The 72,089-nt window shown below is 44.0% G+C and overlaps 1 protein-coding gene across 1 annotated transcript; it reads right to left on the bottom strand.

The window, feature by feature from the left end:
* Window positions 1-19,984: 19,984 nt before the first annotated feature.
* Window positions 19,985-66,574, bottom strand: LOC308158038 (zinc finger protein 516-like; the record flags this gene model as incomplete). The annotated part of the gene is made up of 5 exons (XM_080531629.1): window positions 19,985-20,440; window positions 24,896-25,052; window positions 25,180-25,423; window positions 56,574-57,968; window positions 65,104-66,574. The coding sequence occupies 5 exons, from the start codon at window positions 66,572-66,574 to the stop codon at window positions 19,985-19,987; spliced, it is 3,723 nt and encodes a 1,240-aa protein (XP_080387755.1).
* Window positions 66,575-72,089: the final 5,515 nt, after the last annotated feature.

The raw sequence follows: 72,089 nt of genomic DNA, 5'->3' as shown, positions 1-72,089 counted from the left end.
CTGTGTATGTACCCAACCTTACTGTGTATGTACCCCACCTTACTGTGTATGTACCCCCACCTTACTGTGTATGTACCCCCACCTTACTGTGTATGTACCCCACCTTACTGTGTATGTACCCTACCTTACTGTGTATGTACCCCCACCTTACTGTGTATGTACCCCAGCTTACTGTGTACGTACCCCACCTTACTGTGTATGTACCCAACCTTACTGTGTATGTATCCCACCTTACTGTGTATGTACCCCACCTTACTGTGTATGTACCCCCACCTTACTGTGTATGGACCCCAGCTTACTGTGTATGTACCCCACCTTACTGTGTATGTATCCCAGCTTACTGTGTATGTATCCCAGCTTACTGTGTATGTACCCCAGTGTACTGTGTATGTACCAGTGGCGGCTGGCCGATAGAGGGCGCTGGGGCGCCGCCCCCACCTTCACTTCCTAGTTGCGATTTGTAAACGTTTTTTTTAAAAATAAACATTGTTTATTCACAAAATGCGGCTGATATTCTGTCGGCGCCTATCAGCATTCATTAAAAATCATCCAATACAATAAACATTGTATCTGTGTGTGTGTAAAATTCACTGTTAAAATACATAGGGGGAGGAGACGGGGCGCCGGTCGAATGCAAGATGGCACTGCAAATACTTTTGTCTTACACGTGAGCTGTAGCAGCGCTCCAATTGGCTGTCTCCTATTTCTCGGCCGGGGCGCAAAAATATCCGGTTGTTAAGTCTGACGTCAAACGTGACGTTTTGCAATTTCCGGCTCCAAACCAGAAATACAACATTGTGCGCCCGAGCATCAACGCCTACGTGGTGTTCAGGGACGACGAGGACGCGGTGAAGGCCTTGGAGAGGTACGCAGGAACCACCTAGCTAGCAAACTAGCTAACTAACTGACTAACTGACTAGCTAGGTAGCTAACTAACTGACTAAAGGTCTTTGCACACCAATGCGTGCGTTTACGCATGCATATTTTTAAATCCGTCATCCGAAAAAAACGTTACGCACAGAGACCTTGCACACCGGTCCGTTGCGGAGTCCGTTGCGTTTTTTACGTTGCGTTACTCTCCTCTCCTCTCCTAACCCTTTCGCAATATGCAACATGGAGTCTTCAAGCAGTGAGGATGATTTTGTGCTCCTCTCACTTCTTGAAAATAGGAAAAGGAAAAGGAAATATTGGATCCACCCCATCCTCAGAACTCGTCGGCAGCAAGGGGAGTTTCACCTGCTAATAAATGCCCAAATGAATGTTATTGTTTAGTGATGCTGCCCAAATGAATGTTATTGTTTAGTGCTGTGCGCTTTCGTGGTATTATATTGTGTGAATTATCATCTGTATGTTGTTTTCTTTCACTCGACTAACCGCCGAGATAATACTTGAGACATGTACTTCTGTAAACATTAATCCAACTGTCCTGCGGTTCTCATTTGATGATGTGTCCCAGTCTATACCATGGCGGAGTGGTCAATAACAACTCTCAAAAGGCTTTTGACGGACGCGAAAAACGCAGAAAATCGAACCTGTTGCGTTTTTTTTTTGACGGACGAATACGGATTGGTGTGCAAGCGTGGTTGACACAACATGAGTTCTAATTAATTTTTTTAACGGACGTAAAAAACGCATTGGTGTGCAAGGGCCTTAACTGACTGACTGACTGACTAGCTAGGTAGCTAACTAACTAACTGACTGACTGACTAGCTAGGTAGATAACTAACTAACTGACTAACTAACTAGCTAGGTAACTAACTAACTAACTGACTGACTGACTGACTGACTAGTGTCGTATATTTTCTACTTAAACACACACACATACCTTGGATTTGTATGATAAGGCTTTGTAACAGTTACATTTACATTCATGGCATTTGGCAGACGCCTTGTTCCAAAGCGGAGCCTTTGGGCCTACAGGCAAGCTCTCTGAGGGGGTCAGGTTACGACAGACCACATGGTCGAACACACACACACACACACACACACACACACTAATCATTAACAGATGGCTCTTCCCTTGTCCAGCTACAAGGCACTGGTAGATATTTGCATAAGAGGGCAGGGATCTAGGGGACTGGGACAAAACAGCCAGGAAGGGAGAGAGCTTCTTCTTTTCCAGCCCAGGCCACCGAAGAACACATGTATGTATATCTGTTTGTAACTCTGATTAAATCGTCTTAAACTCAATAACTGTTCTTTGATTCATAACCAATAAGATAAATACACAACATTAATGGCGAGCCAGCCAGGAGATAAATATAGCTTAATTTACAGTATTTTGCAAACTCTTCAATCCAACGAAGAAGGTAGGTTTTCTGCAGAGACCCCTCTCTAGTCGATTGGTGTGTTCAAAATAGACTGTAAATCTCAGATAAGTTATAGTCAAAAGAATCTTGTGTAACGTTAATCTTGTTGGAATAGAAACAAACCTTTCATAATCTTTAATAAGCCTGGGTTGGTGATAAGGGCCGAATTTGGTAATTCGCTTTTTTGTGTAAAAATTGTGTTAACATATTAGTTGTGTAACTAAAAGTTATTGTTTGGGTATTACGGAATATCGTGAGTGTGTGTGTAGAATTGTGTTAAAGTGTAAATGGACTGTGTAGTCTATTTTTGTAAGATATGTGCAGAACTGTAGACTCCATTACTCTTTGTGTGTGTGAAAGGACGCCATTGTCCATTGTTGTAAACGGAGCGATAACACGCACGCTCGGGCACGCGCGCAGACACGCGGACACACAGGGCCTTTAGATATCTCTGTGAAGAGACTGTGGAAAACGTGAATGCATTGTAGAATATTTGAATGAGATAAATAATAGTTTAACTGGATTGAAAGATAATCGTGAAATTGTTGTGTCGTGGAAAATAACATTATTGTGGAAAGCAATGTTATGTTGTAAAGATTAATCTAAGAGTCCACAGCGGGTTTCCCCACAGAGGGAAAGGACAAAGACTAGCCCCTCCCCCTCCTCCTTCCTCTCCTGTTGTTCAAACATACAGACACGAAAGGGAAGCTGAATTTGATTGTTGCATAAAAGATAAAGTTAAATCCATTCATATAAAGATTGTAGTAATTTAGAGATAGAAAGATAGTGAATTGATCATCGGGATATTTAAAGTAGTTTAAAGATATGTGTTAACATTCATTCACTGGCCTGACTAGAAGTGTGCGCATGCGCATTGAAGGCGCGAAGCGCACACAGAGAAAGCGCAACAAGAGGCATTCAATTCACGAAAGTAATTCAAAGTGAAATACCCATACTTTTCATTTAAACCCCTCCCTGCGATAAAATTGTGATCGCTGGATCACGAAAAGAGGGCATTGTTTGTTAAAAGTAAAAGATAGATTGTGAGTTTTAGGTAAGATAGAGTCGTTCTGTGAGACAGAGCTGTTGGCTGCCGGCGCCATCTACTGGACAAAGCACGACAAGACATTTTAAAACACTGATCCTCTCTGAAATCTATCTGAGGTCGATGAAATAATCCTTTACATTAATAAATGGATGGTTGTAGATGATTGTAATATATTACATTACTTTAATTAATTTAATTAATTACAAATTGATTGAATTAATTATTCAGATCATTTTATTTTTCTGTTTTCACAAAACTTTGATCAATTGTTTTGTGACAATCTAATGATAACCATTCCTTTGTTTGATATGTTGATAATAGCTAATTGACTTCACAGGTTTACATCAATGAAGTGTCAATGAATATTTCTAACTAATCATTCATTCCTTTCACTAACAAGTTGATTTCTTTACAGATTGTAATTAATAATTAATCATTTTCCAAATAACAAGTCGATTTCTTTACAGGTTATAATTAATATTCGTATTTTACATCTTTTGATTTCAAGTTAGGTCATGTCCACAGCTTTTGATTAGGAATAGCAGAATAGTTTGTATTGATAATTAAGCAGTAAAAGGGTTTTTGTAGATCAGTGAATACTTAGGTGTTGACCAGCCTTTGTGATTTAATAATTGTGTTGACCAGAACTGTAATTAGTATTGAATGAGTAATTAAGTGACACATATTCATAAACAATTAGGAAACACATTTAAGTATAAAGTACTTACACAGATATTAGATTTAAGTTAATACTGCACTGACATACACAAGAGGCAAGTCTGTTATTCTGAAGTTGCAGGGTTTTGTGTGGACGGTTAATACAGTTAAATTGGACTAGCATTTGTTTAGCAAATAAGGCAATAGGAAGGTGGGTTGTAAGAAGCGTACACCTTATCTAATATAGAATATTGTCAGCATATTGAGCAAGTAGAATGGGGTCAAATTCAACGAAGGTGTTAAAAGATATTAGTGAACATCGTGGAATGTTGGCTACGTTATCCCCTATGGCTGTAGTGGAAAAAATGAATCCTCTTGTTAGGGAAATTAGCAAAATGTCTACGAAATGGAATAGCCGTTGGGCATACATCGAACAGCCGTGGCCGAAAGAGGGCAGCCTTAATTTACAAATAATTGCAACATTGGAAATACTTATCAATGTGCACAAAGCCCATCAAAGAGGAAAGATTAGATCAGAGAAACGCAAGTTAGAGTTAGCTATTTTAGATCTATTTAAGGTAGAGGGACAGAAAATAGCTCAGATGGAACCGGAAAAGAAAAATGAATTGGCCAGAACACTGGAACAGAAATTGAACATTCCATCCACAGACATGTGTCCTGTCTTCAGTCCCCCTCCATATGCTAAGGCACTGGAGGACCATTCCCAGAAGAAGAAGACCAAGAAGGAGCCAAGGGGAAAAGGGGACGACAGGAGTGACGAGGAAGATGACAGCAAAGATGGCCGTGAAGACTCAAGAGATGACGACAGTGCAGACGAAGGCTACCACGCTCAGGTCAGGAAGATGATAGCCACAGCAAAAAGACACCACAGATGGCTGAAGGAGCAACGAGAAAGGGAGAAAGAGGAAGATTGTCATCGAATGACATCAAATACATTAAAGAACTGTCCAGTGCTGATTCGGGGTAACAAGATGGAATATCATCCGTGGCATCATACAGATCTGTCTGAAGTGATAGAGAAGCTCCCAGTCCTGGAAGATGGTGGCCATTCGTGGACGCGAGAGGTCGACGTGAGACTGACAGGAACGCAGGCCGCGATGGGAGACCTGAAAAGACTCTTAGCCTTTATTGCAGGATTGGATACAATGCAGGAAATATTGATGAAGGCAGGACTTCATAGATATATCAATACATCAGTGTATGATCCAGAGCTCTTCGCAGCAAACAGAGGCAGGCTGTGGAAAGCAATCAGAGAGACTTACCCTACTCACATTCACCCAGACAATATCATTGTGAAGCCACTGGGGGGAGATGAGAATCCCAGGGGTTTTGTTGCCCGTGTGCACTCTCAATGGAGAAGTGTGACAGGGAAGGACGCTGAAGATAACCCCTTAGAAAAATCCATAATCAGGGAAAAAATACAAGAAGGGCTTCCTACCCCAGTTAAGGATAAGCTAGCAGAAGTGGTGGGGCTACGACACATGAACAAAGCTGTTTATATAGACCACGTAGCTCATCAAGTTGAGTTATATCGAAAGAATATTCAGATACAGAAGACACAACACGAAGAATCACTCAGAATATTGACTCATGTGCAATTGACTGAAAGCGAGAGGAACATAGAGGGAGTGCAGGCTTTAGCCCCACAGCAACAGCCACCTGGAGTGCAGACTGCTACTTACCAGTCCTACTCACAGGGGCCACAAGGGGGGTATCCTGCTACTTACCAGTCCTACCCACAGGGGCCACAAGGGGGGTATCCATACCCACAAGGGCCACCAGGGGTGCAAGCGGTTCCATACCAGATGTACACACAGCCTGGCCAAGGACCACCACCAGGGGGATGGACAGCAGCAGGGAAGAAGATGCTAGAACCGTGTTACCAATGCGACCAGAATGGACATCTAGCCTGTACCTGCTACAACAGGCCCCAGGGGGGCGCAGGGGGGAGACAAGGAGGAGGATATTGGCCCCCTACTACACCTGCTCCAGGAGTGATGAACCCTTACGGAGGCCCAGCAGCTGGCCTATAGGGGTGCCCGGAAGATCCGAGTGGGAGGTGCCAGCTGGTGGTGACAAAGAAGCCTGAAGACGCCACGCACCTTCCTATGTCTGGAGAATATGTGAAGACAATCGGATTTGAGGGAATTAAACAGCTGATTCCTACAACTGAGCTTGTAGACTTAGAGTACAAGGGACAGAGAGCAACTCTGTCAACATTTGTGTCAGAACACACGCCAACAGGGCTGCTAGGGAGAGATGCTCTATGCCAATTGAACTGTACAGTAAAATGCACACCTGACGGCTGTCAGGTGACGGTGCCATCCGGTGTTCAGATTCCATCGACAGCCAGAGTGATTAAGCATAGAACAGACCTACAAGCTTTGCCTTTAAAGGGAGCTGATATAGAATATTGGGTTGATGGGTCTTGTTACCGGGTAGGAGAAACTTTGTGCGCTGGGTATTCCTTAGTTAAAGCACAGAATTCAAAGTTTATTGTAGAACAGGCGGAGGCAGTTCCTCAGCCTTGCTCGGCTCAGTTGGCTGAGTTGATTGCCCTCACAGAAGCATGCAACTTGGGAACCGGACGGAGAGTGACAGTGTACACCGACTCTGCCTATGCACATAATGTTTGTCATTTTAATGGAGCTGTATGGAGGGGGCGGGGTTTTAAGAGAACTGATGGTACGCCTATACAGCATCACGCACAGATCATGAAGCTGTTACAAGCCATGATGAAGCCAAAGGAATTAGCCATAGTGAAGTGTGCCACACACAGGTCTGACTCATCACATGTCACACAAGGTAACAGGGCTGCAGAGGATGCAGCCAAAGCCATTACAGGAGCAGACAAGGCAGGTAAAGGTCTTCTGGTCACACATGAAAAGCAATTACAGGGCATGGTCACACTTGAGGATTTATTGATGTTACAGAGTAGAGTAACTACGTTAGACAAGAACGTTTGGCTAGCAAGGGGGGCAAGTCAGGATGACACAGGTCTATGGAGGAATCATGAGGGGTTGGTTGTAGCACCCTCAGATTTAATAGGCATGTTAATACGGGAAGCTCATGGATTAGCACATGTGGCTAGGGGGGAGGTAAGACGCAAGATCACCAAGGAATATGGGTTTTGGAGTCCATATTTGATGGAACAGATTGACCATGCTTTAGGTCAATGTGGGGTCTGTTGGAGAAACAACATCAGAGTGGGTACACCAGTGGTGTCTGGGCATATCCCTACCCCAATAGGGCCACGGGTGGTGGACAGGGGGGTGGATGTACAGAGTAGGCAGGATGTTGTGCCAACAGGTGCCGAGGTCCCCAGAGAACCTGAGAAGGAGGAGCTACGACGAGATGCTGTGGTGTTGCCAGAGCCAGTGGCAATGCCAGCGTTACAGCCAGTGATATTACCGGCAATGCCTGAAGCCGAGGGGACAGTGGAAAGCTGTCCAGATGCCAATAAACCAGAAACCAACGAAGCAGAGAGTGTTGACAGTCTGGAGGTCCAGCCTGGGAGTGTCCAAAGCCTGGACACCTGTGCTACTGGGGATGCTGGCGAGTGCCTGCATCATGCTTCAGATGATGCTGAGGGCGACTCCCCAGACCTTGATCAGCGTGGGAGGGGACCAGGCGGCTGCCTGAACCTCAATGACACTGACGGACGACGACCAGTTAGGAAAAGATTAAAGACTATGAATAGGGTAGTGAAGCAGCAGATCAAAGGGAACGACGGGAATGGACAGCAGATGATAGCATGGCTGGAAACGGTCTTAGGGGCATGGGAAACTTATTTTGCTAAGATAGGAGCACCTATTATAGCAGACATGATTTTTGACTTTCTTAGGAGGCAGGGCCTCATTGACTGTTTTTGGAAAATCAGTCACTCAGTCCACGTTAATGAACTTTTCAGAAGACTAGTCCTCACCTGAGGTGAAGATCTATGCATTAATGCATTCCCTTTGTCCTGTGCTTACTGTTGGGGAATTATGTGTTATGATAACTGAATGTCATTATTTGTGTATTGTTTGTTTATTTCTATATCGTATGTGATTGATGTCAGTTGTGGAGTGATGTAATGGTTACGCGAAGCTAGGAGCGAGGTTCTATTCCTAGCGCAACGAAAATGGAAGCTCCTGACTATGAAAGTGTTATCAATCTGAGACAGCGGTAAAGGCTGTTCTCCAACTGGGTTCACGTGCTAGTAACCTCTGACCCTGACGCTTCAAGGACAAAGAAAACATCGGTCGTTGGAAGTTTCTGTATTGATTTGTGCATGATGAACTGGGTTTAGTTTAATTGTGATTGTTATTTTCAAGATTCTTTTTATTATTGGTTGTTTTCTATTTTTTGTTTATGATATCTTTGGGGTAGTTTTTCTGTTTGTTGTTGTTTATTAAAAAAAAAAAAAAAAAAAAATATATTATTATTTTTTTTTTTTCTTTGGTTTCTTAGCTGCAGTATGTGGGGTTTTGTGTTTTTGTTTTTGTTTTGTGGTCGTTTAGTTTCGGAACACCCTCTGGGTGGTCCGAGGGGGGATGTGTCGTATATTTTCTACTTAAACACACACACATACCTTGGATTTGTATGATAAGGCTTTGTAACAGTTACATTTACATTCATGGCATTTGGCAGACGCCTTGTTCCAAAGCGGAGCCTTTGGGCCTACAGGCAAGCTCTCTGAGGGGGTCAGGTTACGACAGACCACATGGTCGAACACACACACACACACACACACACACACACACACACACACACACACACACACTAATCATTAACAGATGGCTCTTCCCTTGTCCAGCTACAAGGCACTGGTAGATATTTGCATAAGAGGGCAGGGATCTAGGGGACTGGGACAAAACAGCCAGGAAGGGAGAGAGCTTCTTCTTTTCCAGCCCAGGCCACCGAAGAACACATGTATGTATATCTGTTTGTAACTCTGATTAAATCGTCTTAAACTCAATAACTGTTCTTTGATTCATAACCAATAAGATAAATACACAACACTAGCTAGGTAGCTAACTAACTAACTGACTGACTGACTGACTAGCTCGGTAGCTAACTAACTAACTGACTAACTAACTGACTGACTAACTAACTAACTAACTGACTGACTGACTAGCTAGGTAGCTAACTAACTAACTAACTGACTGACTATCTAGGTAGCTAACTAACTAACTACCTACCTAACTAACTAACTGACTGACTGACTAGCTAGGTAGCTAACTAGCTAACTAACTGACTAACTAACTAGGTAGCTAACTAACTCACTGATATAGTGATATATAAGATGTAGTGATATATAAGATGTAGTGATATATAAGATGTAGCAGTGGTGTAGTCTACGTGATACGCAGGACTACGCCGTATACCCACTAGGAAAGGCCAAGGATTTCCATATACCCACTTAAAAATGTGTGAGGATACGTAACAGCGTTGTGACAGCACTTTCACTTTAATTCATAAAATTCACCCTGTCTGTGTTATGAAGCACTTGACTTTTGGACCATTGGGACTGACTATAGCGTCATATACCATCAACGGGGGGAGATGCGACATGAAATATGTCAAAATGCAGCACTATCATGCACAGATCAGCCTTATAACATGTAATGTAGACAGAACGTTACACAGACTTATTTTTATGGCGTTCCGAAATGAACGATATGAGGCTGGGAGGGGAAAATCACAGTATACCCACTAGAAAAAAATAGACTACACCACTGAGATGTAGTGATATATAAGATGTAGTGATATATAAGATGTAGTGATATATAAGATATAGGGCCCTATTATGCACTTCTTAACTTGCCGTCTTAAGTCTTAATTAAGACGCACCGCCAGGTTAAGACCTACTACCGCCACCCTTATTATGCGCTTCATACGCGCTACTGCTATTGTGCCGGTGTCGATAGGCGCCCACACATAAGACGTAATACTCCCGTGCATATATTACTCATTGTGGGAGTGTTCATATGTTAATGAAGTGCACTAGGCGCCCCTGCTATTATGCGATCTGACTTTGCTCCTAGCGCTAAGAAGTGGTTTGACTTCATGCACGTTTTGAAACACGAGCGCGCCTCCGCGGTTTGCGCATGCATGTGGGCACACATGAACACGCACGTGGCTCCACGGCAAGACGTCAATTACGGTCACAGTATAAATGCTTTATTTCAGAAGGGAGAGGCAGAGAAGCGCGCTGACCTCCTTCTTAGGACTTCCATAATAGCAGTGGCGGGCGGTGCATTTCACACCTAGGCCTTCAGTGATGTCCGACACAGTCCTACCTGAATTATTCTACCTCTTAATACCATCATTATGACGCCATGGCTCTAGAAACTAGACAGAAACACAGTATAACCGGGCGTTGCATCACCTTAACATAATCAGACAAGTACAACAGAGTTATATTAATATTTCCGAAGCATTTTTAATCAATAAATCCGCATTTACAATGAAGAGTGTTAAACTAACATCTTTAAGATCGCTTCGCTTGGATACTGTCAAAACTTTTAAATAAAAGGCACTTTTATCGTCAAGAAACGTGACAAAACAATTCAACAAGTCTCCTTGAGTACTTTTACTGCACAGCTGATTCACGTGCGCCACCCACGTAATCTCCACATCTCTTGCAACCTGCAACAGACGCATCAAACATTTATTTTATAAGCCTATATTTGTCATTTTAATTACCTATATATTAATTCGTTAATATTGAAACGAAAATAAAATGAATTTTAATTACCTATATATTAATTCCGTGTGCTCCGTTTCCCTGCGCACTTGCTCGTTGAGCTGTAAATCCACTCGAGTGTCCCCAAAGGTGTTCAAAAGCACCGTTGCTTGTAAGTGCCCAGCCGTGCTTTGGTGTCTCGTTGCTCCCTTGGATAGACAACTCAAGTTTGCAAAACCAGTGTGGCTCCAAACACCCGATCGATCTGTTGCAAATAGCAGGCATTGCCAGCAGTACAATTTGCAGTGCCTTTCGGAGCCTGTGAGCCAGGGGTACCGCTCGTAGTTAGCGATCTGAAAGTGCCGGACAAACCCTTTTCCCCGCTGAGATAGGCTCGCTAGCGTCGGGTTGGCCGTTCTCTGATAATGTCTATCTTTTCCTGGAAAGTTCTTCTAGAAAATGGCGTTGTTTTAAGATCTGCCACCACATCTGCCTCTTCTCCCCCTTCAGCCATTGTAGCTGATTGTAGACGGTATAAAGATACGCAAATTACCTTGCTACGCATCTCAATAGTGCGTATCCAATCAAAAGACGTGCTGGGTGCTGACATCAGATTGAGCCTTACAGCAGGCGCCGTTGTTGATTTTGCTCGCCTACTCTAAATCTACGTAGGTTTCCATTAGGTACGCCACAGGTGTTCTCGTCCAACGTTAAGTTACAGGTCGCATTCGCGGCACCGTCTGTTGTGCAGGCGGGCAGATTTGGGAGCCCCCTAGCAACACATTTTGATTGGATAAAAGCTCTAACATAAAGGCCAGCCCTCCAAATCTCAATTGGAGACTGGAAGCAGCGCAACCAAGAGGAAAGCAATCAAATGAAGAGAATAGACTATGGGGAATCATTAATACATATTTGTGGAAAAAATATATTAAAATAAAATGTATATTCTGATGATGTTTAGGCCAGCAGAGAAGGCCTTGCTGGCCCTGACGGCACACCACTGCATAATAGCATAGCGCTAATGACTCAACGCAGCCGGTTCTTAAAGGGAATGGCACCTGGCACGCTGATTGGGTTGATTGAGAAGACGCCCAAAACACACCCATGACTAATTTCTTTGCTTAGCGCCGGGTTTTAGGCGCCCACTACCGCACGCATAATAGCAAAGTGGCCTTGACCACGCCTCCACGTCTTACGTTTAGATCTACCGCCTCGTCTTATTGCTTAAGACTTATGAAGTGCATAATAGGGCCCACCGTGATATATAAGATGTAGTGATATAGATATAGTGATATATAAGATGTAATGATATATAAGATGTAGTGATATATAAGATGTAGTGATATATAAGATGTAGTGATATATAAGATGTAGTGAGTGATATATAAGATGTAGTGATATATAAGATGTAATGATATATAAGATGTAGTGATTTATAAGATGTAGTGATATATAAGATGTAATGATATATATAAGATGTAATGATATATATATATATATATATATATATATATATATATATATATATATATATATATATATATATATATATAAGATGTAGTGATATATAAGATATAGTGATATATAAGATGTAGTGATATATAAGATGTAGTGATATATAGATATCAGTGGCGGGCGGTGCATTTCACACCTAGGCCTTCAGTGATGTCCTACCTGAATTATTCCACCTCTTAATACCATCATTATGACGCCATGGCTCTAGAAACTATACATTTAGACAGAAACGCAGTATAATCGGGCGTTGCCATTGTTATTATAGCGGCACCTTGTCTGGGTGTATTCAATTCATTGCATGAAAACGAAAGCGTCAGTTATTTCCCGAACTGTGCGGTCTGTCGATCTCGATAGGAGAACCGTTTCGAGGTTCCATTTAAGGATGGTTATCTTCCTCGTGTTCATACGGTCACGGGGGTGTGTCGTTTTCCATGGTAGCAGCCCGGGAAGTGGTTAGAAGATCGCATTGAAGCCCCACTTACTCACACAACTGAGCCAGGCAACACAACACACATATCTCTATGGACCCCAGGGTCGCTCCGTATGTCTACATCTCTTGCAGAAAACATAAATGCTTTGTACTCACCAAAACAACTGATTATTTGAACACAAAATCCATCCTCCTTTCTTTCCTCAAGAAGACTTCAATGACTCTGTTGTACAGTTGATCAGTTCCACCAATAAGTCCTTTTACATGGATATCGTCGCTAACGTCGGGGTTCGGCTTGTAGAACAACACCTTCCATCTACAAATTAGCGAGATCAAGTTTCAGTGTGTTAGCTCCGCCTCCCAATAGTTTGTATCCAATCAAAAGACGTGAAGGGGCTGATCAGGTGCTCCGCCATCCAGAAGGCCCCTTCGTCGGATTTGCTTGGATTTGCTGCCAACTCGAGATCTGACCACGGCACGCCACAGCTCTTTTCTCGCTCACTTTAAATTACAATCTGTACTCGCGCCACTGTTGAATCTGCAGGCGGGCAGATTTCTTGGTACCCTGGCAACACATTATGGCTGAATTTGATTGGATAAAAGCTAAAGGCCAGCCCTCCAAATGTCTGGAAGCAGCGCAACCAAGAGGAAAGCTATGAAATGAAGAGAATAGACTACGGGAATAATTTAATACATATTTGTAGAAAAAAAATATAAAAATTAAATGTATATTCTGATGATGTTTAGGCCAGCAGAGAAGGCCTTGCTGGCCCTGACGGCACACCACTGATAGATATAGTGATATATAAGATGTAGTGATATATAAGATATAGTGATATATAGATGTAGTGATATATAAGATGTAGTGATATATAAGATGTAGTGATATATGCTCAGAGGTGATGAGATGAGCTCGTCTGCTGCACACATGCCAGCTAAAGAGCTAACTGGAGGCACTTTATTATTTTACTTAAAGTAGATATACAATCTTTCTTATTCTGCTAGAATTGGGCTTCATTGGTAATACCATAATGGCATATTTACAGTACATGGACAGTGGATTGAAGCATTTGAAATGTCTGTTTTGTATAGTATAGTTGGACATGTTTTTTTTCTCCAGGTGAGAGAGTAATGTCAAAATGACATTATCTGACTGCATTGCCCACAGCAATCCAAAATTCAATTATAATTATGTTATAAATTGATATGGATCAATGTATACCTCTTATTAGATTATAAATACTCTGGTTGTTATGTTTGCCTTTTGGTTGACAGCAAAAGGGAGAGAGGAGGATAGAGAGGGAGAGAAGGAGAGAGAGCAGGATGGTGTCGGCACACCAGAGAGAGAGAGAGCAAGAACCAGGTGAGAAAGTGGACAGGTAGTCAAGACCACATAAGTAAGTAGCCTTGAGAACCGATGGTTCTCGAGCCTAATGGCCCATAGGGAAGGAGCCTATCTCCTGTTTCCGTAGCGAGAGGCGGCTTAATGTACAAGTTAGTACACCCCCTGGACATGACGCTGGTATGTCGCAGGGTCTTACCCCCTGGGGGGGGGGGGGGGGGTCCATGCCACGGTCCATGCCACCCCCCCAAGGCAGCAAACCTAGGGGAAACACTGTTATTCTCATGCTAAAATCGACTGTAAATCCAGATTTTAAAGTTGATATTCTTCCCCGTGGAGCATGCCCCCATAACCTGTGCCCCACCCAACATTTTTAGCACCAGCCGCCACTGGTATGCGTACTGTGTAAATGGTCGGCTTGTTTTCACATACTTTTTATGAATTTAGTAGGCAGTATGCAGTACTCATTGAGTATGCTAGTATGCAGTATTCTAGTATACAATTCTGAACACAGCCTATGGGCCCTATTATGCACTTCATAAGTCTTAAGCAATAAGACGAGGCGGTAGATCTAAACTTAAGACGTGGAGGCGTGGTCAAGGCCACTTTGCTATTATGCGTGCGGTAGTGGGCGCCTAAAACCCGGCGCTAAGCAAAGAAATTAGTCATGGGTGTGTTTTGGGCGTCTTCTCAATCAACCCAATCAGCGTGCCAGGTGCCATTCCCTTTAAGAACCGGCTGCGTTAAGTCATTAGCGCTATGCTATTATGGAAGTCCTAAGAAGGAGGTCAGCGCGCTTCTCTGCCTCTCCCTTCTGAAATAAAGCATTTATACTGTGACCGTAATTGACGTCTTGCCGTGGAGCCACGTGCGTGTTCATGTGTGCCCACATGCATGCGCAAACCGCGGAGGCGCGCTCGTGTTTCAAAACGTGCATGAAGTCTAAACTTAAGAACTTTTCAAACCACTTCTTAGCGCTAGGAGCAAAGTCCGATCGCATAATAGCAGGGGCGCCTAGTGCACTTCATTAACATATGAACACTCCCACAATGAGTAATATATGCACGGGAGTATTACGTCTTATGTGTGGGCGCCTATCAACACCGGCATAATAGCAGTAGCGCGTATGAAGCGCATAATAAGGGTGGCGGTAGGTCTTAACCTGGCGGTGCGTCTTAATTAAGACTTAAGACGGCAAGTTAAGAAGTGCATAATAGGGCCCTATATCTCAAACGCACCACAACAAATAGAGCACATAAAATTATCTCTGACCCCTCCCACCCTGCTCACCACCTGTTTCAGCTGTTGCCCTCTGGACGGCGCTACCGATCCCTGGCCACCAAAATATCCAGTTTCAAAAACAGTTTTTTCCCCTCTGCAATAAGGACTCTCAACACCTGACTCACTACACTAACCCTGTACTACCCACGTACTGCACTTTATAAATTGTAAATATGTTCTTGTCTTGGTTATGTGTGTACATGTCCATGTGATATTTATGTGCAATGTGTGCAGGGCTGCCAAGTTTCACCAAAACTTTGGAGTGAGATTTTTTGCCGGTGGAGCGACGCAAAACTGAGCACGTTTGGCAGCAGCGGCCCCTCTCACCCACCCAATTATTATTATTATTATTATTATTATTATTATTATTATTATTATTTTTGCTAGTTTCCTACAATTTTACATCATAATAAACCAGCACAAGAAATGAAAACAATTGGAAAATTGTATAAAACAAGACAAATTCAGACAGTAATAAAAATATATTATATTTATTATCATCTATCTATAAATAAATAAACCATGTAACATCAGAATAACTCTTTTAACTGTCAATCAACCATGTAACATATTAATCACTCTTTTAATTGTCAATCAACCATGTAACATATTAATCACTCTTTTAACTGTCAATTAACCATGTGACCTATAAAGTTACAACATCTTATGCAGTACAACAACCCCAACCCTTACAAGCGGTGTTCATAACTCTGTGTTGTAGGTGTTTGTGGCAGATTTTGATGCCTTAATAACAGAGGTAGGGGGCTCCCACTTGAAACATTCTGGCTCGAGGCCAGCCATCTTCACCGTCATGATGGATGAAAGGGTTCCATCAAGAGCCAGACTGTTACGGGTTTTGGTTTTGTTCAGCCCCACCCCGGAGAACACTCGTTCTGCATCAGCATTTGAATGCGGAAGTACCACAACTTTAGGTTATTTACATAACCCCGGTTCTCTGAGTAGTATTCGTGAGTATCTCACTATGGGAACGCCCCCTGCGTGACCTCATCAGAAGCTGAATTACACTGCGCCAGCCCATTGGCTGGCCCAGGCGACGCTTGTGTCAGGAGGGACGGGACCCTCCGCCTATATAAGGCTTACATACGGCGTCTGTCGTCATTCAAAACAAGCAATCTCTTCCTCGCTTCTAAAGCAAGGAGGGTGGTCCGGTGAGATACTCACGAATACTACTCAGAGAACCGGGGTTATGTAAATAACCTAAAGTTCTATTTCATAGTATTCGTTTCGTATCTCACTATGGGAATATACTTACTCCCGTATTGCCAGACCTGCCTGCAAAACGATAACTGTCCCAGAATGGACCCTCACACTCTAGGAACTACGTCCTAAGAGGAACCCAAACTGAGGACTGAGTGTGATAGCGTTGGAGCCGTAACATCCAACCTATAAAATCTAGCGAACGTGTGGGGCGAAGCCCAGCATGCCGCCGCACACACCTCCTGAATAGACACCCCTTTAAAGAGTGCCCAGGAGGTCGCCAAACCTCTAGTAGAGTGCGCACGTAAGCCCGCGGGGGGCTGTAGACCCTTACTAGAGTAAGCCAAGGCAATAGCCGCCACTACCCAATGGGAAAGGCGCTGTTTCGACACTGGCTTTCCCGTGTGTGGATTCGCCCAGGATACAAACAACTGGTCACCTTTCCTGCAACCCTGAGTCCTGTCTATGTAAACACGCAGCGCGCGGACAGGACATAAAGTATGCAACCGCCTGTGCTCTTCCGAGGCAAAAGGCGGGGGATAGAAGGCAGCCAACTCTATAGGGGTGCAGGAGCCTATAACCTTCGGAATAAAGGCTGGGTTAGGCATCAGACTGACCCTAGAGTCCCCTGGGGAGAACTTTGTACACTCTCGGTGCACCGAGAGCGCATGGACTTCACCTATGCGCTTAGCCGAAGCCAAAGCAAGCAATAGGACCGTCTTAAGCGTTAACACTTTCACCTCCACCTGTTCCAGCGGTTCGAACGGTGGGCAGGAGAGAGCATCTAGTACCATAGGGAGGTCCCATGAAGGAGCTAACGGCCTAGACGTAGGCAATTTTCTTCGGGCCCCTTTCATAAACTGGCACTCCAACGGGTGCTGGCTTATCGACTTTCCACCCAGGCCAATATGACAAGCCGAAATAGCTGCCAAATAGACCTTAACGGGTGAGAAAGCCTTACCCCTCTCAATCAGGTCCTGTAGAAATGACAGAATAACTGTCACAGAACACTGAAAAGGGACAGCGTGTGACTCTGAGCACCAAGTCTCGAACACACGCCACTTATGCCCATACAACTTTCTAGTTGATGAGGCTCTGGCGCACTGAATAGTGTCGATCACCCCTTGGGGAAGACCCACTAGTGCAAGGTTGATCCCTTCACGGGCCAGGACCACAGAGACAATCTCTCTGGGTGGGGATGGAATATCTCCCCCCGCGCCTGGGTCAGCAGGTCCCTGCGCAGCGGTAGTTGCCATGGCGGACCGGAAAGGAGTTGAAAAATCTCCGCCAACCAGTGCTTTCCCAGCCAACGCGGGGCTATCAGCACCATGGACAGATCTCCTTCCCTCACTCTGGCCAGAGTCGGGGGAATGAGTGCCACCGGTGGGAACGCATACAGGAGGGTCCTCGGCCACTCGTGCGCTAATGCGTCCACTCCCAGCGGGGCTCCCCGATCGCGCAGAGAGAAGAACAGAGGACACTGGGCGTTCTCTGCCGTAGCATAAACGTCCACGGTCGCTTGACCGAATCGTGACCAAATCTGTTTCACTACTTCGGGGTGAAGTCTCCAGTCTGCGTACAGTGGGTTGCCCCTGGACAACAAATCTGCTCCGTAGTTCAGAATGCCCGGTACATGGGTTGCTCTCAGCGACCGCATGTGTGCACTGCTCCACACTATCAGTCTGTGTGCCATAGTGTGTAACTGGTGGGACCTCAGTCCCCCCTGTCTGTTTACATAGGCAACGACCGTGGAGTTGTCTGTCCTCACCAAAACATGATGTCCTCTCAACCACGGGAGGAAATGTTTCAGAGCCAAGTGAACAGCTAGCAGTTCCAGGCCGTTTATATGGGTAGAATGTAAGTGCGGGTCCCAACCCCCGTTTATCGTTCTCCCTTCGAAAGTGGCACCCCAGCCTCTCAGAGAGGCGTCCGTGGTGATTACTTTTCTGTTCAGGCCAGGTCCCATAGAAACACCCTGTGTTATGAAACCTGGGTCCTTCCACTGGTGCAGAGCCAGTGAGCAATCCCTGGAGACCCTCACACGACGGTGACCGTCGTGGTGGGGGTCCAGGCCCAGAGAGGCCACCCAGCGCTGGATGCCTCTCATGTACAGGCGCCCCAGGGGTATGGCCACCACAGCGGAGGCCATCAAGCCTAACAACCTCTGGCATTGTTTAAGGGTAACTATGTTGCCCCTGCGAAACAGCGCTATAGTCGCGCGCATCGTCTCCACTCTTTCTGGAGACAAAAACGCCTTGGCTCGGATAGAGTCCAGTGCGAGCCCTATAAACGCGATGCGTTGAGAGGGTGTCACCATGCTCTTTTCCATGTTTATTCGGAACCCCGGACTCGTTAGGTGTTTCGAAATGACCGCTGTGTGACGCGCCGCCTCCTTGCGGTTGGTGGCTGCCACTAACCAGTCGTCGATATATGTGGCCACTCTGATACCCCTCTGTCTGAGAGGGGCCACTGCTGCCTCGGTGCATTTTACAAACACCCTTGGGCTTAGTGACAGGCCGAAGGGAAGGACCACATATTCGTACGCTATCCCTTGGAAAGCGAATCTCAGATATTTCCTGTGTGGAGGATATATCGGAATGTGGAAATAAGCGTCCTTCAGGTCGATTGATGTGAACCAATCCCCTGCTCGTATGAAACTTAGCAGGGAAGAGTGTGTCAACATCCTGAATTTGTATTTTCTGAGATGCTGATTCAAGACGCGGAGGTCTAGAATAGCCCTCATGCCCCCCCCTTTCTTTGGGACCAGAAAATACTTCGAGTAGAAACCTCTGTGGGTCTCCTCGAGAGGTACAACTGTTATAGCTCCTTTCTCCCTTAGAATGGAGATTTCCTCCAGGAGAATATTGGCTCGTTCGCCCTGAGCTTGAGAGTACAGTATTTCTCTGAATGGGGGTGGAACGACACAGAATTGGAGCCTGTAGCCCCTTCATAGTGTCCTCAACACCCAGTCTGACTGTGTGCAGTCTGCCCATTCCCGCTGATGCGTGGAAAGCGGGCTGACTGGCCACCTCGTCACATGCGAGTTGTTGGCGCCCCCTTGTGGCCGGGGCGCGCAACAGCCGCCTAGCGTGCCTTCCCGCGCTGTGCGCGGTCGGGCCGCTTTCTGCATCACAGCCGCAGGACGGGCTAGTCCCACGGTCTGCGTTATGGCAGAGAAAGATTTGTTTTTCAACATCTTTTATTTTTATGTTTTTCAACATTGTTAACAACGCCCTTGGCACTCTGCCTGGATGCGCTTGTCGGGACATTTTTAATACATTGTGCATTAACGTGCTTGAGTGACAAACAACTTTGTAGTATGAACAGTCTCTCAGCTTTCCCCCGGAAGGCATGTGAACACGGACGCCGACCGTGGTCTTGCACTTTGTATGGAACATGTCGTACCGAACTTGCTCTGGAACGGAGCTGGGAGGGTACAGAGCGGTCAGCGAGGGGGGCCAACTGGACTCGCTCTCCTCCCGAGGAGAGGCTGTCAGATCACCCACTTCTTCTTCCTCGCCGACGCGGCGGCCGGGGGAGGGGGCGGGGACGCCTGAGGTCTGGCCCGGGGAGCCTGTTTCCTGGCCCATGGTTTCTTGGGACCTCTGGGTGCCTGAGGCGCTGCCTGCTGTCTAGCCGCTCTGGGGGTCTTGAAAGCAGGGGCCGGGCGAGAGACAGCCTGCGCATATGACTGCCGTGGCTGGGTCACGGGCGCTGCGGGCTGCGCTCTTCTCGGAAGGCACAGCTCCATAGCTTCATCCTCTCTCTTTTTCTCCTCACATCTCTTCTGCATTGAGGTGACTGCTGCACCAAAGAGACCCTGCGGTACGATAGGGGTGTCGAGAATTTCTTCTCTCTCCTTCGTCGACAGGTTGGTGAGACCGAGCCAACGCGCCCTCTCCTGCAGTACCATGAGACCCATGGATTTACCCGTGGCTTGAATGGCCATCTTGTGGAGACGGAGAATGTGATCCGTTATAACGCAGATTTCCTCCCATAGGGTAGGCCTATTGTCTGGCTTAACAGTCATGTTCGCGGATGACTCGGCTCTGCTGGTCTCTGACAGGGACATATTGCAGGTGGAAAAAGCGCTAAGCACTGAACTGAGTAGAATCTGCATCTGGCTAGCTGACAATAAACTATCAATACACCTAGGTAAAACTGAAACCATCCTATACGGATCCCCATCTAAACTCAGAAAGGCTGAAAATTTTAAAATAAAAGTGGGTAACATTAATATCACAAGAAAAGAGGATATTACATACCTGGGCTCCATCTTAGAGGCAAATCTTTCCGGAGATAAAATGGCAGCAAAAGTAATCAAAAAAGTTAACCATAGAACTAGATTCTTGTACAGGATATCCTCACTTGTCAGTAAAAACACACTGAGGACCCTATCAGGAGCTCTCATTCAATGTCACTTCGACTATGCCGTAACATCATGGTACTATAGAACCACAAAGGCCCATAAAACAAGACTCCAGACAGCCCAAAATAAACTGGTTAGGCTTCTGCTAGGCCTCAACCCTAGGACACATCTAACCGCTGCTCATTTTTTGAGCCTTGATTGGCTACGAGTAGTTGACAGAGTGCAGCAGCTTGCACTGGGCCTGGTCTTCAAGATACGCTACACCACAAAGACACCCAAGTACCTGTCAACATACTTCCAAAAAGTGAACAACGTCCACACATACAACACCAGAGGAAGCTCCACGAACCACGTTCAACCGCGTTGCACCACAAACAAGGGGTTAAACTCGTTTGCAAACTATGCAGTAAAAATGTGGAACGCCCTTCCTATAATCTTAAAGGAGTGCAAAACACTGCCCACCTTCAAAACCACTCTCAAAAAACATTTACAGGAGGCTGCAATCCGTAACTGGACCCCCTAAATCAAAAATCAGATTAAAAGACCCGAACTACCCACTGTACATACTTTGTGTTTTGTCCCCCGCCCCCACCTGTGGTGTATGTCCCCACCTGTCCTACCCGCTGTACATACCTTATGTTTTGTTGTATTGTTCTTCCCATGATGGATGTGTGTTTATCTTGTAGATAGTAATAGTTATTTGTCTGTATTATCTTGTAGATAGTACTAGCTTTTTTGTCTGTCTTACATGTAACGATGAATTGAGAATCAAGGACCCCAATTGAAATAAGCCAGTGGCTTTCTTGGGTTTTTATCCTGTTAGTTGACCTTGTATGTAATATGTACTTTCATGTACCTACTTCTGCAAATCTTCTAATAAAGTTTTCAATCAATCAATCAAAATCCTCCTCCAGCTCAGCCTGGTAGGCTGATAGGAGTGCGGAGGCATTGAGAGCCCGTCGGCACGAGTTTGGTCGCTCGTATCTGTGGACTGTTTAGCTCTAGCCACCCGCACAGTTGTCGTCAGCTCCAGTGAGAAGCGAGAAGAGGTTTTTGAATGACGACAGACGCCGTGTGTAAGCCTTATATAGGCGGAGGGTCCCGTCACTCCTTACACAAGCGTCGCCTGGGCCAGCCAATGGGCTGGCGCAGTGTAATTCAGCTTCTGATGAGGTCACGCAGGGGGCGTTCCCATAGTGAGATACGAAACGAATACTATGAAAGAACCAATTTGGCAATATGAGAGAGCCTCCCAAATCTGCTCATCCCGTTCACCTTAGAGAAATTTACATAGGAAGCCTAATTACTCAAGGATTTTCTTCTGCAGCAAGTTGATTAAGGCGAGGCTACCTCCCCCAAAACGCTTTTCCCTTTTTTTTTTCGATTTTGAGATGAGGTGCTATTTTGCCTCCTAAACATGTTTTCTTTCATATTAGTGACAATAAAACGTCGACAAAAACACATTTGGTTGTTTATTTTACTTGATTGTGGTGCATGTGTCCGTAAAATCCTCATAAATTCGCCAAAAGTTAGTACTTTACGCACCGCTTTACCGAAACGGCTGCTGTCTGAAATACGGCAACCCTGGGCTCTTTGGAAAGATCTGTTTCTCTCGCTCAAAATGGTCGCCCCAAAAATATACAACGCCCCTTGTATCAGCAACCAATCACTAAAATAGATAGGTTGAATTCTTTGAAAATACGCGATCCTATTGGTTGATGCGAAAATTCTCGAATGTGATTGGTTCTCGTGTCCCATGTGACGCGGAAGGATTGACTCAGTCGAGTTACGCAGAAGGATTGTCCCAGTGGAGAGAGAGAGAGAGAGAAGTTAGACAAGAAAATATACGATAAGAAAACAAACATGATGAAAGTTTCATGTTTCAAATTCGACAAAAAGAAGCAGATGCAGCTCCGCTTGGCCAGAGAGAAGAGAAAGAGGAAAGGTGAAGTGGACGTGGAGGAAAATGTTGATGCTATTCAAAGTGCTTCGAAGGTAAAGATATTGCACAGTCCCTCTAGCAGTGTTTCCCAACCCTCTCCTCGGGGCACACCTGATTCAACTAATAAATAAATAAACTATAAAGCAATTATGGTTTGTACTTGATTAGTTGAATCAGGTGTGCTGGTGGTGGAACAGATCAAATATGTGGTGCGGCTGGGGGTCCCCGAGGAGAGGGTTGGGAAACACTGCGTATTGCAACAATAATATAATACTGTGATACTGAGGTTATGTATGCTACTGTAGGTGTGTAATAAAAGTACAAACCAAGCAACATCAAACAAACACTGCTCAGCAAATGACAGAAAGAATGTCACAACAAGAACACCTGTCACTGTCAACTGCTGTAATTATGCTGTCCATCTGTGTGTGTGTGTGTGTGTGTGTGTGTGTGTGTGTGTGTGTGTGTGTGTGTGTGTGTGTGTGTGTGTGTGTGTGGCTGGCTGGCTGTAGTTCTGTGTGCTGATTACATGGTGGTGCCAGAGGTTTGTGAGAGAGGGAGACACTTTCTATTCCATAACAGCCACTATTTGTAGCCTGTGTGCATTTCTGTTCAGTTTATGTTATTCAGTTATCAGCAGTGTTGCCACAGTTACTTTGAAAAAGTATTCTGATTACTGATTACTGATTACTCCTTTAAAAAGTAATCTAGTTACTTTACTGATTACTTGATTTTAAAAGTAACTAAGTTAGATTACTAGTTACTTTTTTAGTTACTATTGGCAGCTGCCTAGGCACCCGACCCCCCCCCCCCCCGCAACATAAAAATTAAAACTGGTTTTGCCAAAACTCACTTTATTTTAACAGTAACTTAAATTACATAATTAAACTTTAAACAATAACTTAAAACAACAAAATAAAGAGTCTTTCTTTGCCTCACCCAACATAAATACTTGTTTTTAAACAATAAAATAAATATAATCTTTATTTAACAGTAACTAGCAAGGAGTGGTTTCACAAAACCTAAAACCTACCCTGACCATTCAGATATGATCCTAATATAATCCTAATCCTAAACTGGGTGAGTCTGAGTTTATCAATGATCAACATTTATGTTCTTGTCATCCTTTGCTGACACAAACTCAAAATAATTCTTATATTTCCAGCTATTTAACGCATATCTCTGACGTCACTCCCCAAGACGCGAGAAATGTTTGTTTACTATCGAACATTACAAAGAAATACTGCATTTAGCCTAAGTTATGAGGTAGTAACGCAATAGTAACGCACAGTCACTTGAATAAGTAACTTTAATCCGATTACTGATTTGGAAATAGTATCGCGATAGAATACTAGTTACTGGGGAAAGTAATCAGATTAGAGTAACGCGTTACTTAGTAACGCGTTACCGGCATCACTGGTTATCAGTCAGGTGTTTAGGATGTTTATTGCTAATGGTTTGATTAGGTTTTGTGTTTGTGAATAGCAGTTTCAAATAAAAATGTTTCATATTTTACAATACAAAACTTTGAGTCTGTTTTCCCGAAAATTGGTTTTTATGTGTTTGTCCACACACTAGGATATGAGTTGTCCATTTTCCTTGCACCAAAACAGACCAAACTTTCCACATTTCTTCCTATCCATATTCTGCTTCTTTCCACACGAGAGTTTGATGATATATCATTCATAGCCCTGTTTATAGTACATTTTATACCAAAACCATGGCGAAAATAGATTTTTTATGACTATGGACAGTATTTCCTGATGTATGGGCTGATACGAGGACATAGACACAATCTTTCATGGAAAAAGTTTGTTTTCTTATGTGTCAACATAAATAAAAAATAAATAAACATATGTTGACACATATGATGGTGTGAGTGATCCTGGAGATTCGGCCCAATTAGCATCTAATTAGCATAATAAACATAAACAATAATACAATTCAGAAAACTTCCAATACATTTTCCTTAGTTTTTATGTACATAACAAACTGGGAATGTGTTCATAGTGATATCTATTTTCTTTCTTTTTTTAGTCTCGGGAAGGTAGCCTCAATGTGTAGTATGTCAAAGGGTGCAGAATAATTATTACCTTATTCTTCTCTGATGCCATGTTCCCCCAAAAGCTCTCAACGTCGAATGTGGCTGGGTCTGGTGGCATGGGAATGTCCATGAACTGGTAATCCAGAAACTCCTCGCTGAGTTTGTCATGCTCTTGAGGTCCGTGGTACGGGAGAAGTTCACCAAATCTAAAAAGAACACAATGTGCACTGATCAGATATAGTTACAGCAGCTGGAACAGCAGGGTTTGTTTTTCAGATGTGATTATCAAACTTAAAAATCTATTCAAAATGATCAGAACTTGTCAACCCTAACCTGTCAACAAAGTACAAGGCATCTTCCACACCACACTCTGTCCTCTGCTGGACATCAACAAACATGGCATGTTTGAGCAGGGGCTCTCGCAGGGGTAGTTTCTCCATGGCATACTCCACAGCCCTCAAAAGAAATGCCAGTGCTGCCTGTTGGAACCTCTCCACTTGCTGCGGTGTAATGTCTCCTGCATCAAGGAGCCTGTTGAGCGTAGCTCGAGTAGTAAAGCCGATATTCAGCTTTTCTCCTGCCAGAGACACAATAACAATACAACTATCAATTACTTTAGAACAGGTAAGTTTAAAATAAAAAATATTGTTGTTTGTTTACAATAGTTCGTTTACAGAGTTCATTTACAATCATCAACAACCACAATAGCTAACTTCAATACCCTTCTTTAAGTATCTTCCATCACATCAGTCCCATTCCTCTGTCTCCTCTGACCTGGCAACCTTTTTGGAAGGGGGCTGACCCTTCGCTGCCCACATTGAAAGCAGGTCTGCCTGCTTACTGCTCCCTGCTTTCTGCTTCGATGACATCTTTAAACAGACAAAATGCAAGGATGATTCAAAATCAGAAGTTCTGATTTGAGGTAGTTTTTACAACTAAACATAGTTGCACATAAAAAGCACAAGAAAATCCGCCTGGTCTGAAACATCGCCCCCCCCCCCCCCACACACACACACACACACCACCACCAGGGCCAACTACGTACTTCGCTAAATATCCTTTTACGAGCTCACTGCTCACAGTTTTAGTTTTACAATTACGAGCTCACAGTATCAATTACCTCGCAAGCAGTTAAGTGATTCAATTTAGTTTATATTTTAATCAAGAACCTGGATTCTAATTCGAATGAGGTGAGATTTACCTACCGTTTTGGCCGTCCGCTTCATGCTGCAGCTCGCGTGAACACAGATGCAACGCTCGTCTACCGCTCCGACTGCGCACGCAAGCATAATAACGCGAGTGCAGAAAGAGGACGTCACGAAACTCATGTCCGGTAGCTTTCTTTCAAGGAATTTAAAAAATAAAAGTCCCGTAAAACAAATGGTTATTTCTCGCCGTGAGAAATAGAGTTGCGGCGTGAGAGCGTGAGAACTGGTTGAAATGCGTGAGTCTCACGGTGATTGCGTGAGACTTGGCAGCCCTGATGTGTGTATGTGTTTTTGACACTGCTGTATTGAGCTTTCCACCTGTACCGAAAACAAATTCCACCGACCTAGGTCGTGTGGTCATTAAACATTCATTACCCCGAGACCCAGCCTGAGAACGGCTCCCCCCACCCCGAACGGCAGACGAGCGCCTGAGTCCCTCTGCTCCCCTTGCCCTGGCTCGGAGCGATAGCCAGCCTCGAATACGAAAAGGACAGTATCCTAAGTTACCCTCCAAAGAGGAAGTATTTCAGTTAACCCCTTCTTGGAATTATACCAGTTTTTTCCCTTTTGGATTTTTCCCTTTGGAATAACCCTTTTTCGCCCCCTCCAGACGAGGGAAGGGTTCAAGGGAACCAGCAGTAAACTCAAATAAAAAACTGTAAACTGCACTCTGACTTGTGTGCTCTCTAGCTGGGGGGGGGGGGGGGGGGTGTTTACGCCGGTCCAGGCGAGGGTGATACTACAGTACACACCTGTTTCCTATGGCTAGTGACCGAAACTAAACTTAGGTTCAATGTAAAGCAAAAACTAGTTTACTAAAAAAAGAAACTACTATAACAAAAGAGATTACTGAAATATTTGTACATACTATATACTTAACAAAATGAATGAATGAATGAATGAATGAATGAATGGACTTTATTGTCATTGCTACAGTACAGGTACCAAACAACGAAATTTAGGAGGGGTGGCTCCCCTGGTGTTAGGAAAAGGGGAAAAAAAAAACTAAAAAAAAAAAAAAAATCACAAGAAGGGAAGGAGCTGGTTTACATAAATAAAGGCTATGTACACAATCCACTGTACTATACTGTACAGATAGACGACTAGGGTTGTCATATTGCACAATAGTATTGTTTCACGTTATTTAAAGTGTCACAGTTTGCAGGCTTGAAATGTACATGTTTGTGCCTCAGCACTACACCTGATTTTTTCAGTCCAGCAGCTGCCATACAATCCGTCCAGACTGTCCAGGGCCCAGAACTTAGGTCTTTGCTGTGTTTAGGGCCTGGACGGCCCTGTGGTAGAAGCTGTTCTTCAGTCTGTTAGTCTTAGCGGCCAGGGTCCTGAACCGCCTTTTCGAGGGCAGCCTGGTAAAGTGTACGTACCCAGGGTGGGTCGGGTCCCTGGAGATCTTGGAGGCCTTCCTGAGACAGCGTGTGTTGTACAGCTCTTCCAGAGAGGGGAGGGGGGCGCCGGTGATCTTCTGTGCTGTTCTCACGACTCTCTGTAGCGAATTTCTCTCCGCTGTTGTGCAGCTGGAGAACCAGTTGCAGATGCCGTAGGTGAGGATGCTCTCCACTGCGCCGCGGTAAAAGGTCACCAGTATCTCCTGCTTGCTGTGTTCCTTCCTGAGGCATCTCAGGGTGTATAGCCACTGTTGTGCCCTCTTGATGGTGCCTTTTGTGTTGTCCTTCCAGGTCAGGTCATCCCGCATGTGGTTCCCCAGGAATCGGATGGTTGAGACTCTCTCCACGCTCTCTCCGTCGATGAGCAGGGGCTGGATCTCGGACTTTTTCCTCCTGAAGTCTACGATGATTTCCTGGGTCTTTGACTTGTTCAGCAGCAAGTCAAAGACCCAGAGCAACAAACCTGAGAGCATTTAACACAGAGAAAATAAGGCTAAGAGTCGACAACAAACAAATCGCAACCAAACATAAGATGCAGGGATTTTTTCCTGGATACACGGTGTACAGGTTTTTCGCCCTTGCTTGCTTGCTGTGCACCGGTGGTCCTCGGGGGCCCCCCGCCTTCTCGTGTGCTTGGTCTGTTCCGCCGCTGGGGCACCTGGTTCGGCTAGCCTGGTGCGGGGCTATTATGGTCTGTGCTTGGTTGGCTGGGCCGGGTGTGCTGGTGGTGGGGCGGGCCGAGTGTGTGGGGCGGCTGGGGGGGGGGGGAATTTGGGGGCCGCTGCTGTGCACTGGTAGGCAAACGGGTAGTAGTCGCTCTATGAGTAGAGGCCTGCAAGGGAATTTTCCTGGCTACACAGTGTACAGGTTTTTTTACGTTTGCCTGCTTGTGTGCTCTGTCATCATGTGAAGTGCATTGAATCACATCTTGTGAGAAAAGCGCTATACAAATAATTTGATTTGACCTGAAACACAAAACCAGTCAACTAACAATGAGGGACCATGAGGAACATTTAAACGGACAGCCCTCCAATTTGTAGATGGGCAACACCCCTGATTGAATGGGAATGATGATTGACAGGAATTATTGGCCAATTGACGACACATAGATGTGGAATGATAGAGGGAAAAACAGAAGGGAGGACACACATGTCGGACACACAACAAGGACACACATGTCGGACATGGCGGATTTGTAGGGTTAGGGTTAGGCATGGAGAACCAACAGCATATTAGGCATAGTAGGCAGGTGGTTGTAATGTTTTGGCTCATCAGTGTATGTGTATGTTGAGCTCAAGGAACTCTACCTCTTCAAGTAATCTCATCACCAGATTTAACTTAATCAGCCATGAGGGGTCCCCTGTGAGTAAAGAAAAATGTTATATCTATGCACTCGATCAAATTTCAGGACCCTCCTTTCATGACTTTTCCTAGATATGTGCGTTCTACCACCCAGCATCCCAGCATCAAAATTGCATCAGGATAAGCTAGTTTAAAGCTATTTTGCCATTTTCTGTTCAGGAAGCAGGCTAATTTACTAGTGGTTGTTGTGTGTAAATAGCAGCTTGAGCATTGTAAAGAACAAAACCCCTGAGGCGGCTCTTTTAGTAGGTAAAAAGGCATGGCTGTTCTAGTGTTACGGTAGGTCATGTTTATGACTTGCTGTTGGCGGTAAATGTCCAGTAGGTGGGTAGCGGTGGAATGTTTGCACCAGAGAGGCTGGTGGAGGTAGAAATCGGAAGACAGGCTCATTGTAATGGCACGGAATGGAATCAAACACACACACACGTGTTTCGTACCATTCCTCATTCCATTCCATGCATTACAATGATCCCACCCTCCGATTTCTACCTCCACCAGCCTGTCTAGTCTGTCTCTGTATAGTCTGTCTCTGTCTCTGTATAGTCTGTCTCTGTATAGTCTGTCTGCGTGTAGTCTGTCTGTGTAGTCTGTCTCTGTATAGTCTGTCTCTGTATAGTCTGTCTCTGTATAGTCTGTCACTGTATAGTCTGTCTCTGTATAGTCTGTCTCTGTATAGTCTGTCTCTGTATAGTCTGTCACTGTATAGTCTGTCTCTGTATAGTCTGTCTCTGTATAGTCTGTCTCTGTATAGTCTGTCTCTGTATAGTCTGTCACTGTATAGTCTGTCTGTGTATAGTCTGTCTCTGTATAGTCTGTCTCTGTATAGTCTGTCTGTGTATAGTCTGTCTGTGTATAGTCTGTCTCTGTATAGTCTGTCTCTGTATAGTCTGTCACTGTATAGTCTGTCTGTGTATAGTCTGTCTCTGTATAGTCTGTCTCTGTATAGTCTGTCTGTGTATAGTCTGTCTGTGTATAGTCTGTCTGTGTATAGTCTGTCTCTGTATAGTCTGTCTGTGTATAGTCTGTCTGTGTATAGTCTGTCTCTGTATAGTCTGTCTCTGTATAGTCTGTCTCTGTATAGTCTGTCTGTGTATAGTCTGTCTCTGTATAGTCTGTCTCTGTATAGTCTGTCTCTGTATAGTCTGTCTCTGTATAGTCTGTCTCTGTATAGTCTGTCTGTGTATAGTCTCTCTCTGTATAGTCTGTCTCTGTATAGTCTGTCTCTGTATAGTCTGTCTCTGTATAGTCTGTCTCTGTATAGTCTGTCTGTGTATAGTCTGTCTCTGTATAGTCTGTCTCTGTATAGTCTGTCTCTGTATAGTCTGTCTCTGTATAGTCTGTCTCTGTATAGTCTGTCTCTGTATAGTCTGTCTCTGCATAGTCTGTCTGTGTATAGTCTGTCTCTGTATAGTCTGTCTCTTTATAGTCTGTCTCTGTATAGTCTGTCTCTGTATAGTCTGTCTGTGTATAGTCTGTCTCTGTATAGTCTGTCTCTGTATAGTCTGTCTCTGTATAGTCTGTCTCTGTATAGTCTGTCTCTGTATAGTCTGTCTGTGTATAGTCTCTCTCTGTATAGTCTGTCTCTGTATAGTCTGTCTCTGTATAGTCTGTCTCTGTATAGTCTGTCTCTGCATAGTCTGTCTCTGTATAGTCTGTCTGTGTATAGTCTGTCTCTGTGTAGTCTGTCTCTTTATAGTCTGTCTCTGTATAGTCTGTAGGCAGGTGGTTGTAATGTTTTGGCTCATCAGTGTATGTGTATGTTGAGCTCAAGGAACTCTACCTCTTCAAGTAATCTCATCACCAGATTTAACTTAATCAGCCATGAGGGGTCGCCTGTGAGTAAAGAAAAATGTTATATCTATGCACTCGATCAAATTTCAGGACCCTCCTTTCATGACTTTTCCTAGATATGTGCGTTCTACCACCCAGCATCCCAGCATCAAAATTGCATCAGGATAAGCTAGTTTAAAGCTATTTTGCCATTTTCTGTTCAGGAAGCAGGCTAATTTACTAGTGGTTGTTGTGTGTAAATAGCAGCTTGAGCATTGTAAAGAACAAAACCCCTGAGGCGGCTCTTTTAGTAGGTAAAAAGGCATGGCTGTTCTAGTGTTACGGTAGGTCATGTTTATGACTTGCTGTTGGCGGTAAATGTCCAGTAGGTGGGTAGCGGTGGAATGTTTGCACCAGAGAGGCTGGTGGAGGTAGAAATCGGAAGACAGGCTCATTGTAATGGCACGGAATGGAATCAAACACACACACACGTGTTTCGTACCATTCCTCATTCCATTCCATGCATTACAATGATCCCACCCTCCGATTTCTACCTCCACCAGCCTGTCTAGTCTGACTCTGTATAGTCTGTCTCTGTGTAGTCTGTCTCTGTATAGTCTGTCTCTGTATAGTCTGTCTCTGTATAGTCTGTCTCTGTATAGTGTGTCACTGTATAGTCTGTCTCTGTCTCTGTATAGTCTGTCTCTGTATAGTCTGTCTGCGTGTAGTCTGTCTGTGTAGTCTGTCTCTGTATAGTCTGTCTCTGTATAGTCTGTCTCTGTATAGTCTGTCACTGTATAGTCTGTGTATAGTCTGTCTGTGTATAGTCTGTCTCTGTATAGTCTGTCTCTGTATAGTCTGTCTCTGTATAGTCTGTCTGTGTATAGTCTGTCTCTGTATAGTCTGTCTCTGTATAGTCTGTCTCTGTATAGTCTGTCTCTGTATAGTCTGTCTCTGTATAGTCTGTCTCTGTATAGTCTGTCTCTGTATAGTCTGTCTGTGTATAGTCTCTCTCTGTATAGTCTGTCTCTGTATAGTCTGTAGACAGACTATACAGAGACAGACTATACACAGACAGACTATACACAGACTATAGAGTGACAGACTATACAGAGACAGACTATACAGAGACAGACTATACAGAGACAGACTACACAGACAGACTATACAGAGACAGACTATACAGAGACAGACTATACACAGACAGACTATACACAGACAGACTATACAGAGACAGACTATACACAGACAGACTATACACAGACAGACTATACACAGACAGACTATACAGAGACAGACTATACAGAGACAGACTATACACAGACAGACTATACAGTGACAGTCTGTATAGTCTGTCTGTGTATAGTCTGTCTGTGTATAGTCTGTCTCTGTATAGTCTGTCTCTGTATAGTCTGTCACTGTATAGTCTGTCTGTGTATAGTCTGTCTCTGTATAGTCTGTCTCTGTATAGTCTGTCTGTGTATAGTCTGTCTGTGTATAGTCTGTCTGTGTATAGTCTGTCTCTGTATAGTCTGTCTGTGTATAGTCTGTCTGTGTATAGTCTGTCTCTGTATAGTCTGTCTCTGTATAGTCTGTCTCTGTATAGTCTGTCTGTGTATAGTCTGTCTCTGTATAGTCTGTCTCTGTATAGTCTGTCTCTGTATAGTCTGTCTCTGTATAGTCTGTCTCTGTATAGTCTGTCTCTGTATAGTCTGTCTGTGTATAGTCTCTCTCTGTATAGTCTGTCTCTGTATAGTCTGTCTCTGTATAGTCTGTCTCTGTATAGTCTGTCTCTGTATAGTCTGTCTGTGTATAGTCTGTCTCTGTATAGTCTGTCTCTGTATAGTCTGTCTCTGTATAGTCTGTCTCTGTATAGTCTGTCTCTGTATAGTCTGTCTCTGCATAGTCTGTCTGTGTATAGTCTGTCTCTGTATAGTCTGTCTCTTTATAGTCTGTCTCTGTATAGTCTGTCTCTGTATAGTCTGTCTCAGCGTGTGTTGTACAGCTCTTCCAGAGAGGGGAGGGGGGCGCCGGTGATCTTCTGTGCTGTTCTCACGACTCTCTGTAGCGAATTTCTCTCCGCTGTTGTGCAGCTGGAGAACCAGTTGCAGATGCCGTAGGTGAGGATGCTCTCCACTGCGCCGCGGTAAAAGGTCACCAGTATCTCCTGCTTGCTGTGTTCCTTCCTGAGGCATCTCAGGGTGTATAGCCACTGTTGTGCCCTCTTGATGGTGCCTTTTGTGTTGTCCTTCCAGGTCAGGTCATCCCGCATGTGGTTCCCCAGGAATCGGATGGTTGAGACTCTCTCCACGCTCTCTCCGTCGATGAGCAGGGGCTGGATCTCGGACTTTTTCCTCCTGAAGTCTACGATGATTTCCTGGGTCTTTGACTTGTTCAGCAGCAAGTCAAAGACCCAGAGCAACAAACCTGAGAGCATTTAACACAGAGAAAATAAGGCTAAGAGTCGACAACAAACAAATCGCAACCAAACATAAGATGCAGGGATTTTTTCCTGGATACACGGTGTACAGGTTTTTCGCCCTTGCTTGCTTGCTGTGCACCGGTGGTCCTCGGGGGCCCCCGGCCTTCTCGTGTGCTTGGTCTGTTCCGCCGCTGGGGCACCTGGTTCGGCTAGCCTGGTGCGGGGCTATTATGGTCTGTGCTTGGTTGGCTGGGCCGGGTGTGCTGGTGGTGGGGCGGGCCGAGTGTGTGGGGCGGCTGGGGGGGGGGGGAATTTGGGGGCCGCTGCTGTGCACTGGTAGGCAAACGGGTAGTAGTCGCTCTATGAGTAGAGGCCTGCAAGGGAATTTTCCTGGCTACACAGTGTACAGGTTTTTTTACGTTTGCCTGCTTGTGTGCTCTGTCATCATGTGAAGTGCATTGAATCACATCTTGTGAGAAAAGCGCTATACAAATAATTTGATTTGACCTGAAACACAAAACCAGTCAACTAACAATGAGGGACCATGAGGAACATTTAAACGGACAGCCCTCCAATTTGTAGATGGGCAACACCCCTGATTGAATGGGAATGATGATTGACAGGAATTATTGGCCAATTGACGACACATAGATGTGGAATGATAGAGGGAAAAACAGAAGGGAGGACACACATGTCGGACACACAACAAGGACACACATGTCGGACATGGCGGATTTGTAGGGTTAGGGTTAGGCATGGAGAACCAACAGCATATTAGGCATAGTAGGCAGGTGGTTGTAATGTTTTGGCTCATCAGTGTATGTGTATGTTGAGCTCAAGGAACTCTACCTCTTCAAGTAATCTCATCACCAGATTTAACTTAATCAGCCATGAGGGGTCCCCTGTGAGTAAAGAAAAATGTTATATCTATGCACTCGATCAAATTTCAGGACCCTCCTTTCATGACTTTTCCTAGATATGTGCGTTCTACCACCCAGCATCCCAGCATCAAAATTGCATCAGGATAAGCTAGTTTAAAGCTATTTTGCCATTTTCTGTTCAGGAAGCAGGCTAATTTACTAGTGGTTGTTGTGTGTAAATAGCAGCTTGAGCATTGTAAAGAACAAAACCCCTGAGGCGGCTCTTTTAGTAGGTAAAAAGGCATGGCTGTTCTAGTGTTACGGTAGGTCATGTTTATGACTTGCTGTTGGCGGTAAATGTCCAGTAGGTGGGTAGCGGTGGAATGTTTGCACCAGAGAGGCTGGTGGAGGTAGAAATCGGAAGACAGGCTCATTGTAATGGCACGGAATGGAATCAAACACACACACACGTGTTTCGTACCATTCCTCATTCCATTCCATGCATTACAATGATCCCACCCTCCGATTTCTACCTCCACCAGCCTGTCTAGTCTGTCTCTGTATAGTCTGTCTCTGTCTCTGTATAGTCTGTCTCTGTATAGTCTGTCTGCGTGTAGTCTGTCTGTGTAGTCTGTCTCTGTATAGTCTGTCTCTGTATAGTCTGTCTCTGTATAGTCTGTCACTGTATAGTCTGTCTCTGTATAGTCTGTCTCTGTATAGTCTGTCTCTGTATAGTCTGTCACTGTATAGTCTGTCTCTGTATAGTCTGTCTCTGTATAGTCTGTCTCTGTATAGTCTGTCTCTGTATAGTCTGTCACTGTATAGTCTGTCTGTGTATAGTCTGTCTCTGTATAGTCTGTCTCTGTATAGTCTGTCTGTGTATAGTCTGTCTGTGTATAGTCTGTCTCTGTATAGTCTGTCTCTGTATATTCTGTCACTGTATAGTCTGTCTGTGTATAGTCTGTCTCTGTATAGTCTGTCTCTGTATAGTCTGTCTGTGTATAGTCTGTCTGTGTATAGTCTGTCTGTGTATAGTCTGTCTCTGTATAGTCTGTCTGTGTATAGTCTGTCTGTGTATAGTCTGTCTCTGTATAGTCTGTCTCTGTATAGTCTGTCTCTGTATAGTCTGTCTGTGTATAGTCTGTCTCTGTATAGTCTGTCTCTGTATAGTCTGTCTCTGTATAGTCTGTCTCTGTATAGTCTGTCTCTGTATAGTCTGTCTCTGTATAGTCTGTCTCTGTATAGTCTGTCTGTGTATAGTCTCTCTCTGTATAGTCTGTCTCTGTATAGTCTGTCTCTGTATAGTCTGTCTCTGTATAGTCTGTCTGTGTATAGTCTGTCTCTGTATAGTCTGTCTCTGTATAGTCTGTCTCTGTATAGTCTGTCTCTGTATAGTCTGTCTCTGTATAGTCTGTCTCTGCATAGTCTGTCTGTGTATAGTCTGTCTCTGTATAGTCTGTCTCTTTATAGTCTGTCTCTGTATAGTCTGTCTCTGTATAGTCTGTCTCTGTATAGTCTGTCTCTGTATAGTCTGTCTCTGTATAGTCTGTCTCTGCATAGTCTGTCTCTGTATAGTCTGTCTGTGTATAGTCTGTCTCTGTGTAGTCTGTCTCTTTATAGTCTGTCTCTGTATAGTCTGTAGGCAGGTGGTTGTAATGTTTTGGCTCATCAGTGTATGTGTATGTTGAGCTCAAGGAACTCTACCTCTTCAAGTAATCTCATCACCAGATTTAACTTAATCAGCCATGAGGGGTCCCCTGTGAGTAAAGAAAAATGTTATATCTATGCACTCGATCAAATTTCAGGACCCTCCTTTCATGACTTTTCCTAGATATGTGCGTTCTACCACCCAGCATCCCAGCATCAAAATTGCATCAGGATAAGCTAGTTTAAAGCTATTTTGCCATTTTCTGTTCAGGAAGCAGGCTAATTTACTAGTGGTTGTTGTGTGTAAATAGCAGCTTGAGCATTGTAAAGAACAAAACCCCTGAGGCGGCTCTTTTAGTAGGTAAAAAGGCATGGCTGTTCTAGTGTTACGGTAGGTCATGTTTATGACTTGCTGTTGGCGGTAAATGTCCAGTAGGTGGGTAGCGGTGGAATGTTTGCACCAGAGAGGCTGGTGGAGGTAGAAATCGGAAGACAGGCTCATTGTAATGGCACGGAATGGAATCAAACACACACACACGTGTTTCGTACCATTCCTCATTCCATTCCATGCATTACAATGATCCCACCCTCCGATTTCTACCTCCACCAGCCTGTCTAGTCTGACTCTGTATAGTCTGTCTCTGTGTAGTCTGTCTCTGTATAGTCTGTCTCTGTATAGTCTGTCTCTGTATAGTCTGTCTCTGTATAGTGTGTCACTGTATAGTCTGTCTCTGTCTCTGTATAGTCTGTCTCTGTATAGTCTGTCTGCGTGTAGTCTGTCTGTGTAGTCTGTCTCTGTATAGTCTGTCTCTGTATAGTCTGTCTCTGTATAGTCTGTCACTCTATAGTCTGTGTATAGTCTGTCTGTGTATAGTCTGTCTCTGTATAGTCTGTCTCTGTATAGTCTGTCTCTGTATAGTCTGTCTGTGTATAGTCTGTCTCTGTATAGTCTGTCTCTGTATAGTCTGTCTCTGTATAGTCTGTCTCTGTATAGTCTGTCTCTGTATAGTCTGTCTCTGTATAGTCTGTCTCTGTATAGTCTGTCTGTGTATAGTCTCTCTCTGTATAGTCTGTCTCTGTATAGTCTGTAGACAGACTATACAGAGACAGACTATACACAGACAGACTATACACAGACTATAGAGTGACAGACTATACAGAGACAGACTATACAGAGACAGACTATACAGAGACAGACTACACAGACAGACTATACAGAGACAGACTATACAGAGACAGACTATACACAGACAGACTATACACAGACAGACTATACAGAGACAGACTATACACAGACAGACTATACACAGACAGACTATACACAGACAGACTATACAGAGACAGACTATACAGAGACAGACTATACACAGACAGACTATACAGTGACAGTCTGTATAGTCTGTCTGTGTATAGTCTGTCTGTGTATAGTCTGTCTCTGTATAGTCTGTCTCTGTATAGTCTGTCACTGTATAGTCTGTCTGTGTATAGTCTGTCTCTGTATAGTCTGTCTCTGTATAGTCTGTCTGTGTATAGTCTGTCTGTGTATAGTCTGTCTGTGTATAGTCTGTCTCTGTATAGTCTGTCTGTGTATAGTCTGTCTGTGTATAGTCTGTCTCTGTATAGTCTGTCTCTGTATAGTCTGTCTCTGTATAGTCTGTCTGTGTATAGTCTGTCTCTGTATAGTCTGTCTCTGTATAGTCTGTCTCTGTATAGTCTGTCTCTGTATAGTCTGTCTCTGTATAGTCTGTCTCTGTATAGTCTGTCTCTGTATAGTCTGTCTGTGTATAGTCTCTCTCTGTATAGTCTGTCTCTGAATAGTCTGTCTCTGTATAGTCTGTCTCTGTATAGTCTGTCTCTGTATAGTCTGTCTGTGTATAGTCTGTCTCTGTATAGTCTGTCTCTGTATAGTCTGTCTCTGTATAGTCTGTCTCTGTATAGTCTGTCTCTGTATAGTCTGTCTCTGCATAGTCTGTCTGTGTAGAGTCTGTCTCTGTATAGTCTGTCTCTGTATAGTCTGTCTCTGTGTAGTCTGTCTCTTTATAGTCTGTCTCTGTATAGTCTGTCTCTGTATAGTCTGTCTCTGTATAGTCTGTCTCTGTATAGTCTGTCACTGTATAGTCTGTCACTGTATAGTCTGTCTGTGTATAGTATGTCTGTGTAGAGTATGTCTGTGTATAGTATGTCTCTGTATAGTCTGTCTTTGTATAGTCTGTCTCTGCATAGTCTGTCTCTGTATAGTCTGTCTCTGTGTAGTCTGTCTCTTTATAGTCTGTCTCTGTATAGTCTGTCTGTGTATAGTCTGTCTCTGTATAGTCTGTCTCTGTATAGTCTGTCTCTGTATAGTCTGTCTCTGTATAGTCTGTCTCTGTATAGTCTGTCACTGTATAGTCTGTCACTGTATAGTCTGTCTGTGTATAGTCTGTCTCTGTATAGTCTGTCTGTGTATAGTCTGTCTGTGTATAGTCTGTCTCTGTATAGTCTGTCTGTGTATAGTCTGTCTCTTTATAGTCTGTCTCTGTATAGTCTGTCTCTTTATAGTCTGTCTCTGTATAGTCTGTCTCTGTATAGTCTGTCTGTGTATAGTCTGTCTCTGTATAGTCTGTCTGTGTATAGTCTGTCTCTGTATAGTCTGTCTCTGTATAGTCTGTCTCTGTATAGTCTGTCACTGTATAGTCTGTCTGTGTATAGTCTGTCTCTGTATAGTCTGTCTCTGTAGAGTCTGTCTGTGTATAGTCTGTCTCTGTATAGTCTGTCTCTGTATAGTCTGTCTGTGTATAGTCTGTCTCTGTATAGTCTGTCTCTGTATAGTCTCTCTGTATAGTCTGTCTGTGTAATCTGTCTCTGTATAGTGTGTCTCTGTACAGTCTGTCTGTGTAGTCTGTCTCTGTATAGTCCGTCTCTGTATAGTCTGTCTCTATAGTCTGTCACTGTATAGTCTGTCTGTGTATAGTCTGTCTCTGTATAGTCTGTCTCTGTATAGTCTGTCTGTGTATAGTCTGTCTCTGTATAGTCTGTCTCTGTATAGTCTGTCTCTGTATAGTCTGTCTGTGTATAGTCTGTCTCTGTATAGTCTGTCTCTGTATAGTCTGTCTCTGTATAGTCTGTCTCTGTATAGTCTGTCTCTTTATAGTCTGTCTGTATAGTCTGTCTCTGTATAGTCTGTCTCTGTATAGTCTGTCTCTGTATAGTCTGTCTCTGTATAGTCTGTCTCTGTATAGTCCGTCTCTGTATAGTCTGTCTCTGTATTATCTGTCTCTGTATAGTCTGTCTCTGTATAGTCTGTCTGTGTATAGTCTGTCTGTGTATAGTCCGTCTCTGTATTATCTGTCTCTGTATAGTCTGTCTCTGTATAGTCTGTCTGTGTAATCTGTCTCTGCATAGTCTGTCTCTGTATAGTCTGTCTCTGTATAGTCTGTCTGTGTATAGTCTGTCTCTGTGTAGTCTGTCTCTGTATAGTCTGTCTGTGTATAGTCTGTCTGTGTATAGTGTGTCTCTGTATAGTCTGTCACTGTATAGTCTGTCTGTGTATAGTCTGTCTGTGTATAGTCTGTCTCTGTATAGTCTGTCTCTGTATAGTCTGTCTCTGTATAGTCTGTCTCTGTATAGTCTGTCTCTGTATAGTCTGTCTGTGTAATCTGTCTCTGTATAGTCTGTCTCTGTATAGTCTGTCTCTGTATAGTCTGTCTGTGTAGAGACTGTCTGTGTATAGTCTGTCTCTGTATAGTCTGTCTCTGTATAGTCTGTCTCTGTATAGTCTGTCTCTGTACAGTCTGTCTCTGTATAGTATGTCTCTGCATTATCTGTCTCTGTATAGTGTGTCTCTGTATAGTCTGTCTCTGTATAGTCTGTCTCTGTATAGTCTGTCTCTTTATAGTCTGTCTGTGTAGTCTGTCTCTGTACAGTCTGTCTCTGTATAGTCTGTCTCTGTATAGTCTGTCTCTGTGTAGTCTGTCTCTGTATTATCTGTCTCTGTATAGTCTGTCTGTGTATAGTCTGTCTCTGTATAGTTTGTCTGTGTAGTCTGTCTCTGTATAGTCTGTCTCTGTATAGTCTGTCTGTGTATAGTCTGTCTCTGTATAGTCTGTCTCTGTATAGTCTGTCTCTGTATAGTCTGTCTGTATAGTCTGTCTCTGTATAGTCTGTCTCTGTATAGTCTGTCTCTGTATAGTCTGTCTGTGTATAGTCTGACACGGGAGAGGAAGCAGATGACCTGCTGGAGAACAATCTCTCAGAGCTCCGACTGAGGTCGCTTCTGCTTCGGAGGACCCCCACTGAAAGTAGCGTGTTGTAGATTTTACCCAGCAACAGTAGAATACATTAAACTCCCGCGCCCCGAAACCCTCCCCCCACCCCAACTCCTGCTGAGAGGAAATTAGCATGTTTAGGGTGATTGTCAAGTGTATTACAAAAGCCTCCTGTGACGTGCGCCTCGGTGTGAAGCTGACAACGTGGTATACTCCCTGGCGTGCGGCGAAGGGGGAGAGAAGAAACAAACAGAAGACTGAAATGTAACTTCAGGCCAGGCAGCGTTGATGTAGAGCGACAGCCAGACACGTCCTCTTAGAGAGAGAGAGAGCAGGAGGGTTTCTGTTTGGATCTGGAGGGTGGCACCGCCTGAGGGGAGGGAGGTGGGGGATGGGGTGGACAAATTAAACGGATGGGTTCAGACATGGCATGTTTCCATTTGAAGCGATATCCCGTCAGAATTGACATTCGACGACTTCCACTACATCAAACCCAATCTTCCACTTCACAGTATATCAGTACTCTACAACCTTCGGTGCTCTGCTTTTCTTGAAGTAGAGAAGTAAAACAACCTCATATCCGTTAATTCTGCTCTCTCAGCTGTAAAAGGTGTAAATAATAGTTGATATGCACACAACGGTCCACCCCATTCATTACTGTCAACGGAGAGAAGACAAGAACAGACAGGGGGGGTCGACGACAGCAGGTAATCTCTGCTCACACCGACCGGTACGGTACCCCTCACTCCCAGCCTGTCCCCAATACTCCATTAGCAAGATCAGAAGGGCACAACCTTTGGGGCGCCATTTGTAATTCCAGATCCTTTTGATTAGCAGCGAATTTACATAACCTTGCTGCCGGGGGTGATCTCATGTCGGAACATTTGAAGTGTTGTATATATCTTTGGCCTTTTGTACAGGTGTTTTACCTCCACTCCCCCCCCCACCTCTCTCTCTCTCACAGTCTTTCTCTCTTTCTCTCTCTGTTTATAATAATAATAATAATAATAATAATAATAATAATAATAATAATAATAATAATAATACATTAGACTTATATAGCGCTTTTCTAGACACTCAAAGACGCTTTACAAACTGAAAAGATTGAGTAGTAAAATAAAAAGAAACAAAAATAATAATAAAAGAAAGTATAGGGGTCTAATTCATTTTTAGATTACTAAATCTAAATCTAAGTGTATTTGTAGGACAATCTACTCTGTATACTGCAAGTATATCTAGATTTCGGACTGACAGAGAAGCGACGAAAACAAGCAACGCCAGCGTCCTCTCTCGACCGGCATTCTTGGAAAAGTGAAAAGTCTGATCAATGTAATGTTAGATAGATACCTCTAAACATGGATTTGGCTGGGCATAAATTAATTAATTTGGGCTGGTAAACACAGTCTTGCTATCTTATCTGTCTGGTTAACTTATCTGTGTAGTTCTGAGTTCCCCCCCAGCCATGATACATGTCATACACAACTGACTATCGTCAATAACTGTAATTAGTATTGTATCCTCACTTGTCAGTAAAAACACACTGAGGACCCTATCAGGAGCTCTCATTCGATCTTTAATTTGTTTTTAGAAAAGTATTTTTTAACAGCCTGATTAGTAGACATTGGTCAAAGGCCACAGCCTACCCTGTCTAATCTTTAATGCATACACTTAACCTGTAAAAAAAAAAAAAAAGGATTAGCAATCTCATAACCATATTGTTTACATCCTATTAACCTACACCACATTCCCATTCACCAGAGTCACCTAGGGAAGAAAGGTTAATCAATTTTCATTTTTTTTCTTTTTCCACAGTCCAATATTCCCAATGTTCGATATTCAATCTTTAATCTTTCGAAGAGAGGTGGATCTCCCCCTTCCTCCTGTAGACTCGTCTCGGCTCTCCCTGTAGACTCGTCTCGGCTCTCCCTGTAGACTCGTCTCGGCTCTCCCTGTAGACTCGTCTCGGCTCTCCCTGTAGACTCGTCTCGGCTCTCCCCGATCAAGTCCTCTGCTGGGCCGTGTGAGAACAGGAGGCCTGGTTGTTCTCCCCCCCCCTGGTTTCATCGGCCGCACTCTTCCAGCTCCAATCAGATTGTTGTCTGGAACACAGGACACAAACGAACCAAGCAGTATCTTCGAAAATTCAAACACCACTGTATTCTTTCTCAAAACATGTTTTTGTTCAATGCTGCTATTTTTCTAACTTTCAGGCAAAACTCTTATAACCTCCACAATTTCTGTTATAACCTCCCCCCTAGTTTCAACACTCATATCTTTCCCTGCAGACACACCTGTAGGTATGGTACAGTGGGGGACATATTGAGACATCAGCTGTGATTTCCCAAAATGTCATCTTCACCCCGAATAGGCCCCCACACTCTAAACAGTGTAGATCTGTAGTTCGAAGGCTCTGCACCAGTGACCCATGCCATTATTGTCCCTCTTTTGGAGTGTTGAACCCCAATACTTTACAATTTCCCCAGAAGCAATTGTCAAATTGAGATACTGAGATGCAACGGTCAAATTTGTAAGACAATGCCATCAAAAGTTCAACTTTTTAGTTCCATTTAACTTCAATTACACCAGATGCACATTTTAGTCACACTCTCGATTATTCCTGCAGGACCTGTGTGTGTGTGTCCTTGCAAGATACAGCCAAATCTCCCTGGCCCAATGGCCTGCTTTGCCACAATAGTGACACACATCAGTCATTCTCTCTCCCCCCTCTGCCCTGACACAATCTATAGCTTGTGTGCTCAGATGTCTGTGTTTTTTGTTTGTTTTTGTTTTTCAAAACCAATGGGACCACTTGTCAATTCGGCTCCCATATCCATTAAGGTGACACAGATCATACTCTTACTGACACACGACAGAGGGGTCTCCTACAAAGATTGCTGGCCTGTGTCATAGTTCTTTCGTCTACAGACTTCCAGCCAGTGTTCTAACAGGTCCCATTCTGGGACATAACGGTACGCCACACTCCCTCCTCGGCCTTGTGGGCCAGATGAGGAGACGGCGCTCTCCCCCTCCTCTTCAGACTCATTGTAAACACACCACACGTGGTCCCATGCTCCCCCCTCCACCGAGGATGAATTCTGCATGTTAGCTTGTGCTAATTTCTCCTCTGCCTTAATCACTTCATGATGATAGACACAGCTAGTCAAACTCATTTCTGAAACAGCTTGTAGTGACATTCTAAGACTAGACTAGCCCGTGTAGAGAGCCAAGCCAGGGAGAGGGACGGAGTGAACTGTGTGTGTGTGTGTGTGTGTGTGTGTGTGTGTCGAGTCTGTGTGTTGAATCTGGCCAAGGTTATCAGACACAGTCCTTTTTTCCTCTGAGAATAACTAAACTCTTAAACGGGTCACTGAATCAATGTATGACACACAACGTCTATATCAACTTCCCCAAATCTCCCTTATTATTCTTAATCACCAATTGTATTGACAAAGGAAGCACCAATTACCGACAAGCTTGTTTTTTTCTTGTTATGTAGACTGTTTGTTCTACAAGATCCCAATATCACAGTAAGACAGCCTATCCTGTCCACTTTATTCCCAATTGTATGGACAGAGAAAATTCCCCACAAGCTTGTTATGATTAGTTTTCAGATTTCTCCCATACTAGACAAAGCCACCACCTGTATTATGCATTTGTCGTCAGGGAGACTGTATCATATCTCCTGTTTCGATAGACCACTGGACTTACTATAGGCTTGTCGATAGCCAACTATAGACTTATCAATAGCCAACTATAGACTTTATTGAGACAACTATAGACTTTATCAATAGCCAACTATAGACTTTATTGAGACAACTATAGACTTTATCAATAGCCTACTATAGACTTTATTGAGACAACTATAGACTTTATCAATATACTACTATAGACTTTATCAATAGACTACTATAGACTTTATTGAGACAACTATAGACTTTATCAATAGACTACTATATACTTTATTGAGACAACTATAGACTTTATCAATAGCCTACTATAGACTTTATTGAGACAACTATATACTTTATCAATAGACTACTATAGACTTTATCAATAGACTACTATAGACTTTATTGAGACAACTATAGACTTTATCAATATACTACTATATACTTTATCAATAGACTACTATAGACTTTATCAATAGACTACTATAGACTTTATCAATAGACTACTATAGACTTTATCAATAGACTACTATAGACTTTATTGAGACAACTATAGACTTTATCAATAGACTACTATAGACTTTATCAATAGACTACTATAGACTTTATTGAGACAACTATAGACTTTATCAATAGCCAACTAGACTTTATTGAGACAACTATAGACTTTATCAATAGCCTACTATAGACTTTATTGAGACAACTATAGACTTTATCAATAGACTACTATAGACTTTATCAATAGACTACTATAGACTTTATCAATAGGCTACTATATACTTTATTGAGACAACTATAGACTTTATCAATAGACTACTATAGACTTTATCAATAGACTACTATATACTTTATTGAGACAACTATAGACTTTATCAATAGACTACTATAGACTTTATCAATAGACTACTATAGACTTTATTGAGACAACTATAGACTTTATCAATACCACGATGTACCAGTTCAGAAGTTCAGTCGCTAGATCCTGGGTCACGGAAACCAATTGTAGAATCAGCTTGTCGGTAAAACGATGGAATGGATCAATCTATTGAGGATTGTGATCTTAAATGCGTTGTGTCATCTCAGGATAGATTAGGTGCGCAGCATACACGATTTGACAAGGAAATAGAATGTTCAACACGGGTCGGAATCTCTGTACTTGATTTATTAAGACAGTCAGCGAATGATTCATCAGCACGGTAACCAGCCTCCGGCATTCCACGACCATTCCACGACATTCAACGACATCATTATGTCATACGGACAGGCTTAAATACTCTCTCGACCACCCTCTGTCTGTGCCCTGGCGCCTAACCCCCAAGGTCTTTAAGATAACAACCTCTCGAGTCTGCATATTGTGGCGTTATTGCTACCCCTGAAGAGCAGGCTGACCTGGAAGGAACAGAATGTGTGTGTCTGAGTGACCTGAGAATAGAGTGTGTGTGTGTGTATGTGTTATGTGTATGTCTGAGTGACCTAAGCATATATGTTTCTAGAAAACCCCATAAGATCTAACAGTATCATGAAACTGATGGGGATGTGAGGTGAGGTGGCAGGATGTCGGGTGGCGTGTGTCTGAGTCGTCCCCCTCGGTAGAAGGAACCTTGTCCTTTTTTTTTAATCGTTCTATCACGCCATCCCCTGTCTACAGCACGTCGGAGTCGAAAATGATAGATATAATATAGTACATCATGTGCCTAATATGCTGTTGGTCCTCTGTGTGCTGCCAAAACAGCACCGACCCACCGAGGAATGAACTCTACAAGACCCCCTGAAGGTGTCCTGTGGATTTGTGGTTTGTCCCTCCACGGACCACTGTTGGTAAGTACTCACCACTGCTGACCAGGACCACTCCACAAGCCTTGCCGTTTCTGAGACGCTCTGACCCAGTCATCTGGCCAGAACAACTTGGCCCTTGTCGCAGTCGCTCAGGTCTTTACCCCTGCCCATTTCTCCTGCATCCAACACATCAACTTCATGAACTGACTGTTCACTTCCTGCCTAATACATCCCACCCCTTGACAGGTGCCGTTGTAACAAGATAATCACTGTTAATGTAACTTCACCTGTCAGTGGTCATAATATGTTGGCTCATTGGTGTATATATACTGGCTCTAGTGGCCTGCAAGATTGCACATTATAGCACTTTTTCATAGTAGCTTTAGTTTGATATTTTTCTCAAGGGTAGCTTTCATGTAGTTTCTCTTTATTGGCTTGTAAAGTAATTGGTAATTTAGTTAAATACATTTTCAGAGTAGCTTCCCCAACACTGATTAAAACACTGCATTAGCATTACCCATACAAACCTCAACAATCTTTGTTTGAGATATGGTAATTACCTACTGACCACCACAAAGACCTGGTAAATATATCACGTTTTATTTGTATGGACAGGTATTATGCAATATAAACACTCTGAGAATACAGGTCGGCATCTAAAATCCAATCTAAAGTCACAGAATATCTGTGAATCTGTCATTATTGAAAATTGCTAGTTATCATGTAGCATTTAGACAAATACATGTTCATCTAAGCCTTGAGTTTTACAAAAGTAAATCATTGTACCTATTATTTTACATGAATTCATAATAACTTATTTTAATACAATTATTTATACAATAAATAATGCAGTTAGGTATTTTCAGTGGCATACGGTTTGCTGAAATGGCTTTATTTCCGTGTATGCCGCTTAAATAACCCTTACAACCGAAGACGCCATTTCTAACTAGGAGACTTAGCGATTTAGCTAAAGTTATCAAAACAAAACACACATGGAAAAAAAAGAACAAAAGGGCATTCGACTGATCCACAAGCTTTCCTCAAGGAGGAACTGTAGTTTTGCTACAAGTCCAGCAATAAGTCTGAGAGGCCACCCTGGAGGAACCCAGCACCTCCGTGCACTGGTGAATACAGGATGGTGTGGAACCTCCTACCTCCCACGGATGCCAGCACTACAAAGGAACTGGCACCAATCATGGCAGGGCTTAGGGATGAGGGGAGGGAGGAAAGAAGGAAGGAAGGAAGGATGGATGGATGGATGGATAAATGGAAGGAAGGGAGGAGGGAAGGAAAGAGAAGTTTAGTTTGTATGTCCAGTATGTATGTATTGAAAATGAAATGTTACACATGGTCAGGGTATTCCGTTATATGAAGAATGTCATCACTAAGTCAGATGGCTAACTGGAATGCTACGGGGTTGGGGAGCGGTTATCCATCCAATGAATTCTGCCAGCGCCACAGGATTCTGTCTTGAATAAAGAGGAGTTGAGGAGGTGCTTGAAATGGAGGCTGGGATTTCAAACAGAGTTTCTTGTTGAAAAACAGGGAATTTAATGCACACTGCTCACCTGCTAAATGATGCCAACGAAAACATCTTCAGCTAACTCCATGTTTTTATTTGGTGCAATGCGTGCAGAGGGGATGGGAAGGGGGTGTCTCGGGGGAGGGGGGGGGGGGGGGGGGGGCTACAGGGAGAACCTTAGGGGGCTGGAGACTCGCCAGGGTTCTCTTCCTATGGCCCTAATCGGACAGGGGCCGGTTGCATAAAGATAGACCCAGTCTTAGACTTAGATCTCACTTTAATAAAGATAGACCCTGTCTTACACTTAGATCTCACTTTAATAAAGATAGACCCATTCTTAGACTTAGATCTCACTTTAAGTCAGACTTGCTATAGACTCTAACATGGTCCTGTTGCATAAAGCTAGCCTATGAGTGACTAAAGTAAGACTGACTTAGATAGCCTGTCACACAATGCATTCTAGGTAAAATAAGACACTTGACAGAAGAAAAAAAACATGGAGGCCGAAACATCTACACCTAGCTACACCCAGCTACACCTAGCTACACCCAGCTACACCTAGCTACACAGCTACACCTAGCTACACCCAGCTACACCGAGCTACATCTAGCTACACCCAGCTACACCCAGCTACACCTAACTACACCTAGCTACACCCAGCTACACCTAGCTACACCTAACTACACCTAGCTACACCCAGCTACACCTAGCTACACCCAGCTACACCTAGCTACACCTAGCGGTGGAAGATAATGAGAGATAAACTACATTTTCTTCTGCTGAAGACGTATGTATATTGGAGGAATATAATGTGGAGAAAAGTATACTGCTTAGCAGTTTTAACCAGTGAAGTAGTTTACCGCGCTGGAGTTACAGTGTTAGCTAGCTACTAGCCCTGACTCGTTCCCATAGAAACACAGCTCTTAATCAAGCTTAGCCAGGGGGGAACTAGTGGCTAACTTTCTAACCTCAAAATAAGTCAGTCTTATTTTTTATGCAACAGGCAGTCTTAATTAGACTGATTTAACCTGAGAATATAAAACTAGTCTAAGGTATAGACCAGTCTTAATCTATCTTTATGCAACCAGCCCCAGATGAGATTCTGGGTTCAAGTTAAGAAAAAAAAAGGCATTCTTGTTTTCACCACAATAATTTAATGGACCATGAACTTCTTAACCAACAGTTTCGGTCAACAGACCTTCCATCAGGGTGCTTCATGTTAACAGCATTACTTTCAATGAACGCTTGGAAGATGCAGCCACTTGGCCAATGGGATACATATATATACTGTAACGGAACAGAAATACCATGTGCTCCATCTAGGTGCTACAGTAGTTATCAACGTCTAGCTTAGTTGGCTGCTAAATAAGGTAAACATGTCTTTAAGATGCACTACATCACTTGTTGCCTCTAAGGGACATACAGAAGTGATAGCAAATAAGAAAAGGTCCCCAAAATGTGACCCGATTGGACAAAAAGGGGCAGACCCACAAGCCAGGTCATTTCTTAGTATTTTGAACATTTAAGGTACAAATGTTGAGGAAGCTGAGGATTTTGTGGTTTAACGAGGTAAGAGATTGATTCATATTATATATCCTTTGTCTATGAATCATATAGTTTCAATTCAACCCAAAATGGAAGGTAAACCATGAGCAACTACTTCCTTTAAACCACCTTCACCAAAAAAAAGCTTTCTGTTTTCTGCCCAAAAGTGGTCAGTTCCTTATTCAGATGCGCTGACATGACCACGCAGGACAGTTTTCACCAATAGTAACACAAGAAGGGGATGAAAGCAAAACAAAAAGACAACTAAAATACTAACACACCCATTTACAACAAATGGTTCACACAGGCAAAATTATTTAACCGTTTTCTTTTCTAAATCCTCTGCAAAGCTCTACCAGTGACGCCTTAAGCTGGGTCCACATACAAAACATATGGGGCCATCGGAACGTTGTTAGTATGTTGGCGGCTAAATTGCTGTAACTTCCTTGTGCTACACGTTTCAGTAACGACCCAAGTATAAACCACTGCCCTGGTCATCATTTATCCCAACAAAGATAAGGACTTGACGTTAGTTAACCTGAGTATGTTGCGGCATTCGCCCAATACGACGTCGAGCAGAACTAGTTTGCAGTGTGCAAGGAACAAATTGTGTAGTGTGCTCTGTTTGTTTTGCACTCAAACCAGTGTAAAAAAACAAATTGAAACAAGTGTTTCGTTAAGCCATATTCAGAAGCTGCCTGCAATTACAAAATTGGTCCGAATTGTTTTATTTCAAAACCAATTGAAGCTGTAGCCTACTGTATGCTTAACTATCTGTCCGAAACTTCATACAATATTTATAATCACCACATTTCTCACAGAGGAGGTATGAGTATGAGTGCAATCATTAAGATCTTAGAGAATCAAGAGACCAGTGTGCTGCATGTCAAAACAATGGCATGAAATATTCATACACATTGAATAAGAGTTAACACAAATAAAAATATCAATAGCAACGATAAATAGCAACGCCTATTGGCAAGAAGGTAAACATATTTCTTAGCATATTGATGTCATCTAGAAATAAAGAAGGTGCGCTTTTAATTCCCTGGGTCAAACAATGTAGCATTCTTGTAGACTACATTCCACTCTGTTCCTTAAACGTTGAATTGTTTTTTGTCTAGCATGTTGCGAAACATATGCTTCCACACAGACGCTTTCATGGTATGCAGTATTGACGCCGCAATCGAGTTCACACTTAAAACTTTCCAAAACACACTGCTGTGGTAACAAACCTAGGATAAGACGGCATATCACATACGCTGCAAGTAGACCATGATGTCAACAAGCAGCTATCACTATTATCATCCTGTCACTGTGAGCTACACAATAAAAAATCGAGTCATAAGAGCGTAATACACCTCCCTGTAGACATCAACAACCAGTGGGTGAGGGAGCATATTGTGCATACTGTAGGACTGTAGTGGTAGCTTCTTCGGTCCAGAAGGGATGTCGTTTTTTTAGCAGGGATGTCGTTATACAACAAAGAAAATGGTGGGTCAATATCGGACGCCACTGGACACCAGTGAAAAAGACAAGTTTGAACAATTCTCCACGGTCGTTGTTCCTAGTTGTAAACAAAACAGTGTCCCCTCGGTGATGAGCCCTTGAGACAAGGCCCGCTTACGACAAAGTGAATCTAAAAACCTCCAGTCGTTATGGCTAGGATCCAGTGAGGGAGAAGCTGGCCGTTTTTGGGGGCTGGTGATTGCGCATTTTCATTTTTTTCAGTGGGCGAGGATAGAGACGGCCGTGGCGAGTCTTCAAGTCCCCTTCCTGAGAGACGTGGAAGCTGAAGAAGGTCCGCTCACCTGGAGAGGACACAGAGAGAAACCATGGCAACATAGTCACTAGACACAGAGACACAGAGAGAAACCATGGCAACGTCGTCACTAGACACAGAGACACAGAGAGAAACCATGGCAACGTCGTCACTAGACACAGAGACACAGAGAGAAACCATGCCAACATAGTCACTAGACACAGACACACAGAGAGACACCATGGCAACGTAGTCAGACTAAAAAAACGATCAATCGTCGGTCAAGTAGGCCATAGCTGTTTATCACACACTTGTCACATGCAGGTCCCAAATGGAAACAAACACACACACACACACACACAGACATACCTGTACAAATACTGAATGTTTTAAAAGATTAAAAGAAAATTAATATACAGACGCAGCAACATTTGTATGTGTACGTGTGTGTGAGTGTGTGTGTGTGCGTGCGTGTGTGTGTGTGGGTGTGCCGTGATGTCTTAGTATTCCAAAAAAAGTGTTAGAGGGAGAAAAAGAAAGAAAGAAAGAAACAGCATCAACAGCCAAACAGACAGACAGACAGACAGACACACAGACAGGTAGAGAGGCAGCATCAGGTAGCATCAGGGAGGGCCTGTACGCGGGCCTGATTGACAGCCTGATGACATGCCATATGGAGACGCCGCCGGACTGTTTACCCCGAGGGGGACGTCAAGGTTTTCTTTTGTTTTTTCCCTTCCTTTTTTAGCTGTCAGCTCCTCAGAACAAACAGAAAAAAACAGACAGACAGGAGAGGGAGAAAAAAAAACAGCCGTCGGACGTGGACGCCCGAGTACCACCGCCTCCCTCGCCTTCCCCCGAGCCGCGGAACAGTCTGGTCCGACAGCCGAGGTGTCGGAAAATAATTTTTTGACGTGTCGGGTTACAGAGACGCCTGTAGAACCGGTGACAGACACACACGTACTGGGGGTGGCGGGGGGTGGCGGAGATCTTAATTCTGTTTAGTCTGACCCATATAGCGAATATTGCGCATGTTTTTGATCCTGTACCTTTTAAATGTGCTGTGTTTAAGTGTGGGAAAATCTGCTTCCTCAGGCCACCGAGGCCGAAATGAAGTTGGAAGGTTGAAAGGAGACTCCTCGTTGATCGAATGTTTCTGCACGACGGCATGACATTGAAGACGTGACCACCAGAGACAGATGGGGGGGGGGAGCGAAGTGAGTCTGCCAAGTGCTTTTTCGGGAGCGAAACAGCATTCCTCACTGAAACATGTCCTTCAAGGGATCTCAGTCCCTGATCGCTACCAAAAAACATCATTTAGAACCATTAGAATAAATTGAATGTTCTGGACCTTTAACCAAATTGGTATTGATATGAAGGGAATAATGATCAAGATAGTCCAGATCAATGTTTATGGCCCAGATTACAAGACTTTTGCTACACACACACACACACACACACACACACACACACACTAATGAAGATGAAGGAAAGGACATACTTGTAGAGGAACAGAGGTGTCTGTGGAGGTCTCTGTAGTGGCATGGACTTCATTTTCAAAATGTCCGTTGAACTGCAGCATCGCTGTAGAAAAACAAGAGAGGGAAAGAAGAACGATTTGAGCGAAAACAATGACAACTTAGAAGTCAAAACTGAATATTTTCAGAGGGTTAAAACGACTGTCGAGGTGCAAGATGCAGTAAACTGAATATACTATATACAATAAACTTTTGTTTTTCTTTTTTAATAATTATACCCAAAAAATATGAAAAGCATTGATGTTTCAGCCATTCTTGTCTTCATAAAAATGCAACTTTGGATTGATGTTGTTAGTCAGCACCTTGGGTGTGCGTTTTCTCACTCATTATGGATTAAATAAACGTCACAGTTGATTGTGCTTATTTATTTGTTTATTTTAAAGCAAACTCGGTAGACAGGCTATTGGTTTCAAACCTAATCACATCCAGGTACGTTGTCATCTGCTTGTTTTTTGCATCCAGCGAGATGTAGACAAATGATGACGTGCGTTGGAGTGAACAGTTGACGGTCACCGTGCCTACGGCAGCTTATTAGCATAACTGACGTCTGATTAATAATGTATACCATTCTTCACAGGTCAGTGTCACAACCGAATATGTTTGTTCAAAATGGAACGATTGCCAGCCAAGGACAAAAAAAATTAAGATTCTGGCTCTGTTTACATGCAGACGCAGATCCAGACATCCAGACACAGACACATGCACGCACTGGTTGGTTGGTTCATATTTAGTCCTAGTGTATGGCATTACTTGTGTCTATGAGCTGTTTTTAGCGTGTATGGGTGACAAACTCTGTCACCTCAGCCTCGCCCCAAATTAGCATATGCCAGAGGCAGCAGAGACAGGTAACAATTATAATACATATTTCTTGTCATCTGTATATTAATATTTCTACCTTGTTCTTATGTGTCATTGTCCTGTTATGTAACTGTATAGAGCAGGGGTGGCAAACACAAATACACAGTGGGCCAAAATTAAAAACTGGGACAAAGTCGCGGGACAAAGTTTCATATTTATTGGAAAAAATCATGCTTTCCCTTCTTTCTAGATATAATAATGAACCTTTTCATATGGGAACAAACTTAAGTTTTACTTAAACACTGAATCTGGAACAAGCAAAGCTTAATACTATAAACACCTGAGAAATCAAATTTCAAATAAAAGACACCATCAGTGGCATTCATTTCTTAAATAAAAATAATATTATGCCTCTTTCTCCATCTGTAGCCTTTTCAGTTAATTTTCAATGGAATATTTTTTTCACAGGCCAACAAAAACAACAAAAATAATAATAATGAGGATAATTTCCTTCAATGAAAATCCAACAATTCAAGTCCATGTCCTAGAGAAGCAAGGAAAAGTGCATAAAGAAAACATTAATTAAAGCTCTGTTTGCTCATCTTCATCAAAGAGAACAGTTGTTCACATTGTATGTGTTGCCGAACATAGAGAGCATTTGACCAGCTTGGGTACGGAGGTGTGGCATTGTGTCAGGGATGAAACATGGAAACTGTGCAGCGCCCACAGCGTCATACTTTGACTTGAGCGTGTCACTACACTGGAGTTCAATCAGCTCCATTTGAAGGTTGGTTGGTGCGCTTTCTACGTCAACTGCAAACGGATTACTGAGCAGTTCAAATCTAAATTTCTGTGCTTCAAAGTAAGCAAATCGCCGGGTAAACTCGGCGCTGTTTTTTCGTTACAGCCACGTTGGCTCCGCACAAAAGACAAACAGGTCTGTCCTTTACGGTCGTGAACAGATATTCTGTCTCCCACCTGTCTAGAGAGCTCCTGTTTTCCACCTTCCGTTTGGCCATTTGTTGAGAGGGGTGTCTTACATCTGCCCGAGGTAGTGTGACTGACTGGTAGCATGAGGTTGCGAATGAATGAAAACAGAGGAGGGGATGCTTGCGGGTCTTGGTAGTATTAAACAGAGGAGGGGGTGCTTGCGGGTCTTGGTAGTATTAAACAGAGGAGGGGGTGCTTGCGGGTCTTGGTAGTATTAAACAGAGGAGGGGATGCTTGCGGGTCTTGGTAGTATTAGCGGTGCATGCGTTACCGGCGGGCCAGCTCAAATAGAAATGTGATATGATCTCACGGGCCAAAAATAATTACACCGCGGCCCGATTTGGCCCCGGGCCCGAGTTTGACACCCCTGGTGTACAGTATGGGATGTGTGCTAATGTTGGGCTCATGTGGCGCAGGAGGTAGAACAGATCGGTGGTTCAAGCCCCGGCTGGCCACATGTCGAAGTGTCCTCAGGCAAGACACTGAACCTCAAATTGCTCCCAGTGAGCGGGCCGGTGGCGCCTTGCATGGTAGCTTGCCGCCATTGGTGTGTAAATGTGTGTGTGAATGGGTGAATGAGAGGCCGTTGTAAAGCACTTTAGATAAAGGCGCTATATAAGTCAGTCCATTTACCATTTCATTTTGATCAGATCAGTGTTAATAAAGGGTAAGTAAATAAGTAAGCTGAAAAACGTATTTGAGAAAGAATAAGTTACATCACATGAAGAGAGAACACATCATTAATATGTCTAATGTTTCATTAGGTGGGGGGGAGGGCTGTCCACCACCATCGCCACGGCGACGCTCTGACAGCCCTGACGCACGGCTGCCTGGGAAGTGCCGCATAAATTACTGCAAATTAAAAAGCCGATGATTTGCCCTTGGCCCCCGCGCTCCGGTGTCACATGTCAGGTGCGCTCCTTCCTCTCTCTCTCTCTCTCTCTCTCTCTCTCTCTCTCTCTCTCTCTCTCTCTCTCTCTCTCTCTCTCTCTCTCTCTCTCTCTCTCGCTGTCTCCACTGTTTCCTGTATGTTATTATTATTAAATAAATAAATTAAAAAACTTCTGTTTTCTTCCATTTCATTGAAGCTCTGTATGTGCTCTTCTTAATTTTACAGTAAGGCTTTGTTAAATATGCTTCTTTCTCTTTTCCTCTCTCTCTCTCTCTCTCTCTCTCTCTCTGTCTGTCTGCCTCTCTCTGTCTGTCTGTCTGCCTGTCTGTCTGCCTCTCTCTCTCTCTGCGTGTCTGTCTGTCTGTCTGCCTCTCTCTCTCTCTGTCTGACTGTATGCCTCTCTCTCTCTCTGTCTGTCTGCCTCTCTCTCTCTCTGTCTGTCTGTCTGTCTGTCTGTCTGTCTGTCTGTCTGCCTGTCTGCCTCTCTCTCTCTCTCTCTCTGTCTGTCTGTCTGTCTGTCTGTCTGCCTCTCCCTCTCTCTGTCTGTCTGTCTGTCTGTCTGCCTCTCTCTCTCTCTCGCTCGCTCTCTCTGTCTGCCTCTCTCTCTCTCTGTCTGTCTGTCTGTCTGTCTGTCTGTCTGTCTGTCTGTCTGCCTGTCTGCCTCTCTCTCTCTCTCTCTCTCTCTCTCTCTCTCTCTCTCTCTCTCTCTCTCTCTCTCTCTCTCTCTCTCTCTCTCTCTCTCTCTCTCTCTCTCTCTCTCTCTCTCTCTCTCTCTCTCTCTCTCTCTCTCTCTCTCTCTCTCTCTCTCTCTCTCTCTCTCTCTCTCTCTCTCTCTGTCTGTCTGTCTGTCTGTCTGCCTCTCTCTCTCTGCCAGCTCTAGTCTTCCTCCTCCTCTCTGCCTGCAAGGAGCTTCTTGGATGCTCTTTTCCCAGCTGTCACCTTTGTTCGGTTGAGTCTCTCTTGATGTTCTGGGAGTGGAGGGCACAAATTAGTATGTGTTTTGTGTGCGCATGTTTGTGTGTGTGTGTGTGTGTGTTTGTTTATGTGTGTATAGGACCTACAAGCCCCTCAGAAAAGGACAGCGCATGGGATGTTTTACTGTCTCCTCACCTCCTCTGACTCTCAAAAGCACACACACACAAAATTGCTTTAAAAAAAAAATGTCATTCCCAAATCATCGCAGAGTAACTAAGAAAAGCATTAAAAATGCTGTTGAAGGGTGAAGGGCCATTGACTTCTATTGTTATTGACTTGTATAGTTCATAAAGGAGCTGGGTGTGCAGACTCAGAAGCGAGAGTGAATATTTAAACAACTCTGAACTTTGGATTACAGTAAGGTCAATTAGACTAGTTACGTAAACACATGACTATTTTAAGGTAAGGAACTATTCGACTATACAGTAAAATAGTGAACTATCAAATCACAAATGACAAGACCGGTAAGAGTTTTACATTTATCGTGTTTGGCATTTTCATCCATTCGCAAAAAGACACGTCTTGCGTCTGCGTGCACATCGTGCTTTTTTACTCAGGCTTCTTTTGAATCCATAAAACCTAGTATTAAAACCAGACGACAGAGATACAGAGTGTGTCTTGAGGTGGCATATTCATACACCAGACCTTCCACCTCCTCCACCTCCAACTTAGCTTTTGCCACCTCTGCTGTTTTGCACACTGTACATAGACCCTAACTGTACATATTGTATTGATATCCATCGCCCTCGTTCTGTACATAATCATACTGCGCATATCTTAATTGTACATATCTTTGCCCTTGTCTGTACATATCACACTGTACATATATCTTTACTGTACATATCATATTGATATTTATGGTCATATATTGACTTTTTATATTCTTATTCATTGCACTGTATACTGACTTTATATTAATTTACTTATACTCACTGTAAAACTGTCATGGTTTTTACACACATCTGGTTACATGCCGAACTAAATGGAATGGTAAATGGACTGCACTTATATAGCTATGCCTTTATCTAAAGTGCTTTACAACGGCCTCTCATTCACCCATTCACACCCACATTCATTCACACACCAATGGCGGCAAGCTGCCATGAAAGGCGCCGGCCCGCTCACTGGGAGCAATTTGGGGTTCAGTGTCTTGCCCAAGGACACTTCGATATGTGGCCAGCCGGGGCTCGAAGCGCCAATCTGCCAACCTTGCGATCATTAGACGGCAGCTCTACCTCCTGTGCCACAGCCGCCCTGAACTGTGTTTCATTGTCTTTGTACTTTGTACTCTGTCCATGACAATAAAGTTGAATAGAAAGAAAAAATAGAATCTAAATCTCACCTTGTGAATCAAGCCTCGGATCAACGCAGCCCCAGTGCTGGTAGAGGACTGCCAGATCATGGGGACTGTAGTTTTTCAAGAGACTCATTAAGTCGATGTCAGTCGAAGTGTTCCCTGCCGAATCCCTCTTCCCGTGAGTAAGGGAGTGGGTGGTGGGCGGTATCAGATACCCTCCGCTTCCATACGCCCCGAACATGTTCATGACGGACCACAGGTCGTGACCTTTGGGTACCGAAGGGGAGTCCCGCGATTGGCTGTGAGGATGGGGCTGGGTATGGGACCTGGCTTGGGGCAAATGGGGGGAGTTGTTGTTGTCGGTCTTGTTTTGACTCCTGGCCAAGATAAAGCCCAGACCTTCTTGCGGAAGGACGCCTGCCTCGGTGGTGAAACTCGGTTGGCTCCTGAACTTGGGGCTACTCGCCACCGACTGTTGGGTGAAGCTGGGGGTGCTTTTCCCTTGGACGCTGGTTGCCGTGGCATTGGCTTTGGGGTGGGGGGCGTTGGCTTTAAGCCTGGAGCTCTTACTCCTTCCCTCGGCCGTGAGGCTCGGAAGGCTCGTCGTCTTCTTCTTCTGAGGTAGCAGGGACTTCCAGCTTTCGGGGAGCGACGACCTCGTCGTGTTGGACTGAGGGACTGTCTTTGTGCCGGCGGTGCTGAATTTCGTTGTCGCCGCTGCCCTCTTGAGGCTGTTGCTAGGCGGTTGTTGTGCAGCAGAGCCTGGGGGTTGTGTACGCTGGGTGCGGGGGAGGACAGGCAGGGGGGGACAGTCCTTTCCCTCCAGGAAAGGCGGGGGGCCCGTGCGTCTCCCGAGGTTCGCCCCCGGCGGTCTGGGGCCCTTGAAGCCGTTGGCGTTGGGCGCCCACTTGGGCGCCAGGGAGCTTGCGCCGTCCACCTTGTGCGCCACACGCTGGTGGATCCACAGCACCTCCGGGTAGTGGGTGGTGTGGGCACAGTACGGGCACTGGTGTCGGAACAGGCCGCCTTCTGACGGCGACGTGCAGCGAGCGAGAGCTCCTTCTTCCTGGGCGGTGGTGGGAGGAGGCGCGGACAAGTTGAGGAGACTGGCATCCACGTTGTTGGCGTCCCCCCCTTGTCGTTTGACCTGCGCGCTCTGTGATTTTTCTCCGTGTCTGCTCGACACTGCCCTCTGCTGGCCTGGAGGACATATGTATGGATTCCAATAGGGCTGACTACTGAGCAGTGTGCTCCTTAGCCTGAGGTAGTCCATGTACCCTGAGCCTTTGGGACCGCTGTGACCGCTTACGTCCTTCAGAGGAGCCGTCTGCTGGTTGTACGCGTCCCAGATGTCCTTGTGTTGCTTGTGCACGTGGGACGTGAAGGAGGAGGTGTCGGTGGTGTGGAAGTCGCAGTGCTCACAGAAGTATGGCTTTTTATCTGTGGAAAGAGAAAATGGGGGTTAGGGTTAGCAATGTTTGACACAAGTTTTCTGAAATAAACAGGTTATTTGACAGGATAAACATTTTGTGTATTTCACTAAATAGTAGTAGTTTTTAGCGGTTTCATGCTGAAACAACATTTGTTGTAACCCTAATAATAATAATAACAATAATACATTTGACTTATATAGCGCTTTTCTAGACACTCAAAGACGCTTTACAAACTGAAAAGATAGAGTAGTAATAATAAAAAGAAACAAAAAATAAACAAAATAAAGTATAGGGGCCTAATTAAGGTAGTGCTGGAGACACATGGGAAGCGGAGGGGGAGAGGGTTAACTCGTGAAGGCAAGCTTGAAGAGGTGGGTTTTGAGGCCCTGTTTAAATGTTGGGAGGGTGTTGGCCTGTCTGATGTGGTCGGGGAGGGCGTTCCAGAGGGACGGGGTTGCGGCTGAAAAGGCCCTATCACCCCAGGTCCGGAGTTTAGTTTAGTTTAGTTTATTAGTTTATTATATCGAGGACAATCCAAATACATGAACCATATAAAATACAGTAAAAAAGGCAGCGTTAGCCTAGTCGGCTAATTTTCAGCTTAAGTCCCCGGCCAGTTGCAACATGGCATCCTGAAAAGTAACGTCATTTGTTAAAATAAAACATTTCAATATTCTAAGAACACGTGGCTGAGACAAGGTACCCCAACATCACACTTGACAAAAAACAAGTAAGCAAGCTGAGGTGATTACAAGCGGCTACAACAAACACCACATACACACTTATGGGGACAGCGACATTTCAAGCACATACGTAGAAGCCACAGGACAATTACAGGCCACACAACATTGAGCACTTACAAACAGCAATACATTAAACAAAACAAAACATACAGCTTGGTCCTGGTGGTCTTGAGGGTGGTTTGGTCATCAGACCTGAGGCAACGGGAGGTGGTGTGGAGGGGGACGAGAGCGGCAAGGTAGGAGGGGGCCAGATTGTTGATGGCTTTGTAAGTGATGAGTAGGATTTTTAATTGGATCCTGAATTTGACCGGGAGCCAGTGTGGTCAACCCTGTCATCATCTCAGAGCTCCTGGACTGTATCTGCACAGATTGAGTCTGTTTCTAATGTCAAACTTCACCATTGAGTATAAACAGGAATAAACAGGAAGTAAATATTCCTATGCACCAACCTCACCAAGTCAACTTCCTGTATGTGCAAATATACTTGGCCAATAAAAATAATTCTGATTCCGATTCTGATATTTCGTTCAAGATCTGTTCGCCTACAGCTCTTCTTCGTGTGCACTCTCGTGCATGTCTAATGCAACCTCACTAACAAATATATGTATTTATTTGTTTACTGTGAGAGAACAGGAGCTGCTCTCGAAACATGTATGTGCATTATAGACTCAGACTCACCCTCACTCTCCACTTTTATATCCCACCTCAAAACCTACCTGGTGCATAACCCATTACCCATCTAATGAGCAGTGCCACCGAACATTGGGTGATTCCGTTTGAAGTTCTAGCAATACCATTGAGTACCATTGTGTACCACAAGATGGCGCCATACAGTAAGTCATACTGTTTTTGTGTGAAGACTGTTTTTAACAGTATTACTAATGGCAGAAGTATAGGCACTGTATGATTCTAATGAAACTGAGGTGGAGTGTATCCACCACCGCCTCTATAAGGGGCACCTCTGTCCCTGTGTCCCTCTGTCCATCTGTCCCTCTGTACCTCTGTACCTCTGTCCCTCTACCTCTGTCCCTCTGTACCTCTGTCTCTATGTCTCTCTGTACCTATGTCACTCTGTACCTCTACCTCTGTCCCTCTACCTCTGTACCTCTGTCTCTCTGTACCTCTGTCTCTCTACCTCTGTACCTCTGTCCATCTGTACCTCTACCTCTGTCCCTCTGTCTCTCTGTCCCTCTGTCTCTCTGTCCCTGTGTACCTCTGTCCCTCTACATCTGTACCTCTGTCTCTCTGTCCCTGTACCTCTGTCTCTCTGTACCTCTGTCCCTCTACCTCTGTCCCTCTACCGCTGTCCCTCTGTCTCTCTGTCCCTCTGTACCTCTGTCTCTCTGTCCCTGTCTCTGTCCCTATGTCCCTCTGTACCTCTACCTCTGTACCTATATCCCTCTGTACCTCTGTCCCTCTGTACATCTGTCTCTCTGTCCCTCTGTACCTCTGTCCCTCTGTACATCCATTGTTTGACTTTTAATTGAATGATAAATAACCACCGATTCGTATATGACTTATACCTGCGTCACAAGCTTAGTTTAACTGTCTTAACCACTGGAGGCTGGTGGGGGTAGACGTTGGAGGATGGGCTCATTGTAATCGATGGAATGATTCCATGCGTTATAACGAACCCGTCTTCTGGTTTCTACCTGAACCAGCCTCTACTGGTCTTACCCCATCAGAACACAAAATAATAAGGTTTGTTTCACTCCATTATTTGTAAAACAAAACTTCTAAAAAAATGTTTAATTAAAATGTTAAAACAAAACGTTTGATCTCATGGGTGGGTCAGTCCTTGCATCCAATGCTCTGTTTCTTAGGGTGGTTCCATTTCTCCAGCCTCATCGCTCAGCTGTTTATCAAGCAGCTTTGTTGTTGTTGGAATCCCAGATTGCCCCTTTAAAAATGTCTGAAATGTGTTATGAAATAAGGACTTTGGCACTTTTGTTTTCTCATGACAGCATGATTACGATAATGACAACACTGGAGAATTGCAAGGTGTAGTCAAAGTAAAACATGAGACGTTCAATGTCAAATACCTAGGCTCATCAGTGCAGGGAGGTCACCTGCCAACTGTGGCATACTTGAGCTCATAGGCAAATACTGTATTACATAAAATACTGTATTACATAAAATACTGTATTACAGCAGTGGAGGGCCATGGCTTTTACACCTAGGCCTCCAGTGATATTGTCCCGCAATTAAACTGCCTTCAAATAATCTCACCCTAACATTAGAGCTAGAGCTGTCAATCAACAAAACCACCCCATATTCACAATGACCTTCCCACGGCTGTCAGAACTGCAGAATCACTCCCAATCTTCCGTCGGAGACTGAAGACCCATCTCGTCAGGTTACATCTTAACTGCTCCCCCTGAGCTACTACCCCCCAGCACTGTGTCTCCTGAGACACCTGCTTCCCCCTACACTGTGTCTCCTAAAATGTCTACTTCCCTCCTTGTACTGTTTCTCCAGTGTCAAAAGAAGAAAAAAAAAATCTTTCTTCTATCACGACGACTGCCAATGGCCAATGGCCTGAGCTAGATTACTCTTCCTGCTACAACTTTGTCTAATGTATCGATTGTAAGTCGCTTTGGAAAAAGGCGTCTGCTAAATGCCGTAAATGAAAATGTGACAGTCGTGTGAAAGTTAATGCTGGAGTCATCAAACCGAACAGTAAAGTCACCCATGGTTTCGGTACTTAACACTTCCAACAGAAACAGAAACGATTAGTAATACTACCAATTTAACAACACTGAACAAACACACTTGTGTAGGATATTTAAAACTTAATAACCTGATTCTCGAAGTCTGAACACAATGCATGCAAACATAACTTTTAAAGTCTAAACACAATGCATGCTGGGAAACAGGAAGGCACAATGCTCACTGTGTAGCCCCGTCGCTACAATATGTTTGAATGCGTTTTAGGGCTGAACATGTTGATGCATGCTTCTAGAGGCCAGCTAGAAGACTACGGCATGTCAAAGAATACACCCAACATGGCAAACTCAAAATATGATTGGTTAAAGAATATGATATGATCAACAACATCATCCCCATTTGCTTCAACAGCAAAGGGGATTCACAAAACATTCTGAAGGCCTCAAGGGTAGAATTTTCACCAGTGTTTATTTATATGAGAAATGTATATTATGAGCTGCTCTGGAAGCAGCGCAACTGAGGGAGAGAGTAGTAATGAAATGATGTTACCAGACTAATGGCAAAGAACTTTCTAAATATATAATATAGCATCAGTGTTTCCTCTATATGCATTTATTGGTGGCGGGCCGCCACGAATGAATTTGCTCCGCCACCAAATGATTCAGACAGTCCACTTTGATTCAGGCTGCGCAGAAAGGCAGCGAGTTATTATGACCGGAGAACTGAAAAAAAGCATGTGTCCCTGAACGCTCCGCCAATCACTGTGAGTAAACTGACTCTGAGAATGTCCTCACGTCACATTTTACCGTAATACCCTATGTGTTGGTTGAAGTGCAACATCTCAGCTTTCAGGGACAGTTGGATTTTTTTCGATAGCACAAACCGTTTAGAAATTACGGTAATTACAATGTCGGGTGCGGATTTGTGCCGGTGGCGGTACATTCGGCGCAGAAGTGGTCTCTATACCAGATAAATAATAACCATTTGCTTACGTAATTTTTCGTTTGTTTACATAGTCTGAAACTACAGATGGTAAGCTTTCAAATGATGCGTCATACATTGAAATCGGAAAAAAAATCAAGACGACACGAGTATTTGAATGTTTGTTTGTATCATGTTTTGCTCAAGAATGGTGACTGCTAAACGCTGCTAGCCTAACGTTTCGTTCTAAAACGAAAGTATTGTAACGTCCCCACTTGGACAGTGGTTGAAATAATGACAGATAGCTTCTCTCATGTAATCTGTGCGTTTAATTGTAAACTATCTCATACACAATTTTCTTAGTTCACCCGAGCTCTCTCTCCCAACGGTCTCAATAACACACACAGCATCACAGGGGTGCATTGGCACACAACACAGTAACAGTGCGAACATGAACAAGAACTCAAGCATTAATGAACATTAATGAACAGGGTTGTTCTATCTAATTTATTATGTTTGTGTTATGCTAATAAATGTAGATCCACACAGGTATACAAACTGAGATCCGTTTACTGTCAAGTGCCATTCATTCTGACAACACACACACAGTCGTAAAGCTCTAACAGAACGTGACGTCGTAAAGTGCAACAAAGTGCTGCAATGACATACTGTCGTACATAACAATATTGGTATTTGATCACCTTCTATATAAAATCACCTGCTCGGCTTTAATGACTTAACCGCTATTTAAGAAATTATATTTGTTTTCGCGTGCACTCGTTTTATGCGCCCCGCTACTAATGTGAAAAATCCTGGAGGAAACACTGAGCATTCATGAACATTTCTAATTCTGAGAATTTCTAGGTCAGCAGAGAAGGCCTTGCTGGCCCTGCCTCTGATGTACAGTATGGGGAAGGTGCATTATGCAGAAATGTGTAATTCAAATCCAAGGACACAAGAGGTCTCCCTTCTCCACAATAAAATATTAGATTGGCCATAACTTCAATCTAGAATTGAGGATGAACACAAGGCAATCAAATTGGTACACTTTATGTTTACTTTTCTCATTCAAAGACAACATTCTGGAGTTGACGTTTAGTTCAGTGATATGTATGTTATTTAGGGAAGGTACAGTCAGACACTGTATTTCACCATTGTTGCTAAAATGGTGAGCTAAAATGCTTCCTTTAAGCCTTAAAAAAAATTGAATAATTAATGAATATTCACATTTTAATTTAAAATGTCTGTAAATATTGCTGATAGTGGCTTTAAGGGTCCCATATAATGAAAAACTCACTTTTTCAGTGCATGTGCACACATGGGCCAATACGACACAAAATGTGAAATAAAACAACCCAGTCAGTTTTTTTGGAGGCTGCCTATTTCGGAAAACGCGATTCAACAAGCCATTCAGATAGGCTGCCCTCGCCTACATAAGCTGGAGTCTGGTTAGAATGATACCTTATATCTGAGTGTCTCCGCCCACAGCAGTACGATCAGTTGGTTTTGTTGGAGAGATAAACAAAAACTGGGGCAAAAAATCTTTGTCTCTGGTAAGACATTTACTGTTCCATAGATATTCATAATTAAAACACTGTGAAGAAATGACAATGAATGAATATGAAACATGTTTTGTTTTTGCTTAATTTTTCTGAATTGTTGATATTACGGGGGAGTGTTTTTTTTAATGTTTCATATATTTACTGTAGGTGTATAGAATATGTCTGACCAGCTCAGTGGCCTTGCGGTTAGAGAGTCCGCCCTGAGATTGGGAGGTTGTGAGTTCGATCCCCGGCCGAGTCATACCAAAAACTATAGAAATGGTACCCGATTGGCACTCAGCATTAAGGGTTGGATTGGGGGTAAGACCCTGCGACATACCAGCCTCATGTCCAGGGGGTGTACTTGTACATCAAGCCGCCTCACGCTACGGCAACAGCCTAGGGGCCATTAGGCTCGAGAACCATCAGTTTTCAAGGCTACTTACTTTACTTATATAATATGTCTGTGTAGCGCTGCCCTTCGCTATTGGCTTTCCCTTCATCAGGCAAAAACTACCGGATAGGCAAAATAGGCAATACGAGTAAACTGGGTTAGCTAGCTAGGTAACCATTAGCTGTCTCGTCCAGCTGGTATCTATCTCATCTCAAGAAAGTGGCGTTCCTCTGGCATCTCGCCTTGAGCCCTACAGGATGTTAGATAACTAATCTCAGAAGTGGGGCGTGGGGAGAGGAAGCTCATTTGGATTTAAAATGAGAGACACAAAAACAGCCCGTTGAGAAAAGGACAGGAACAGAGGGGTATAGAGCAGGGCCGGCCGCTGGCTTAAACAATCTATGCAGTTGTTTAGGGCCACAACCACTAGAGGGCTCCACACTTTTCCACACTCGTCCATTTAGTGCCAGCTACCACCCGTCAATCCAAAACTCTGCTACCCCTGTCGCCGAAACACCCATCAATCCAAAACTCTGCTACCCCCCCAACAAAACGTGTGAAGGGGGGGGGGGCACATTAAAATCTTGGTTAGGGCCACAAAAGTCCTAGGGCTGGGCCTGGTATAGAGTCATGCTAGAATGCCTTGTGATTAAAATCTGTGAGGTATTTTCATCAACAAAAACTTCAATGTTTTGGGGACGCCAGAGACCTATATTAACTTTAGAAAAAGAGCATAATATGACTCCATTAAGAGAAGAATGAACCGATTTTTCTTCTCATCTTGGAATTGGAATTGACTTCCTGAATGGAATGAATTGTAAAGGAATTGAGCCCAACACTGTTATTGACATGTGAATAGGATGTTGATTGTCTTACCTCCCATGATTGCGTCCGTAACATGTTTCTTCTTTATGGAAGAGGCGTATGATGAGTGTTCCGGCCTTGTTGTGTTGGACTGTGTGGCAAAGCTGTTGGTTTGTTTGATTGCATTATGACCTCCTTTTCTTTTCTTTTTCTGTGACACCCCAAATGACTCAGGACTGAGCACGTTCAACAAACTACGGACACTTTTAGCATCACCCTGCTGGTGAGCAGTCCCATTGCTGCTATCATTAACAATACTGGAGCTCCCGCCACCTTTCTTCTTCTTGCTTTGCGAGGGGTCCAGTTGCTTCTTCCTCTTCTCCTGCTTCAGTGGCACGTACACACCCTTCTCCTGGTCATACGCTACCTCTGCGTCAGCCAGCCTCTCCCCCCAATCCAAGCCTTTCTCTGTGGCCTCCACCACCCTGCCCCTGGTGACCAGCTGCCAGGCTTGGTAGCTGCAAACCGGATCCAGCTCGGGGATCCGCTTGCCCAGGCTCCAGTCCGCGACCGCCTCCCCAGCCCCGGCCGCCCTGAGGTTCAGGCATTCCAGGAAGCGCCTTTTAGCGACGGGCGACCCCGAGTCGTTGTCCGGGTCCTGCTGCGGCAGCTGGTTCTGGACGTGGCTGCTCTGCTTGTGGATCCTCTCGTGCATCCGGAGGGTCTTGCGGTCGTAGAAGAAGTTCCCGCAGCCGGCGCACAGCTCATAGAGGCACTCGTCGTTTACCAGTGCAGCTTGCTCCTGAGGCACCCCATTGACGGTGGCCGGGGGCTCGCCGTCACCCTGCCGCTGGGCCTTGGCTCGGTGGATCCGCATATGGCTCTGAAGAAACCAAGCCTGGCGGAAGCGGCGGCCGCAAATCCGGCAGCCGTGGTCCAGAGAGCCTCGGTGCTTCTTCATGTGGGCCTTGAGGAGCAAGGCCTGGCCAAAGACCTGGTCACATGAGCCACAGGGGAAAGACCCGGCGCCATCCTTCCCATCGTCTACTCCATTCTCCCCCTCCGGAACTGAACCTTCAACCTTTCCCTGAGGCTCCTCCCCCTGCTTGCTGGCTTCCCCCGCCTTATTCTCCTCCTTCCTCTTGGGGCCTTTCTTCTTTGTCTTCCCATTCACTTTGTGGTTCTTGGCGGAGGTGCCATTGGCAATGGGATCAGGGGGATTATCCAGGTGCTTAGGGTCTTGTTCCCCATCCCCATCGCCATCCCTCTCCACACCCTCCCCTTTGTTGCTCCCTTCCCCAACACTATGGCTGAGAAGGCCCAGCTTGTGGCTACGGATGTGGGCCTTCAGACTGCCCTTCTGAGCAGCCCGGTGTTCGCAGTAGGGGCACTTGTAGGGCTTCTCCCCTGTGTGTCTGCGCATATGCTGCGACAGGGAGCTCAGGAGCGGGAAGCTCCGTCCACAGAGCTCACAGGTGTGGCCGGAGGTGGCGTCCTCCTCCATTTCACTCTTAACGTCGGTCTTACGGCCTTTGTCCTCCATCTGTTCAACCTCCCAGAGCTGCGGTAATAGCTCAAGTGTATCGTAATCCCGGATGAAATCAACTGATTGGTTGTGTTCAAAGTCATAAAGTCCTCATAATGATCGTCGAGAGTGATTTCGCTGCTTTACCTTTCATCCTTACTTTAGTCAAGGTAATTTCCTTTAATCATCACAGGTTTCAGGGCTGCTTCATCAGAACACCTGGAAAACAAAACAAGAACATCTAATTAGGCCTTAGTAACTACAGACAGAGCAACTGCTGTCAAAACTGATAAATACGCTTGCAGTATAAACCCCTTTCTCTCCCCAAGAGAGCTAATGACTGGTTCTTCAAATAACTGAACAAGCAATCAAACTCTGGAGTCAATTCTTTAAGGGCTGAATCCTAACTTGAGATCTGCATGTGTAACCAAAGCCAGTGTGACTTTTACAAATGCAGACAAGCCCAACTGATGAGAATCTCATACTACACAATAGACTCTCCACGTCACGCTATCTTGATGCAACATACACTGCATGACAACATGATATGATACCAGCTCTCACACTGAGGGATGAGACAGAGCCCCATGTCACCATCCCCTTCCATGTTTGAATGTTACATTTGGACACGGTAGCCAGGCGTGCACATCAGGGGGTTGTCTATTTGTAAGGATCATGACCATTTATTGGATATATCAAAAAGGCACTTGTGGTCCTGCCAGAGCTCCACAAGTTTTGGATTTTGATTAGATTATGTTATTGATCATCAATCGTGCAAAAAACCTCCCATTTCCCATAAATTCCAAGGAATTACCCCAAATTGTGCAACCCTAATCTGATGACAGTCAGATCCATTTTGTAGCAGAGCAGAGCCACATGAGTCTGGTAAAAGACAAGATAGACCATGTCATGATCACTGACACCTGTCAAACGTTCTTAACAGCGTCTCATTAATTGCACAGTTAGTGATCAATGATCCACTCTTTTTTTCACAACCATGTACGGAAACAACACAATTATGCCTCATCGCCATGGTGCACTGTATCGCAATTTGCCAGTGAGTGTAGTTTGGTGATCTTTTCTGGCTATTGCGACGGTTTAGCGGTTGCAAAAGCCCCACAATCCTTTAGTAAAATCCACCCCTGAGTAATCATTTGGGTCCTGCAAGACCCATTTAATTCTGAAAATATGTCCAGAACACCTTGAAGACACTATTTAAGCAACTCATAGTATGACAGAAAGCCCATATGATATTGATGGTGGTGTAACCCACATAAGGGTTAGGGTGTGTTGAAAAAAATGTGTTGGAACTGTATTACAGCATAACAAAGTGCCTTTTCAGAAATATAAGGCAGTCTTCAGAAAGGGAATCTTTCATAATATAAGACAATTCAGTATCTAAGGAAGCAACATATGTAACTATATACTGTCTGGGCTAGTCAACTACAGTCAAGTTCTGGGTTAGGAGTTATTTTATTATGTGTGCATCACATGACATGGGTGATGGGTGGGTGCCTGTGGAGGGTCTAAAGGTGTTAAGTAGCCCTATGTTTTAACTGATGTATTCCTGTACTTGACCATGTATGCTTCACTGTCTACATCAGGCCTTACGCCTGTACAGAAGTGAATATATGTGCTGGTCAGAAAGAGGAGGATTACATTACACAGACCTTAAAATTTGGGCCATTGTCCCCAGGATAAGAGATGGCCGTCTGTGTGTGTGTGTGTGTGTGTGTGTGTGTGTGTGTGTGTGTGTGTGTGTTTCTTCTGCTCCCCATGCCTACATTGAGCGTGTGTAGTGAAGCATAAAGAGGTGCATTCAGTACTGGCAGCCAGAATGAGGCCTTAGGGCCAGTCCATTTTAAACCTCAATCAATAACCCATTATCAACAAGCTACACACACACACACACACACACACACACACACACACACACTCATGAAAAGGATTCCAGTATTTGCTATGATCGCAAGAGCCGTAGTAATATGAAGGGAAATTAATAAACATGTTGCCATCGATGAACTACGGCTGACCTTACTGGTAAATGATGTATGGACAAACGTAGGGACAAAAGCACAGTATAGGAGAAGTGTAAACCCAAGGGGAAATTGGAACTGCTGATTAAAATTCAACTCTTTCTAACTCAAATGACATGACTACATAAAAGACAAGCGTGGTGTTCCTACAGTATGGCATTTGTGGCAATTAATATGGACTTCAGAACAAAAAATAGCTTGAGATTAAGTGAATTAAAATGGTGTTTCTAGTTTCATGTTTATTCAAGTTTTTAAGTGTATTTTGCACATGGTCTCAACACAGTGTACAGCAACTGTCTTTCGAAACGGACAAACTGTCAGTCGTATGATAACGTCCAGTATTTGTGGGTGTGATTGACGGTCCACAGGGGCAGCTGTGACGCAGGAGGTAGAGCTGCCGTCTAATGATCGCACGGTCGGCAGATCAGCGGTTCAAGCCCCGGCTGTAGGGCTGCCACAAACGATTATTTTCATAGTCGACTAGTCACCGATAATTTTAACGATTAGTCGACTAATCGGATCATAAATTACAGCTTATCGCACAATTACTCAATCGCTCTTATTTAGCTATCATCTTCTAAATCAGCTTCTAAATGTAGCTTGAAGTTGTTAGTTGTTGTTGTAGGCATGTGCTAACTAAAAATAAAGACAATTAAAATGATTGTTCACTCAAAAATAGATATTTTAATGAACTTTGCAGATTTATTTCTGGCATCACTTTTATGTAATGTAATGTAAAGAGTAGTAGAGAGTGCAAACTGCTGAGTAAAATGAGGTAGGCTAGGCACTAGGCAACCAAAAGAATACAAAAACAAAAATATAAATACTTGTACAGAGTACAAAAGTTTTGCTTTGCTTCACTCATCTCTGGCATCAAACATACATTTTAAATGTATTGAATAGTGCTGCAAAATAAAATGAGGTAGGCACTAAGGCAACTAAAAAAGAGCAATTATCCACAAAAAGAAATGTTTGTAGAGAAAAGGTTTGGTCTCAATCAAATAACATAACAAAGAAAAGTGCAGGAGACTGAGCAAAGAAATTGTTTCTCTCCTGTGTGGACTATTCATTCATAGCGAGGAAAGTCAGCATTTCCACATGTTCTGGAGAGAGGCTTGCTCTCTTTTGAGAGCAGATGTTCCCTGCTGCAGAGAAGATCCTCTCGGATGGGGAGGAGGTTGCAGGGATGCACAGAAAAGATTTTGCCAGCTTTGATAGTGTGGGGAAACGCCCCTAATGTGCGTTATTTTGGCAGGCGAGATGTCAAACTTTTCAACCACCTCCTCCTGCGGCACATAACGTAAAATAATGAAAGAAGGCTTTTAACGTAACGATATCGTTAGCCAATAACAAGCTAACTAGCTTACCGAGACGAGCCATCGTCTTCCTCGTCATCTGCCACAACGTGCTTCCTTTTTAGATGCTCGCGCATCATAGACATGCTGCCATGATAAGCGAGTTCAGCTTTGCAAATTGTATATTTTACATTGTTTTTTTCAACGTTGTGGTTGAAATGCTCCCACACTTTAGAGGTACGAGGACGGGAAGAAATTTCTCTGTTTGTTTTTCCGGGGACGTCACGTGTGCCCCGGATGACCGACACTGCGCATGTACATCAAAGACACTGGGAGACGCTAGCCAGTGGCAGCTTCAGGGAAGGAAAAAAAAAAAAAAAAAAAAAAAAAAATCATGCTCACCGTGCAAAAAAGGTTTAATTCAGCTCCAAAAAAACATGCGACGACGTCGATGACCAAATATGACGTCGTCGCGACTAGTCAACTAATCGTGGCAGCCCTACTGGCCACATGTCGAAGTGTCCTTGGGCAAGACACTGAACCCCAAATTGCTCCCAGTGACTGGCCGGCGCCTTGCATGGTAGCTTGGCCGCCATTGGTGTGTGAATGGGTGAATGAGAGGCCGTTGTAAAGCGCTTTGGATAAAGGCGCTATATAAGTGCAGTCCATTTACCATTTACTAAATTGGTGGCACGGGGTTGGTTCTAAGGCTGCCACGATTAGTCGACTAGTCACGACGACGTCGACTACCAAAATCGTCGCCGACATATTTGGTAATCGCCGTAGTCGCATGTTTTTTGGGAGCTGAAATAAGCATATTTTTTTTTCTTTTTTGCCTAGCACTAGGGGAGCCCCCCCCCTCCCAAATTTCGTTGTTTGGTACCTGTACTATATCAATGACAATAAAGACCATTCATTTCATTCGATAAGCATTCGTTTTTCTTCCCTGAAGCTGCCACTGGCTAGCGTCTCCCAGTGTCTTTGATGTACATGCGCAGTGTCGGTCATCCGGGGCACACGTGACTTCCCCGGAAAAACAAACAGAGAAATGTCTTCCTGTCCTCGTACCTCTAAAGTGTGGGAGCATTTCAACAACAACGTTGAAAAAAAGAATGTAAAATTTAAAATTTGCAAAGCTGAACTCGCTTATCATGGCAGCACGTCTATGATGCGCGAGCATCTAAAAAGGAAGCACGTTGTGGCAGATGACGAGGAAGACGATGGCTCGTCTCAGTAAGCTAGTTAGCTTGTTATTGGCTAACGATATCGTTACGTTAAAAGCCTTCTTACATTATTTTACGTTGTCATCAAAGCGATACTTATCAAATAGCTAAAAATGTTGTCTTAACGTTACAGTGCTAAGAAGGCGCGTTCTACTATGAGATGAGTGAAGCAAAGCAAAACTTTTGTACTCTGTACAAGTATTTATTTTTGTTTTTGTATTCTTTTGGTTGCCTAGTGCCTAGCCTACCTCATTTTACTCAGCAGTTTGCACCCTCTACTACTCTTTACATTACATTACATGCAAGTGATGCCAGAAATAAATCTGCAAAGTTCATTAAAATATCTATTTTTGAGTGAACAATCATTTTAATTGTCTTTATTTTTAGTTAGCACATGCCTACAACAACAACTAACAACTTCAAGCTAAATTTAGAAGCTGATTTAGAAGATGATAGCTAAATAAGAGCGATTGAGTAATTGTGCGATAAGCTGTAATTTATGATCCGATTAGTCGACTAATCGTTAAAATAATCGGTGACTAGTCGACTATGAAAATAATCGTTTGTGGCAGCCCTAGTTGGTTCCCCAGATCCATGACAGAAGAAGCTTCCCTCTCCAAACTTCCACAGAGAGCCAAGTGCCAAGGGTCTAGCCACGTAGCCGCGGGAAAAAAAACGGGCCATTGTGTCGACTGCACCAGAACTGTCACATCGCCTCACGTCTAACCGTCCGCCCATCACCAGGGGGTCTGGGGGGGGTAGCCGCTGTCGATCGATGGGGCCTGGTTCCTACACATCCAACACCCTGAAAAAGCTGTCTGGTTGATGTGTGGGACAAAAGAGATCTCTCTATCCTGTCTCAGCGCCCCACTCTGAGGCCTATCGCTGTGTGGCTGAGTTTGTGTGTCTCTTCACTGTGTGTGCTCATCCATCCAAACGGATGATTACCCAGTGTTTTTCTCCAGAACGGGAATTGAGG

Source organism: Nansenia antarctica, assembly GCF_963989245.1.
Source record: "Nansenia antarctica genome assembly, chromosome: 5".
Classification (NCBI taxonomy): domain Eukaryota; kingdom Metazoa; phylum Chordata; class Actinopteri; order Argentiniformes; family Microstomatidae; genus Nansenia; species Nansenia antarctica.
This window is presented reverse-complemented; position numbering and strand designations above follow the sequence as displayed.